Genomic DNA, 72,089 nt, shown 5'->3' with positions numbered 1-72,089 from the left:
GCTCTGGTACCTTGCGGTACTCCGCTGTAAGACATCATCATGTCACTAATTATAATTGATCACCTGAACTTTCTCTTCGTTTCTGTTGCAGCTAGTATATCTGTTTTCTTGTGCATCATTTCTTGAACTAACTCATGTTCTTCATTGACGAGTTCCCCGATATTCCAAGTTTCTATCTTTAAGCTGTCCTATATTCTATATCCTTTCTTCCCATGCCTTTTCATGCTATGTTCAACATAATGTTTATCCGTCCAACTACGAGGGCAGTTCAATAAGTAATGCAACACATTTTTTTTCTCGGCCAATTTTGGTTGAAAAAACCGGAAATTTCTTGTGGAATATTTTCAAACATTCCCGCTTCGTCTCGTATAGTTTCATTGACTTCCGACAGGTGGCAGCGCTCTGCGGAGCTGTTAAAATGGCGTCTGTAACGGATGTGCGTTGCAAAGAACGGGCAGTGATCGAGTTTCTTTTGGCGGAAAACCAGGGCATCTCAGATATTCATAGGCGCTTGCAGAATGTCTACGGTGATCTGGCAGTGGACAAAAGCACGGTGAGTCGTTGGGCAAAGCGTGTGTTATCATCGCCGCAAGGTCAAGCAAGACTGTCTGATCTCCCGCGTGCGGGCCGACCGTGCACAGCTGTGATTCCTGCAATGGCGGAGCGTGCGAACACACTCGTTCGAGATGATCGACGGATCACCATCAAACAACTCAGTGCTCAACTTGACATCTCTGTTGGTAGTGCTGTCACAATTGTTCACCAGTTGGGATATTCAAAGGTTTGTTCCCGCTGGGTCCCTCGTTGTCTAACCGAACACCATAAAGAGCAAAGGAGAACCATCTGTGCGGAATTGCTTGCTCGTCATGTGGCTGAGGGTGACAATTTCTTGTCAAAGATTGTTACAGGCGATGAAACATGGGTTCATCACTTCGAACCTGAAACAAAACGGCAATCAATGGAGTGGCGCCACACCCACTCCCCTACCAAGAAAAAGTTTAAAGCCATACCCTCAGCCGGTAAAGTCATGGTTACAGTCTTCTGGGACGCTGAAGGGGTTATTCTGTTCGATGTCCTTCCCCATGGTCAAACGATCAACTCTGAAGTATATTGTGCTACTCTTCAGAAATTGAAGAAACGACTTCAGCGTGTTCGTAGGCACAAAAATCTGAACGAACTTCTCCTTCTTCATGACAACGCAAGACCTCACACAAGTCTTCGCACCCGAGAGGAGCTCACAAAACTTCAGTGGACTGTTCTTCCTCATGCACCCTACAGCCCCGATCTCGCACCGTCGGATTTCCATATGTTTGGCCCAATGAAGGACGCAATCCGTGGGAGGCACTACGCGGATGATGAAGAAGTTATTGATGCAATACGACGTTGGCTCCAACATCGACCAGTGGGATGGTACCGTGCAGGCATACAGGCCCTCATTTCAAGGTGGCGTAAGGCCGTAGCATTGAATGGAGATTACGTTGAAAAATAGTGTTGTGTAGCTAAAGGATTGGGGAATAACCTGGTGTATTTCAATGCTGAATAAAACAACCCCTGTTTCAGAAAAAAAATGTGTTGCATTACTTATTGAACTGCCCTCGTATTTATCTGCTGAAACTCGTCAGTGGTTAATTTTTTTAGTAGTAAATGTTACTGGCCTCTAATCAAACCTCTATTCCTGGAGAACAGGGAACTGTGGTTCCAGGTATTCTTACCCTACAGAAAATACTTTCACCACTGCTGACGAGCCTTCTCTATATGTTGTAGGGCAGTCTTAGCTTCCCCTCACATCTTCCCGTCCAGTAAGCTATCGAAACTAGACTTCCACGGAAAGGAAGTCTGGATCACTGGGTTGAAGCCCCCTACCAACGACAAGATAAGGGCCACAGGAGGGATGACTTAAATTCCCCGCAATAGAAGTTGGTTCTGATGTACTCTTTCGGCCACTCTACAAAATAGCTTGAAATTATCCACCCCTTACAATATCGAATCTTTTTACATATTTTTGCTTTATTAGCTTTCTTCATGAGGCTCAAATTTTAATATGGGCATCTCTTTTAGAGATTATCACCAACTTTACCGACTTGTATTGGTAATCAAAATAACCCCTAATTCTCAGTAACATAAAAGGTTTTCTGAGAGATACGTCCCATTAGCTAATCCTGCAAAGCTTGACATGAGGTCGAAATACCTTAATTCTAAAACTTTTTGGCTGATTAAACGAGTGTGCCGAATCGACTCTCTATCTCGGGACCTTTACCTTTTGCTGGCAAATGGTCTACCGACTGAGCTATCTCAGCGCACAGCCTTACTCCCGTCAATACCCTATCAATTACCTTCCAAACTCCCGAGTTCGAGTCTCGGTCCGGCACACAGTTTTAATCTACTACGGAGTTTCATACCAGCGCACATTCCGCTACACAGTAAAAATTTCATTCTGACGCCTTAATTCTGATGACTAGTTTGACTTAAAAGACAAAGCTCTACAAACTATTAATTAAAACATCGATATTGTATTGTATTGTATTTTATTGAACTGGGGACCTAGAAACGACGGAGAGGTTTCGTCCCAGCCGTTGCCTCAGTGGTACTCGGCCCCACAACAGGCTACAGCAGTCTACTCACCCTTCCGCCGCCCCAGACCGACCCAGGGTTATTGTGCGGTTCGCCCCCAGTAGACACCTCCCCCCCCCCTCCCCCTCGCCCTCGGGAACGTCTCATACGAGTATAACCCCAATGTTTAAGTGGGAGAGTAATTATGGTGTACTCGTACATGGCGAAAGTTTTTGCGCAGCAATCGCCGACATAGTGTAACTGAGGCGGAATAAGGGGAACCAGCCCACATTCGCCGAGGCAGATTCAAAACCGCCTTAAAAACCATCCACAGACCGGCCGGCACACCGGACTTCGACACTAATCCGCCGGGGGGATTCGTTCCGGGGACCGCCACGCCTTCCCGCCCGGAAAGCAGTGCGTTAGACCGCACGGCCAACTGGGAGGGCAAAACATCGACAACTTTAATAATACCTTTCCTAGACAAATTCTAATTTAAGCTGCGTAATGCTCCAGCAAACGGAATCTTTTGATATACATCACGGTAACATTGTGGTTGATTTTTATTTTGACAGTTTCTAGTGATTTTTGATTTTTTATGTTTTTTGATCTTCCACCACCTTTCAGTCCGGTTCCGTCTGCATATTATAAACACGATTTACATGCGATTAGAGCTGACAGTTTGTGAGGGATTCCCGATGTCATTTGGACACACTGAATTATCTGTATATAAATACACTCCTGGAAATTGAAATAAGAACACCGTGAATTCATTGTCCCAGGAAGGGGAAACTTTATTGACACATTCCTGGGGTCAGATACATCACATGATCACACTGACAGAACCACAGGCACATAGACACAGGCAACAGAGCATGCACAATGTCGGCACTAGTACAGTGTATATCCACCTTTCGCAGCAATGCAGGCTGCTATTCTCCCATGGAGACGATCGTAGAGATGCTGGATGTAGTCCTGTGGAACGGCTTGCCATGCCATTTCCACCTGGCGCCTCAGTTGGACCAGTGTTCGTGCTGGACGTGCAGACCGCGTGAGACGACGCTTCATCCAGTCCCAAACATGCTCAATGGAGGACAGATCCGGAGATCTTGCTGGCCAGGGTAGTTGACTTACACCTTCTAGAGCACGTTGGGTGGCACGGGATACATGCGGACGTGCATTGTCCTGTTGGAACAGCAAGTTCCCTTGCCGGTCTAGGAATGGTAGAACGATGGGTTCGATGACGGTTTGGATGTACCGTGCACTATTCAGTGTCCCCTCGACGATCACCAGTGGTGTACGGCCAGTGTAGGAGATCGCTCCCCACACCATGATGCCGGGTGTTGGCCCTGTGTGCCTCGGTCGTATGCAGTCCTGATTGTGGCGCTCACCTGCACGGCGCCAAACACGCATACGACCATCATTGGCACCAAGGCAGAAGCGACTCTCATCGCTGAAGACGACACGTCTCCATTCGTCCCTCCATTCACGCCTGTCGCGACACCACTGGAGGCGGGCTGCACGATGTTGGGGCGTGAGCGGAAGACGGCCTAACGGTGTGCGGGACCGTAGCCCAGCTTCATGGAGACGGTTGCGAATGGTCCTCGCCGATACCCCAGGAGCAACAGTGTCCCTAATTTGCTGGGAAGTGGCAGTGCGGTCCCCTACGGCACTGCGTAGGATCCTACGGTCTTGGCGTGCATCCGTGCGTCGCTGCGGTCCGGTCCCAGGTCGACGGGCACGTGCACCTTCCGCCGACCACTGGCGACAACATCGATGTACTGTGGAGACCTCACGCCCCACGTGTTGAGCAATTCGGCGGTACGTCCACCCGGCCTCCCGCATGCCCACTATACGCCCTCGCTCAAAGTCCGTCAACTGCACATACGGTTCACGTCCACGCTGTCGCGGCATGCTACCAGTGTTAAAGACTGCGATGGAGCTCCGTATGCCACGGCAAACTGGCTGACACTGACGGCGGCGGTGCACAAATGCTGCGCAGTTAGCGCCATTCGACGGCCAACACCGCGGTTCCTGGTGTGTCCGCTGTGCCGTGCGTGTGATCATTGCTTGTACAGCCCTCTCGCAGTGTCCGGAGCAAGTATGGTGGGTCTGACACACCGGTGTCAATGTGTGCTTTTTTCCATTGCCAGGAGTGTACATTAAATTTACTTCAAACCTTAATTTGATTTCTAACGAAAGGCGCGGAGCTTACAAAGCCCCGTTCGGTTTATTCTGCTGTGTATCAGTCTATGTTGCCTACCAGACAAATTAACAGAAGCGACATAAAGGATCCAAAGAAGAGCGGCGCATTCTGTCACAGGTCCATTTAGCAACAGCCTCACGCAGACATTCCTGCAGCTTCAGAGACAGACGCTGCGTGGAGAGATTTACTGTTAACATTACGATATCATATGTTCAAAGAAGACTCGAGAAATACATTACTTCTTATCAAACACATCTTGCGAGATGACCGCAACAGGAAAGTCAGAGAAATCGCAGCTCGTGCTGAGGCTTAATACCAGGTCTCGTTCTTCTCGTGCAGCATTCACGATTGTGTCAAGAATGGAGGAAAATTGTGATGGTACTCGAAGTACCTCCCACAACACATCCCCAAGGTGACTTGTGTAGAATTAATTACTACGTGGTTAGTAATGCATAGAATGTAGGACTGATGATCTCAGATGTTAAGTGCCATAGTGCTCAGAGCCATTTGAGCCATAGAATGTAGATGTGCAAACACTGACGCGCCAAGTCAATTAATCTACTGTTTATCTTAAACATTAGGTTAATTGTTAACGGCTGTCGATGAAAATGATTGGGGAGGACTTCAATAAAATTAGTTTTCATTTAATCGTTAAACAAAAGACGTAGGTAACCGCAAGCAAAGGCGACCGACAGAGGTATACATTGATCAGTAAGCTGGGGTGACTCTATTCGACCACTTTTCACTTTCCTGAGTTCCGCTGACTGAATCGTTTTTATAAATAACTCAGCAGATTCAACCGCGTGAACACGTTAGTTGCTCAGTGACTGACCTATGTAAAACAGTACTAGGCGATGCATATTGAAGTGAGTGGTGTCTGGCGTGCTTGAATGCCAAATTCTGTCATTTCGTACAATTCCTGTTGTCTTGTCAGTTTCTTTACAGCATTAGCTGCACATATTTTAACTTTTTTTGTATTTTGGCTCATTTCATTTTTCGTTTGCACTTACGTCTACTTTCCTTACCATTACAGATAACAGCGAAATTTTTTAAAGCCTATGTTGTTATTTATATATCTCGATTGATGGTTGCAATGTACGACTGCGAAGATGGCGACAAGTACTGGTCATGTAGCGACGCCGTAGTCGTTGCTCCTGGAGCTCCATAAGCTCAATTGGGACAACGGATGAGTCACAGACGTGAATTCTTGTTCCCCGTTAGTTCCCAAGACATTCTCTACAATATCTCAAGACCTTTTTGGCAACATTTAGAAACACTTTTTATGAACATAGGGGAATATAGCGTCGAAATAAAGTTAAAATTACTCTTGGAACCAACAGGCATGGACGAGACCGACGTTTTCGGTTGCTGTTATGATGAAATGGTTAAATTTTGTTCGGGATAGGAGAAATATATTAAGAGTGTCAACATCTTTGTACTTTGGGGTACTTTAATTGAGTGCATGCGATAAACGACAGGCTCAGTTACAATATACTTAGGGTCATAATGTTGCACTTTCTACATCTGCCTTGTTACAGAACATGGGATAAGGAGGGACGAGGGTGAAAATAAATCCTGCTGGAATATGCATAACTTGGTTTAAAAGAGAGGTCTAAGGCACATGTGTATACAAAAAAAAGGTACGTCCATTTGTTTAAATACATGTCGTAATACCCGTATGCACAGCTGCACTGAAAATAATATCCTCCTTCCGGAAAAAAGGTACCTTGTTTTTGCCTGCTCCAGTCTGTAGTTCTGTAGTTAGAGTTTAGGAAGGACAAAAAAGTCACTACACTACAGTGGGAGCTGCAACTCAGTTGCTGGAAGATTGATAAAGTAATCAGATATGACCTCCTTACAAGAATCATATCGCCTTTTATGCAATTTAAGAAAACGACGGAAAATCTAATCAGCATGGCCGGACTCGTATTTCGGGTCGGATCCTTCTCTATGCCAGATGGTGGACGTATAGAGGGTGTGAATACATTAAGCCTTTGAGAGATTTAATTGTGAATACCTGTCTTTTACTATGATATGATCTCCAATTACAGTGTGTAGATCGAGGTTATGAGTAACTTAAACGTTCCAAGCCACACAAACGGCCACCGGAAAATTACTTACTGTGGGTTTCTATGTGTTACAGGGTCCTGGAGGGGAACACTGAATATAAAGCATTTACGAGAATGAAGTTTAAGCTGTGAGCTCGCAGCCCAGCTTAGATAACTTTGGTGGCAGTTCTTTTGGAAATATTGCCGGACACAATGTCTCTGTGTGTAAAGGGAATGCGGTACTTCCAGTTCGAAAAGCTCAGAGGAGTGGTATTGAACCGAAGATGTTTGTGTATGCCTTTTAGAGTGGTCGAGACTGATAACGGCTGGAGCAGTACACTGGCAGCTAAGATGGTTCGGCCCATGAGGCTTAGCCAGCGGGCAACGACGCATTTTCACTGACTTGCAGATCAAGCTCTCGCCTGTAGTGGCTCAGTTGGAAATTGCACCAAATTATACTCACAAACACATACACCACAGCATTCAAAACTAGGTCATATTATTCCTAAGCTTCAATATCCTTACTTAATGTTAAGAATGTGCAGATTAACTTAGCAATATAATATTCATGTTAACTGAATGTTTGATCAGAAGCTCTTTTTCAAATATGCTTTGTTTCATATCATTATGATATATGTTTGAGCACGATTTATTATGAAACTCTTTTGTTTAGCGATGGTTGATTGATCGAAAAACTATATTAAATTGTAATGTAATGTACGTTACTAGGGCGGAGTGGCGTGGTAGGAAAGAGACGATAGCGAAAGCCAATAGAAAGAAAGCTAACAGAAGTAGCTGGGAAAATTCACAGTAAGCTGGTCCTGGGTGTCGAGAGTGGACGAGGCTGTCGAATGGGGTGAAGACCTGTGTCTCCAGGGCGCGAGTTCGTTTCTGGGCAGCAAGTGGCCGCTTAGTGCAACTGATAAGACCTGGATCGTTTCCACGAGTCCAGTGCATATTGCAACCTAGTTTTACCTACAAGTTTTAGTATAGAAGGGTGTTGATACACATTGTGGTTTGATGCAGCTCTCCATGCTACTCTATCCTGTGCAAGCCTCTCCCAGTACATACTGCAGCCTGCGTCCTTCTGAATCTGCTTAGTGTTTTCATCTCTTGGTCTCCCTCTACGATTTTTACCCTCCACGCTGTCCTCCAGTATTAAATTGGTGATCCCTTGATGCCTCAGAACATGTCCTACCAACCGATCCCTTCTTCTAGTCAAGTTGTGCCATAAACTCCTCTTCTCCCCAGTTCTATTCAATACCTCCTCATTAGTTATGTGATCTACCCATCTAATCTTCAGCATTCTTCTCTAGCACCACATTTCGAAAGCTTCTATTCTCTTCTTGTCTAAACTATTTATCGTCCATGTAATCAATATAGTACTGAATTTTAAACCTATTCCTTGCGCCGCATAGCTCATATGCTGTAATGAACTATAGCTACATCCATTTCTTTACACAGCGGTTAACACACTTGCAAAGAACTCTGAAACTTGTAATTAAAATAAAATAGTAACTGTTTTGCAACAGTGCGCGGTCGTCTCCAGTCTACAGGTGATGGCCCAAAACCAGTTCAGGTAAATGCGATCGTGCATTTACGTTCCACTTCCAAGATATGTTTATCAAAATAGGGTGTTAGTAAGCACCTTGAAATAATAACACACACGCACTTGTAATTAACAACCATGCGACAGAAAGAGGAAACTGAGAAAACGTCGACATGAAAGCGAAGGGAACCAGGGAAACAGTCACTTTTTTCCGTCGAGGCTGCATTCCACTGTATGTCTATTGAGATAAAAGCGACACACGTGAGTTGACAGAGAACCATCTGCTTCTAAACTTACATGCATCTGCGCCGGTCGGAGTAGCCGAGAGGTTCTAGGCGTTTCAGTCTGGAACCGCGCGACCTCTACGGTCGCAGGTTCGAATCCTGCCTCGGGCATGGATGTGTGTGACGTCCTTAGGTTAGTTAGGTTTAAGTAGTTCTAAGTTCTAGGGGACTGATTGTGGTGTCACCGCCAGACACCACACTTGCTAGGTGGTAGCCTTTAAATCGGCCGCGGTCCGTTAGTATACGTCGGACCCGCGTGTCGCCACTATCAGTGATTGCAGACCGAGCGCCGCCACACGGTAGGTCTAGTCTAGAGAGACTCCATAGCACTCGCCCCAGTTGTACAGCAGACTTTGCTAGCGATGGTTCACTGCCTACATACACTCTCATTTTCAGAGACGACAGTTTAGCATAGCCTTCAGCTACGTCATTTGCTACGACCTAGCGAGGCGCCATATTCAGTTACTATGAATGTATTCTGATCAGATAATATTGTGAATCATGTACCGTCAAGAGCGACGTTCATCATTATTGGATTAAAGTTAAGTATCAAAGTAATTACGTCCGCTTTCTGATTTCTCATTCCTTGTCATGTTCAGACCTCACGTCAGTATAGTTCTTCCCTCCTCACGCCAGCCTGCGTGAGCTAAAACGCGTGCATTTCGGCCTCCATTCGTAACACGGTGTTGGCTCTTCTGCCAACACAACACTGATGACTTCAGATGTTAAGTCCCATAGTGCTCAGAGCCATTTGAACCATTTTTACATGCATCTGCGTTAAAGGATAACAGAGGGGACGGGGTGATGGATTGAGATGGAGCTGTAACGAGGTATGTTTTAATGGCAGACTGATGATGCAGTCTACAGAAGGAGATGTTGCTGCAAGTCATTTGACCATTTTTTCCGCTGTTCTGTCAGGATCCATCATTCGCTTGACAGCCTGCGTTCGACTCATATACAACCACGTGTTTTGCATGTGATTTAGGGCACTGTCTACTTGCGATCGTTAACGGCAAACCTCTCTGTCATCAGAGAACTTCCATCTCATGTGTGATGAAACGTGACCATCCCGTCTCGACACATTCCTCTAAATGAACTAAGATTTATGCGATCTACTTCACCCCCCTGTCGCACCTTGGGTGTGAAATCGAGACTTCAGTTTCATAACTAAGATGATTCTAAGTTAGCGATAGGTGTTTGTGAGATACTGCAGTCTCCGTGTATACATCTCCTTGGCAGATGTGCTGTTTACTGAGCTAGTGGCGGCACGACTTGTAATTTCACATGTCGGACGCTGCTGCTATGCATTTATCTGCTTCCTTGTAAGAGGTATTCTCCATTACGAACGATCATTTTATATAGGACTGATGTGGGCATAGTATAATTTCTGAACCGTGATCGGATGTGAACAGTAGACGCTCTACATCTCTGGAAAGCTATATTGTGCTTGTGTCACACAGAGCCAATGTTCTAAGGAAGTAGTTTTTTTCGTTTTACAGTTTGTTACCATAGTTCATCGTAGAGAAACTTGCTAGATGTATGTATACCATGCGGTGTAAATATATTTCTTACATTGGAATATTAACAGCGCTGCATTCCACATGACTGATAGGTCATAAACTGAAGCGTTCTAACATTATAGCCTGTTTTAAGTGCAGAACCGTGTAACCTTAGAAGTGCATGTGTTTATGTTCTCTCTTACCAATACCCCCCCCCCCCTGGTACTGATCCCAGACACTAGAACATTGCTTTAAAATTGATAGTGTAGTTGATTTACGTAAAATGCTTCTAACTCCATCCGTCTGGATCTCCATCATGCACAAAAATCACCCGTTTCTTGTTTTTCATAACTGTCTGCTATTACGTCACAACACTTTCAAATCTGTTACTATACACCAGTAATGAGTGCTAACCTCCTCGACATGGACGCATCTGGAGAAATCTTGTGCACTTGGATGGGCAAGGGCTCAGCAAGTTCCATTCATTCACAAGACGTGGAATGTAGCGGTCTACTTCTGGTCGGCTGCAGATTAAGTCGGTAACGGTGCTGCAGGGCAGGGGGTCTTTCAGTCTCTAATTTTATCCTAAGACTGTGAGAATGCTCTGCGACTCCCATCCGCGTAGAGATGGATTGGAAATTAAGCACTATGCTCGAGGTGCTAGAAATATGTAGAGCACTGTCTGGTATACTTTGATGAAGTATGTGTTGCAGAATGAACAATGAATGCATGTACTATGCAGTCATCTATCTACATTCACAATGATACTCGAAAATTAGAGAAAGGGTGGTTTAGTGATGACACTGAAACATGCTGTCGCATCATGGTCGGTGCTGAAATTACTGCAAAATTGATAAAATTGTTCACACTATCAACTGGGATGCTTATTTTTACAGTACATCAATGGTGTCTTTTCCATCCCATCCGTCCACTGGTACACTGTTGGTTACCACATAATGACTGACTGACATCGCTTGTTTGAGATGGAGAAAGAGTTTCGATGGAGGGGCAACACCTTCTGGGGATGGCTAGCACCGAAACAGTGATAGCGTACATGACTGCGATATGAGGGATCAGTCGAAATGGAACGCAGAGCCATCATCTATTCCATCACTGTGACAGATGAGTTTAAATGTAGAAGTCGTCAATCACCTTTGGACAGCAGTTTGGAAACTCTCCATAATGCCGCCAAACTTTTCCAGCTTCCTTGTGCTGTAACTGTTTTTTATTTAAAATCATCCAGTTTGTGTTGTGTATTATGGTAGCAACAGTAACAATATGATTTACACTGTGCGACATCTAGTTTTCTCTGAGAAGCAATGGATCAGAACCTGTTAATGTCAGTTTAGAACCAGACACAGACCTCGAAGTCGTGGCGTAAAAAACAAAATGTATGGCAGTGTACAAAGTGTGTTATAGCAGAAAAAAAACAATGTTTCAATCGATGACACAGGGTCACAGGGAGCATCTCTTGCAACTTACAGTATAGTTTGTGGGATACATTCATCCTCCTACAGTAAAGGTGATGCAACTTTACACTGGTCTGTGCAATGGATCAATACCTGTATATTTAATAGGATCATCACATGTGCTCAATGCCGGCATGCAGACGGTATTTGTCTTCGATATATGGGAGGAGAGAGATGCAGTAAAAATCTTATGTAGTTCTCTATCGGATGAAGTTAATGGACAGGCTTCGTTTTGCCCTGACCTTACATATCATACACTGTTGGCGAAGCTACGACAACTTGTTCCTATTTCCACCATCAAAACATGGTCCTGTCGCACTAGCTCAGGTCACTCTGTCTCTACACGGGTTGCACAAGGTGGTAGATACAGCTTTCTGCGATTTCTGCTCAGTGCCGATTTACACTGGAAAGATCACATGCGTAAAGCTGCAGAAATGGCAGCAGTTGCAAGAGGCATAGGGACTATCTGAAATTTTGCTGTAGCAGATAGGTTCGAAAAAGGTGAATCGTTTTAGGATATGAGAGTGCCAGAAATATGATGGCTCTGAGCACTATGGGACTTAACATCTATGGTCATCAGTCCCCTAGAACTTAGAACTACTTAAACCTAACTAACCTAAGGACAGCACACAACACCCAGCCATCACGAGGCAGAGAAAATCCCTGACCCCGCCGGGAATCGAACCCGGGAACCCGGGCGTGGGAAGCGAGAACGCTACCGCACGACCACGAGATGCGGGCCAGAAATATGATGTACTAGTGGCTGTAATCATTAAAGGATTTCTCCATCGGATACAATGCAGGTATGTGGTTGAATGGAAACACGATTCCAAATCATAGACATCATTTCCACCGGAAAGTATAGCACTAGAGATCTGAAAAGCTAGTGTACGTTTCTTACGACCTCAATCAGCACACCATCTACTGTTTGTGATTCTTCTCTATCAACCACCACTTATAACCCAGTCTATATATCACCAAACCTCTGATGTGGCATCGAGACAATGTTTTACAAATACTGGAGAAATATTTAGCGGTGGCGTGAGGGAGTTGCAAATGTCAGCTTCATTCCATGTTCTTTAGCCGAATCACTTTGTAAATTCAGTAATTTTATCGTGAGGTTGCACCGTCGGCGGCGTGCAATGGCAATGTTGTCTGATAATATGCACTGCGACGATCACCTTCAACATTCAGTGTCGCAGTATTTGTCTGGGAAAACCACTTCATTCAGAGGTAATACCATACCTCGATTTATAAAGCCGTTATAGCTTTTAACATGGATGCTTGTGTGCACTTGTAGAACCAAATCGATTGTGATGGTAATATGGTCGTTTCGATCGTGTTTTTTAACATCTGGCGGTTTATAAGACGATTACGATTACGCCTCCCTTTCTAAGACACAGTGGTACCACTCGCAAGAAAACTTATAAGACATGTCCACCCATCGCTGATTTTCTCTCAGTATTATTTCGTATCGCCAGCAATCAGATGTTAGCGAAGTATTATGCTTAATAGTACGGGGTGCATGATAGGTTCGCCATGAGCATCAGGCTTATAAAGTATGTGTGTGTGTTCCGACATGTGCAAAGGAAATGACTGTGTCCAGTCACAAGGAAGGTATGGATTTGGAATACTGTGACAGCAAAGGGGAAAGTATGTTAAGTCATAAGAATGGTACAGATATTTCTATTTCCAGAGCCCCAACCGTCAACAGGGTGTATTTCCGATACTTTGCTCATTCTCGAATGTCGTCCAATTGAGATAGCAATCGTAACGTTTAATTGTAAGTAGAGCGATCAAATATGTAAGCGACTGGTTTCCTGGGATAATTCTGTCTAGGGGGCGTGGCGCGCCGGCGGTGGCCTGTGGGGGGAATGATTCAGATTTCCGGCTAATGGTAGGAGCTGTCCGAACAGTGAGGCCTGTTGGGATGCAGGAATGTAGCTTAATTAACCGTGTCGTCCTCTAAATGGCCGAATAGTGAACTAACACTTAGTATGTGTTGGACAGCTTTCGTGATCGTGTGAAAATTTAAGAAGATTCAATATGGACATGTCTTTGCACTGGAGCCCCATTCCCTCCCATGTAAATTGATTGACTGACTGCTTCTCCGCATTTCCTGTCTTTATTTAGTTGAGAGAACATCGATTGTGGTGTGCGCATCTAGCAGGTGAAAGATAGGTGCAAGACACGTTTGCTGGTTCTCTAGAGATAAGAAACACCTTAGTTGACCTTGTAAATTATAGGGATGATTTGGAATGTGTTACATCACCGACATTGGTATTCACAAGTGGAAGAAATATCAGTTTCCTCTATTTTTTCGAGTTTTCATGTAAGGGTCTTCGCAGATGGCATAAGTTTCTACTTACTCAGTGGTTTACAACATGTTCCACCTCGCTAAAGTTTCGGGTTTCTAGAGAAATAATTTCCAGTCTATAACTTCGGAATTACGTTGCGTGAGTGATACTGCTATGCAAGCGGTATTGCTATGTCCTTGATATCGAGAAGTATCGCGTAAATGATATAATATTCAGGCAAACGATGTGGAAATACAAGTGTTCTTCTAATCCCAGAGTCTGGAAATTGGTGTGGAAAACAAGCAAGCAAGCAGGTCGGGACCAAAAACGGAGACGACTCTGTGTCGAGGGGAACCGACCCCGACTTGGTCCAACAGTCCTGACAGTGACTTTAGTCCGCCGAGGGCGCTCTGGTCATGCATCTGGAGCAGATGACTTGTGACCGTCGGCTGTGGTGGATGACCGCCAGACCTCACGGGAAATATCTAGTGCAGCGAAGAGTATGCCTACAGTGCATGTGCTTATGCTGTCTGTCTTTGCGGTATATGTACGAGTGTCTGACGGTCAATAGCTATATGCATGATGGAAAAGGGTTGATTTTGTATGGTGCAGAATACGAATTATACACTCCTGGAAATTGAAATAAGAACACCGTGAATTCATTGTCCAAGGAAGGGGAAACTTTATTGACACATTCCTGGGGTCAGATACATCACATGATCACACTGACAGAACCACAGGCACATAGACACAGGCAACAGAGCATGCACAATGTCGGCACTAGTACAGTGTATATCCACCTTTCGCAGCAATGCAGGCTGCTATTCTCCCATGGAGACGATCGTAGAGATGCTGGATGTAGTCCTGTGGAACGGCTTGCCATGCCATTTCCACCTGGCGCCTCAGTTGGACCAGCGTTCGTGCTGGACGCGCAGACCGCGTGAGACGACGCTTCATCCAGTCCCAAACATGCTCAATGGGGGACAGATCCGGAGATCTTGCTGGCCAGGGTAGTTGACTTACACCTTCTAGAGCACGTTGGGTGGCACGGGATACATGCGGACGTGCATTGTCCTGTTGGAACAGCAAGTTCCCTTGCCGGTCTAGGAATGGTAGAACGATGGGTTCGATGACGGTTTGGATGTACCGTGCACTATTCAGTGTCCCCTCGACGATCACCAGTGGTGTACGGCCAGTGTAGGAGATCGCTCCCCACACCATGATGCCGGGTGTTGGCCCTGTGTGCCTCGGTCGTATGCAGTCCTGATTGTGGCGCTCACCTGCACGGCGCCAAACACGCATACGACCATCATTGGCACCAAGGCAGAAGCGACTCTCATCGCTGAAGACGACACGTCTCCATTCGTCCCTCCATTCACGCCTGTCGCGACACCACTGGAGGCGGGCTGCACGATGTTGGGGCGTGAGCGGAAGACGGCCTAACGGTGTGCGGGACCGTAGCCCAGCTTCATGGAGACGGTTGCGAATGGTCCTCGCCGATACCCCAGGAGCAACAGTGTCCCTAATTTGCTGGGAAGTGGCGGTGCGGTCCCCTACGGCACTGCGTAGGATCTTACGGTCTTGGCGTGCATCCGTGCGTCGCTGCGGTCCGGTCCCAGGTCGACGGGCACGTGCACCTTCCGCCGACCACTGGCGACAACATCGATGTACTGTGGAGACCTCACGCCCCACGTGTTGAGCAATTCGGCGGTACGTCCACCCGGCCTCCCGCATGCCCACTATACGCCCTCGCTCAAAGTCCGTCAACTGCACATACGGTTCACGTCCACGCTGTCGCGGCATGCTACCAGTGTTAAAGACTGCGATGGAGCTCCGTATGCCACGGCAAACTGGCTGACACTGACGGCGGCGGTGCACAAATGCTGCGCAGCTAGCGCCATTCGACGGCCAACACCGCGCGCGGTTCCTGGTGTGTCCGCTGTGCCGTGCGTGTGATCATTGCTTGTACAGCCCTCTCGCAGTGTCCGGAGCAAGTATGGTGGGTCTGACACACCGGTGTCAATGTGTTCTTTTTTCCATTTCCAGGAGTGTATGTTTACTACATCGACACAGTACACGGTGATATATTGCTGGGTGGGACATCGGTTTCACACACGGTTTCAGAATGCTCCATTCATTTGCGAGACATCCTTTGTGCTGGGACGTAGGAGCCTCTACATAGCGGCGATAACGTTTACCATTTCTGAGACGTATGCTGAAAGCAGGACGTGCGATTTCCAGAAAGGGTAACACTTGACAGACGGGGTGCCTCGTTAGGACCTCAGGAAGAATACAGTAGGTGTTATTCTGGGCTATTTTCGTAAACAGCTACTGCTAGGACAAGAATTTCCATACAGAGAAGCTGAGACATCACGAAAGCTGCTACAAAAGCGACCGTTAACTATTTCTGCAGCACTTTCCGAGAGGTAGACTTGGCTTTTATTTACGTAGGCATGTGACATCAGGATAACATTGAGAATAATTTAGCTGCACTTGCGCAGGTGAGCCGCTATGCAGACGTCTCTCGCTTGCCGCTGGTCTTGCGGGTAGACGTCAGTCACAGTAAACACGTGCACGGCTGGAGGCGTCTCACATGTTCTGTTAGCTAGGAACAATGCACCCTGTGCTATTCTGGGAAGCATTGCAACAGATTTATATAGCACAACCTGTGACGTCAGTATAGCATTGAGAACCTTTTAGCTGCATCTGCGAGGGTGAGTCGCTCAGCAATTAGGTGTTTACTGGACCTCAGGTAGAGAGGCATCGTGCCAGCAATGGTAAACACATGCACGTCCAGAGGGTGACTTGGCTCTTATTCACATAGACATGTGACACCAGGATAACACTTGAAGATTTCTAACTCTATACCGAAAATACACTCCTGGAAATGGAAAAAAGAACACATTGACACCGGTGTGTCAGACCCACCATACTTGCTCCGGACACTGCGAGAGGGCTGTACAAGCAATGATCACACGCACGGCACAGCAGACACACCAGGAACCGCGGTGTTGGCCGTCGAATGGCGCTAGCTGCGCAGCATTTGTGCACCGCCGCCGTCAGTGTCAGCCAGTTTGCCGTGGCATACGGAGCTCCATCGCAGTCTTTAACACTGGTAGCATGCCGCGACAGCGTGGACGTGAACCGTATGTGCAGTTGACGGACTTTGAGCGAGGGCGTATAGTGGGCATGCGGGAGGCCGGGTGGACGTACCGCCGAATTGCTCAACACGTGGGGCGTGAGGTCTCCACAGTACATCGATGTTGTCGCCAGTGGTCGGCGGAAGGTGCACGTGCCCGTCGACCTGGGACCGGACCGCAGCGACGCACGGATGCACGCCAAGACCATAGGATCCTACGCAGTGCCGTAGGGGACCGTACCGCCACTTCCCAGCACATTAGGGACACTGTTGCTCCTGGGGTATCGGCGAGGACCATTCGCAACCGTCTCCATGAAGCTGGGCTACGGTCCCGCACACCGTTAGGCCGTCTTCCGCTCACGCCCCAACATCGTGCAGCCCGCCTCCAGTGGTGTCGCGACAGGCGTGAATGGAGGGACGAATGGAGACGTGTCGTCTTCAGCGATGAGAGTCGCTTCTGCCTTGGTGCCAATGATGGTCGTATGCGTGTTTGGCGCCGTGCAGGTGAGCGCCACAATCAGGACTGCATACGACCGAGGCACACAGGGCCAACACCCGGCATCATGGTGTGGGGAGCGATCTCCTACACTGGCCGTACACCACTGGTGATCGTCGAGGGGACACTGAATAGTGCACGGTACATCCAAACCGTCATCGAACCCATCGTTCTACCATTCCTAGACCGGCAAGGGAACTTGCTGTTCCAACAGGACAATGCACGTCCGCATGTATCCCGTGCCACCCAACGTGCTCTAGAAGGTGTAAGTCAACTACCCTGGCCAGCAAGATCTCCGGATCTGTCCCCCATTGAGCATGTTTGGGACTGGATGAAGCGTCGTCTCACGCGGTCTGCACGTCCAGCACGAACGCTGGTCCAAATGAGGTGCCAGGTGGAAATGGCATGGCAAGCCGTTCCACAGGACTACATCCAGCATCTCTACGATCGTCTCCATGGGAGAATAGCAGCCTGCATTGCTGCGAAAGGTGGATATACACTGCACTAGTGCCGACATTGTGCATGCTCTGTTGCCTGTGTCTATGTGCCTGTGGTTCTGTCAGTGTGATCATGTGATGTATCTGACCCCAGGAATGTGTCAATAAAGTTTCCCCTTCCTGGGACAATGAATTCACGGAGTTCTTATTTCAATTTCCAGGAGTGTAGATGCGAGTTTCACCTACTGGCTGTATGCGGTAATGGCCTGAGAGTAATAGGTTGTGCCCCTCCATTTGTCTCTCCAGCGGTGGCTCACAGCGGCGTTTGCACGTGCGTGCATTGCAGCCTCTGATACGCTGCTGTTGACGATATTTCGAAAGCGTATTTTACATGCAGTGAGCGTTTGTGCACTTGATTATTTGCTGCTGTTTAAGTGTTGTGAGCTTGTTTCCAGAGCCTTTTACATGCATTATTTTTTGAGAAATTTACGAGTTGTTTGCATGTCTGTACATCAGTGTACTGTATTATTTCGGTTATTTGCGAGTAGTTTGCAGGTTTGTACGCTATGTGCTAAATTATTTCGACAGTTTACAATTAGCAAGTGCGTCTGCAGAGCGTTTTAGATGCATTATTTTGACAATTTTCGAGTAGTTTTCGTGTTTGTAGACCGTGCAATGGATTATTTCGACATTGAGCGTGTCTGCAGAGCGTTTTACATGCATTATTTCGGTGATCTAAGAGTAGTTTGCAGCTCTGTAGGGTGTGCAATGCATTAGTTCGGTAATTTACGAGTTGAAATGATAATTAAATAGACACCCTAGCTGCAAACAGGCGTTGATGTACTTCATTGGGGACATGTTGAAAATGTGTGCCCCGACCAGGACTCGAAACCGGGATCTCCGGTCGGGGCACACATTTTCAACATGTCCCCAATGAAGTACATCAACGCCTGTTTGCAGCTAGGGTGTCTATTTAATTATCATTTCATTTCTAGCAAAGCTGCATGGTCATCCACGGTAACTGTTCTTTCGTGAACAGATATTACCGTCGTATATAATTTACGAGTTGTTTGCGTGTCTGTACATCAGTGTACTGCATTATTTCTATAATTTACCAGTAGTCTGCAAGTCTGTAGGCTATGTAGCATGGCCACAACCACGGTAGGGCAGGTGTTTTTTATCAGTGTAATAAATGAACTATGTGAATTCCATCACTAAATAAATTGTTCCAAAATAAAAAAGTACACTGATTCCCCTCCCCAGCAGCCCAGCACAGGCTGAGTCCTTTTCCCGTCATTTCCCCCCCACCCACCAGACCACCATCTTGGATTATGCCACAGTAGTGACAACAGTGCCCTCTGGTGGCAGTATTTTGTACTAGGTCAGTTGGACTCTAGACCTCGTGGTGAACACACTGGATGGAGCTACTGCCTCAAATTGTTTAAATAATAAATCCTGCATGCAAAATAAAGACTTACATCCATCCTTTCCAGCAGCCCAGCAAACACTGCCCCTTTTCCCTCCAATTCCAAGGAACAGGTGGTGGTTGGATGACTTAGGTTAGTGGAGGTAGCCCAAGTGACCTATTTCCCCGCCATTTCCTTAGTTTAGTGGAGGTAGCCCAGGTGACCTTTCTTCCACCAAAATTTGAACCTCTCTCCATTTTCTGTGGGAGGGGAAGGGGGGGGAGAGGGGGGAGGGAAGGGGTTCAGGTTAGTGGAGGTAGCACATTTGACCTATTTTCCCTCCAAAATTTTGAACTTCTTGCTATGACGTCATTGCGATGTTGCGAGATCTATCGCCGCCATCTAGGATCCGCCATATTCAATATATTTGGCAACAATGGAAAGTGAGGTGACATTGGCCTTGTCCCACTACTTGTGTTGTAGTGTGAGTGTGTGTGTTTTAGTGTGAGTATGTGTGTGTGTGTGTGTGTGTGTGTGTGTGTGTGTGTATGAGTGAGTGAGAGAGAGAGAGAGAGAGAGAGAGAGAGAGAGAGAGAGGGGGGGAGGGAGGGAGTGGGAGGTTTTGATAAGTAATCGAGTACTGCTGTCTTGCTTTGTCATAGTTTGAAACTTAATTAATTTTTAAATTTACCACCATCTCTCAGTTTTTAATATTCTAAATTTTATTTAATTTTGAAATCCCCATCATCTTAATTTGTAAATTTCACGCCAACTGTCATCTTTAATTTTTAAATCTTCTGCCATCTGTCGTACAGGTGATGCCATGGAGAAAGAGGGCGTTGCTTATGATGTCACAGTGGTGATGTCATTGACTAGGGTAGTGGCCTTTGATGTCATGGGATGTCAACGATCTAGATCACGTAACATCACAAAGGTAAACAGTGTGTGCTACTACGTACTTATCCGTTGTGTTACAGCATCGTGCCTTAATACGGTTGTTTTTATTTACCAATCCTACAGTAGCAGCAGCCAGGTGGTCGTCTCTCTTCTCACATTGCATTGTCCATTACCTCCGCCTCTTCTTTCACAGGTTGTTACCTTCCCCATCCTCTGGATTTCTTCCATGTGCATAGTAGCCTGTACCTGTACTCACTTGACACTCTGTTTGCCCTTTTATACTTATATTCTTTAATCTTCGAGTAAAATATACTGTAACGTTTATGGGTTCATACCTTCTTTTATGTATTTCAGTTTCAGTTCGTTTAGGTATTGGACTGTTCAACAAATATCTGTATAACTTGTGTAGTTCAATACGTTTAGGTCTGTCAGACGTAGGGTTTAGGGATTTATACTCATATATTTAGAGTCTGAAATAGAGATGGACAAACTCGTTCATCCTTGGGAACTAGTTCACTGGTGATAGCTCTTTTTGGGAACCGTTCATTCCTACTCGTTCACCATTCAATTGTGCTTGGTATATGGTTTTTATGAAAAATCGAAGATAAGTCGCATAGGTGACTGAAGATGGAAGGCGCTAAGAGGGGGCACTTGCCTCCTCCCTGGAGCACAGAGTTTTTATTCATAACAGAATTCTCACACACTTGTAATTTTTGTGATTCTGCAAAACCTTTCGTTAGGCAACTGTAGCTTTATGTGGGTGATCGCAGTGAAACTATATAAGATGCCGCACGAAAAACCGGCTCCGAGTACAGACTGCTAGCCAATTACGCACGATTTGTTGACCGCTACGAGCAGAATAGATAAACATGTAATAATTAGGCAGTGAGGAAATAACAAATAAGCTAATGCAAACAACAACTTCGAAACAATAGATGACAATTGATGGGCGACAATGAGCAGTCAAGTACTCGGGGCCGATTTTTCGGGCGCCACCTTGTACCACTGAAATAATATTGTAAAAGTTATCATATTCTCTTTATAAAATCTGACACCAGACATTCGATTATGGAGCGCGGGCTTCATTCGGCTGTACGTCGGTCTGCCTTCCATAACAATGAACATGCCCTTTTACCTTGGATCAAAAAAAGATGGAAGATGGCGAGTCGTGTGTGCCGTGCCGACTTCCCTTGCATGTGTAATAACAAGAAAGGTCTTTCCTTTTTACAAGTATTTCTTCTGCTGTTTATCGAAATAGTGAAGTAAGCTGATATGCCGTTTTGTTACCTGTAAAAAAGTATGTATTACACACCATGTAGTTTTTATGTAATTTACGTAACTATAAAATACGTTTTAATTACCGGTCGTGGATGCTGAATAGAATACAAAAAGAACTAGAAGTACAGAGTTCAAAAAAGGTTTGAAACAGATCTAGAATGGGCGTGAGCAGCGAACGAAACGAAGAACTCGATAATGAACTAACTATGAGCAGTCGGCAGTGGAACTGCAACGACTGACCACGCGAGGAAGGACGAGTCCGGCCGAGCGAGACCGAGACCGAGACAGACGGGGACGGGACCGAGGCTGGAACGAGACCGGCCGACGTGCCGTTGCGGGAAAGAGACCGACCGTTTACCGTTCCCGGGAAATATAAGTAGAAAGCCGCGACCGAAGTGAACTTTGAAAGACAGTTCCCTAGAATTCGTTCCTCGCTCGTTCCGTTCATCTTGGTGAACCGTTTCTTTGGACCCGTTAGTCCGCGAACGAGCCATCTCTAGTCTAAAAAATACCGCATATCATTAAATAATATTTATTGTTTTGCACTAATGTGAAACTGAAGCAATCGCATTTTGAGTTTTTGGTACATGCCTATAATATTTACATGTCACCAACTTTGGTAATAACGGTGTTTGTACAGCTAGTAGCTCTGTTGTGAGGACTGTCTTAATTTGTTTGACAGCAGCCTAGAAAGTCGAAAGTGGGTTTACAACAAAACATAAGTATTATTGTAGAATTTTGATACTTTGTATTTCTTCGCACGCGAAGGTCTAGTTATAGCTTGTGATGTAATTGCATACTGTGGATGTTGGTAATGGTATACAACTGATTGCTTTATGCAACTTATATGCGTCTTTATTGATTGCTGGTTTATATCCTCAGTATACATTGTCACATCATAATTAAGCTACGGTTAACAGGGAGCGTCGTGGCGTTCTAGAAATGAGAAATAGTGCGCTGCGGCCCCTCCCGCCCGCAGACAGGCTCACTGCCGGCGGCCGTCGTGGATGGAGTTCTCGTTGATCCAGTCGAGGTAGGTGGTGACGCGCGCGTAGCCCGCCGGAAAGCCCAGCGAGCAGCCGTCGTCCGACACGAACGACACGACGCCCACCTCCGTCCACTGGCCGTCCGCCTCCTGGACCACCAGCGGGCCGCCGCTGTCGCCCTGCGCACGAGACGCGGTCAGCGTGAGCCGAGTGGCAACGACCAGACGAAAACTTAGCACACTCCAGTAATACGGGGGCTATTGGGAAAGTAAGCCCGATTGGTCGCGGAATGGAAACCACAGTGAATATCAAAAGTGTTTTGTTTGCAACAGGTAGCTACATCTTCCAGTTTCTGATCGACACAGTCGTCGCTCCGACTTACATATTTGTCGTAGCGTTGTACGAACTTTCCAGTACCCTCGTCAGAGAACGCAGTCTCTCTTGCTTTCCGACAATTTTCTATGCTGGAAATGCAGCTCATTGTGAAGCGATGAAAATCAGAGGGAGCCGCGTACGGGCTAAACGGTGGGTGATCAAACACTGACCATCGAAAACGCTGCAGGAGGATCCTCATTGCTCCTGCGGTGTGCGGCCAACAAATGTCGTGAAGAAGAAACTGCATGACTGTTACATTAGGTGGGGCTGCACGAAATCAGGCGATATCTCCTGCTAGGCATCGATACTTGGCGGGAGACAATGTTTTCTAGGTTTCTTTTCGCGCTTACTGTGCGCTTAGAACTGAGAACAGCGATGTAACGGTATGTGCAGGCATACTACATCTACATCTACATACATACTCTGCAATCCACCATACGGTGCGTGGCGGACGGTACCTCGTACCACAACTAGCATCTTCTCTCCCTGTTCCACTCCCAAGCAGAACGGGGGAAACATGACTGCCTATATGCCACTGTACGAGCCCTAATCTCTCTTATCTTATCTTTGTGGTCTTTCCGCGAAATATAAGTTGGCGGCAGTAAAATTGTACTGCAGTCAGCCTCAAATGCTGGTTCTCTAAATTTCCTCAGTAGCGATTCACGAAAGAACGCCTCCTTTCCTCTATAGACTCCCACCCGAGGTCCTGAAACATTTCCGTAACACTCGCTTGATGATCAAACCTACCAGTAAGAAATCTAGCCTCTGAATTGCTTCTATGTCCTCCCACTAGAGACACTGCCCAAAACATCTCTGCAAATCTTCATCCGATTTTGAGAGTGATTTCGATTTCGCGACCGGTCGTTCCTTAGTTTCCGAACAGCCCCCCCCCTCCCCCCCCCCCCCAGCCACAATGCAGCAGCTAAACTTTCTTTCCTCTGGCATTTCGTAACATAACATGACGCTTTTAGCTTTTCGACAAATCTCACAAGACGTCGGTGTTGCTTACAAGACCAAATTAGAGCAGTTGTTTCACTTTAAATATGTACAATGATCAATAGTTCGGCACAAGTTAAATAAAGGAGAAGATTCCGTAGCTTGAAGTGATTGACTTGTTCCTCGCCGTGATTCGATGCAGTTCCACAAGTGCGGACGTGATATCGAACCTCTTCTAGGTCGCCTTTAGTTTCCGCATTCATTATGGAGTTAAACCTGATGAGACATTTCTCATTCTGATTCTGACATTTACACTCCAGACTGGGGGCTGGTACTTCATCACCTTAATGCAATGGGACGGAGTCGTGTATGCAATTTACCTGCAAATCACGAAAAATTGTTATTTTAACTGTTTGTGTGTTGTATTCCTGAGCTGAGCATTGGAATGTCGACAAGCAGTCACATAAACTGTGAGAGAAACCAGTTGCAAACCACAACCAGAATAGTCAGTGAAGAAGATTGATTCATTCATCGTGCTCTGGATTCCCTATCTGAAAGGAAAACCTTCAAGTATGTAGAAGGAGTCAAGGTATCCATTAATCCTAGCACTACCAAAGCATTCTCTATAGCAAAATTCGTTGGTTGTTGTTGACTCATATTAACAACATATTTTTAGAGAGATATTGGTTCGTAAGTAGGGTCTAGAACCTGAAATATATTTTAGCACACTATTAGCAATATGAAAGCACTTTCAATAATGTGTGTTACCGAAGAGGGGTTACTTAACGCCCACTATAAAAAATATAAAAATGCAAAATTCGTTAATTATTGTTGACTTTTACTCAAAACATAGTTTTAAAGGGATGTAGATGTGTAAATGTGTTCCTGAAACTGAAAATGTTGAATGTGACAGTCATTGGGAAAAGTGACATCTACTGCTACTGGGTTAAGTTGACTCAAAAATCTGGTAGAAGAATTCATTAAAAACAATAAATATTTTTTTCAAAATCTTAAAATATAACGGAATTGAATAGATTACAATAGGTGGGCGTAAAATACCCTCCCCACGCACTTGGTATTGCGAAGGTTAACAAAAGACAATCAAGACATAGAAACTAGAATCTGTTAACTTTATTAACAATGAACTATTACTATTCATGCTTACGCCAGTGGAGCTTCATCAAATAAATTAGAGAGAAAATTAGAGAAAGTTCCCATTTTGGAAAGAGATGCTGCTTCTGCACTTGTATTACATAGCTACTATTTATCTCCTGAGTATAGCTTAATATTTACTTGGTTACATATGATTTTTTTTTACTTACATCTGCAAATAATAGTTCTGTTTAGATGTTACTGTCGCAACTATGCGAGGAACACTGTTACTTGCCTCGTAGCTAGAAGATCGTTTCACTCCTTGGTTCTAGATACTCAGATAATTTGTAGAAAGAATAGCTAATGAGGTATGTCTCTGATTTTCTTTTGAATTGGTTGGGATTCCCAGTTTTTTTATATATAAGCTTGTTGAATAGCTTTATGCTAGAGAACATAATCCCATTCTGAACCGAAAAAAAAAAACCAGAGACTATATTAAATCGTTTTTGTGTCTGATGATTGTGTAGATGACAGTAAATAGAAGCTCGTAGTTAAGTTGAAACATTTTTTGTTGGTGTTAGGAACAAAAACCGTCAATGAGTAGGTATATTTTGAAGTGAATAAGAACTGAAAGAACCTTAAAAATGTTTCTGTTGGAAGTGTGGTCAGCTGTACACAGCAGTCTTACTGCTCGTTTCTGGTGACTAAACACTTTACTTGCTTTAGGTGCACTGCGTGAGAAGATAATTTTATAGAACAACAAATCGTGATAAAATTCGTTAGAAGCCAACATTCTTGTCTTTACGAAAACACAATGACAGATGCTTCTAAGGGTAAAACATGCTGAACTGAGGTTTTTGATTAGTGTACGTCAAGGCTGAATCTCGAGGATCATTGCTTAGTGCTTCACTTTGTGTATTACCATTAAAGTCTGCTTCTGTGCCAGAGGTTCATTCTTGCTTGTCTGAAATTGCATAATATGAGACTTTTTGAGATTAAGACAAACTGTTAGCTGTGAATAGCTTGCAGGAGTCTTCAGCTATCGTCTGAAGAGTAGTTGCTAAGGTTGTGTCTGGATCCTTGGTTGATAGTCTTATGTCATCAGTAAGCGTTACAAATTTTGAACCACAAGTAATGTCAGACTAGTCGCAGCTGTGTAAACTGGCGCACCTATAGAAATGTGCAAGGTGGATGGCGTCGTTGATCCGGCGTGCGGATTTGATTCGATTGAGGCTCATCTCTTTGTCTCGCAAGCTAGCAACCTCGCTCTGCTCTAAACGAGCAGGTAAATGGCTCCCAGATTTTCGAATTCTGTACTAATAAGAAGTAAACGTGAACTCTTACTTACATTGCAAGGACTCTCGTTGGTAGCCCCCTTGGTGCAGATGTGGTCGTTGCTTATGGCGCCCGGAAAAGCAGCCTCGCACTCGGAGTTCTCGATGATGGTCAGTTCAGTGAACTGCAGCGTGGGGCTCACTGAGTCGCTTTCTGCACAACAGAGAGACGAAAGTAAGACACATTTTAGTAGTTACAATTTCTAGATGGCTGCTACGTTTACGTATGATTTGCTGTCGTCAAAGGTCAGATTGCTTCGGCTAAGGTAAGGGCAGCTGTTTACCCCGGAAACGTGCAGCCAGTCGATCACTCACCGTCAGACAGCTTTCCCCAGCCGCTGAGCACCGCCGTCAGGCCGGCGAACGTGTCGTTCACCTGAGATGCAGACGGCAGCCGAATGACGTTTATTACGTCTGCAAGTAAACAAACACACAACTATACTTCGTTTTTGTTTGTAAGAAGTGTGTCACATAGTTGCAATGGTGAAGGAAAAAAAAAGAAATCTTGACAATTTGATAAGTGTGAGAAGTAGTGCGAAGTTCTTTCCACACTAATGCTTGTTTACTTCCACAACACAGCCTGCTCAGTTACGGTTGTCACTGGGAGATGATGCTGTAGCAGCCACAGCTATCCGTATTCGTTACGGGGGGGGGGGGGGGGGATGTGTCTAAAGTTGGTCAAGAACGCTGAATTTTTCTTTTTTTTTTGCAAGCATTTATTTGTGTAGTACACTAGAAATATTGTCTCCAATTTTCAGATTTTATTTCGTGCTACGTATGATGTAAAAACCATCTGGTTTCAACCAAAACGTAGTGCCACGCCCCCTTTTCTAAGCGAGTCTGTCTTGTTTGCGATATTTTGTTATTTCCTTCCATCAGAGAACAAATCTGCAGATTGCGGAAGTCTGTGGTGCGATTACTTACAATTTATTAAAGAAATGCACACATTGTGGAACACAAGACACAAACGAAAGCTTTAATATTCTCATTTATAAGAAATGCCGAAAAGCAACATTTCGTTCGTCTACTGTTGTTAAAATTTCCTCATATGATACTTCTCTGGTGGTCAGTTATGGCAGCACTGGAAGAGTCGGAACACTTACGAGACTAGGATTCGATGCAGGTTGCTTCACTGAAAAGGTATTGAAGATTGATGATGTGCGAATTCCTACTTCTGAAATCTCAGTGAAAGATATTGACAAAGGGCACGTCAGAAGGATCAGACTAGAAGAAAAGAGTTACATGAAGACCTAAAAGGCCATGTGTTATGGCCAACATTAAGATACTAATTTCTGGCATAAATACTAATAAAATATTTTTTCTGCATTTCTCGCAACTTTAATTTTCCATTTCATAAGGAATATTTTCTCCTGAACTATTGCCGATAACAAGGTGAACTTCGCTAAATACTTGTTATGTGCTAGAACACAACCTCCTGTGGTACAAAATTTTCAAAGTGCATTACTGTCTAATTTATTTAAATTTTTGTGAAACAAATGTTGTTGTACATCACAAACTTAAAATTTTTTTTGGGAGAGATCTAAGACTGATATTAAAGAACGGGTACACAGATTTGTTTCTCTAATTACCAAGTAACATTTGAGAAAATGTTCCTCGTGAGATAGCGTGTGTTCCAAAAGGTCCAGCAACGTCCTGATCAAATTATTTGACAAAAAATTGGAAAAAAAGCCAATAACATAATGAGAACATGTGCAAAGTTTAGTTCAATTTTCTCTCAAACAGTCCAAGTTACATTATCGTATATGTACCCGTGTATATTTTTCATATAACAGATTTAGTGGCTGGGTGTCTTAAGGGTATCCCTGACTGTGAATGTTAATCAATCACATTGATGATAGCTATTACGAAAGTTGAACTTTTTACATTTAACAAGCTAATTCAAGCGAAATTCTCTACCCACTCGAAGGAAATTTAACCTATCGATGTAAAACGTAGCTATTCTGATAGGACCAAAGTTAGACAGTTTTTTCATAGTGTGTAACTTCTTCGGAAATAAAATTTTCGGCTTCATTCTTTTGTTCATTCACGAATAGTTTGGATAATGAATGTATCTTACTTTATTTGAAAGCGAAGTAGAGGATCGGATATTGTTCAATGGAGGGAAATAAGGTATTCATGTACTATTTGCTATATAGAGCTGACCGTAGTGGACGAGCGGTTCTAGGCGCTTCAGTCCGGAACCACGCGGCTGTTACGGTCGCAGGTTCGAGTCCTGCCTCGGGCATGGATGTGTGTGATGTCCTTAAGTTAGTTAAGTTTTAGTTCTAAGTCTAGGGGACTGATGACCTCAGATGTTAAGTCCCGTAGTGCGTAGAGCCATTTGAGCTATTTTGCTATATAGAAATCTTCGAATTCGTCCCCTTTTGGTGGGCAGGAAATGAACAAACACTATACCTCGCAAAACCAGCTAAAAGACCTGACGGGTTTCCACAGCATGACTTGAACAGAGGTACCGGATGCTGAACCGACACGTCCGCTTAAGACTTACTTTTCGAGCACAGCGCTGACACAGCTTAGGTCTGCTGCATTATAGTTTGTCATGCAGTCATCAGAAGACGCTAACGAAATAAGTATTCTTAAAGCTTGAAAGGTATGTGCTGAGATTCGATCAGGATAGAGCCGGTGAAAAATGTCGATAGTTCCCAACCGCAAGGTTGGACGAGTAGTACATCTTCGAGTAGTAAGACCTTTGACACCTAACAGAGCTAGGTGCACGCGGTAAAAGTTTGAGTAGTGGTGAGGAGATGCGCAGAGACAGTAGACGTGTTTCGAGTCGGAGCTAGATGCCTGCAGGAGGCAGCCGGGTCGTGACAGCATCAAAGTAAGAATTGGCGCTACGCACATAATAAGCTACACTCCTGGAAATTGAAATAAGAACACCGTGAATTCATTGTCCCAGGAAGGGGAAACTTTATTGACACATTCCTGGGGTCAGATACATCACATGATCACACTGACAGAACCACAGGCACATAGACACAGGCAACAGAGCATGCACAATGTCCGCACTAGTACAGTGTATATCCACCTTTCGCAGCAATGCAGGCTGCTATTCTCCCATGGAGACGATCGTAGAGATGCTGGATGTAGTCCTGTGGAACGGCTTGCCATGCCATTTCCACCTGGCGCCTCAGTTGGACCAGCGTTCGTGCTGGACGTGCAGACCGCGTGAGACGACGCTTCATCCAGTCCCAAACATGCTCAATGGGGGACAGGTCCGGAGATCTTGCTGGCCAGGGTAGTTGACTTACACCTTCTAGAGCACGTTGGGTGGCACGGGATACATGCGGACGTGCATTGTCCTGTTGGAACAGCAAGTTCCCTTGCCGGTCTAGGAATGGTAGAACGATGGGTTCGATGACGGTTTGGATGTACCGTGCACTATTCAGTGTCCCCTCGACGATCACCAGTGGTGTACGGCCAGTGTAGGAGATCGCTCCCCACACCATGATGCCGGGTGTTGGCCCTGTGTGCCTCGGTCGTATGCAGTCCTGATTGTGGCGCTCACCTGCACGGCGCCAAACACGCATACGACCATCATTGGCACCAAGGCAGAAGCGACTCTCATCGCTGAAGACGACACGTCTCCATTCGTCCCTCCATTCACGCCTGTCGCGACACCACTGGAGGCGGGCTGCACGATGTTGGGGCGTGAGCGGAAGACGGCCTAACGGTGTGCGGGACCGTAGCCCAGCTTCATGGAGACGGTTGCGAATGGTCCTCGCCGATACCCCAGGAGCAACAGTGTCCCTAATTTGCTGGGAAGTGGCGGTGCGGTCCCCTACGGCACTGCGTAGGATCCTACGGTCTTGGCGTGCATCCGTGCGTCGCTGCGGTCCGGTCCCAGGTCGACGGCACGTGCACCTTCCGCCGACCACTGGCGACAACATCGATGTACTGTGGAGACCTCACGCCCCACGTGTTGAGCAATTCGGCGGTACGTCCACCCGGCCTCCCGCATGCCCACTATACGCCCTCGCTCAAAGTCCGTCAACTGCACATACGGTTCACGTCCACGCTGTCGCGGCATGCTACCAGTGTTAAAGACTGCGATGGAGCTCCGTATGCCACGGCAAACTGGCTGACACTGACGGCGGCGGTGCACAAATGCTGCGCAGCTAGCGCCATTCGACGGCCAACACCGCGCGCGGTTCCTGGTGTGTCCGCTGTGCCGTGCGTGTGATCATTGCTTGTACAGCCCTCTCGCAGTGTCCGGAGCAAGTATGGTGGGTCTGACACACCGGTGTCAATGTGTTCTTTTTTCCATTTCCAGGAGTGTATATATTGAGCGGAACTCGGCATATACCTGGGGAAACTAGAAAGAATAATTAATAAAATAGGTTTTCTTTGGTTAAATAATGTCTAAAAGCTAGATAGAAATCCCATTGTTGATGCAATAAGCGTTTTGTGAAACTTTCTCGTAAATCCATGCTATGGAAGTTTTTTTTAGTTTTTCACATGTGCCTTTAAAGTTTGAACAATAAATATTTTTTAGATAAAATTAGAGTTTCATCTCACACCTTATGTCGTTCTCCGCATCCTGTGCTTGATGGCTCTGAGCACTATGGGACTTAACTTCTGAGGTCATCAGTCCCCTAGAACTTAGAACTACTTAAACCTAACTAACCTAAGGACATCACACACATCCATGCCCGAGGCAGGATTCGAACCTGCGACCGTAGCGGTCTCGCGGTTCCAGACTGTAGCGCCTAGAAACGCTCGGCCACTCTGGCCGGCCATCCTGTGCTTGCATTGAACCAAAAGGTACATTAAAGTTCCCATGAGTAAAGCTAATAATTTCACTTATGAAAGTAAAATAATCTATATGCCATTGCACAGTTGGCAAATTATTCAGATCAGGACAGAATTTTTATTAGGTAACAAACAGGCCCAAAATGAGTAAAGTTATCTAGAATGACAATTTTATGCCATTGCACTACGGCTGAGTTGAATATATGTTTTATTATCGGCTAAACGGGAAGGAGTGCACGAGCTAAGTCCACAGACGCAGTCAGATGCAGGTGGGTGACTTTCATTTATTTTTACCACTAAACTTTCATGCAGTCAGATGTGTATTTTGAGTATTAATTTTCCAACAATATTTTCATGCAGTCAGATAAAGTTCAGTTCAGTTAAATACGCTGTCAGATGCAAGTTTTATTAAAGACTAAAGCAGTCGCATGCAGTTCAGTCTAGTTTAAATAAGGAATTTTATTAACAACACTTTCAAGCTATAAGCAGCTGTATCATCATTTTCAGTAACCCTAGTAGCTTAGCCAGCTTATTACATCAATAAAACAACCCGCAAATATTATCCGAGTCTGGGCCAACGAAAAAATTAGTGCCTAATTGTTGACAGGTGTAACGCAAGTTGTAAGCCTTACCGTTTGGCATGACCATCTCGGAAAGATGGACGACCGCGACGTCGTTGTCGGTGGTACTGCCGTCCGACCAGTAGTCGGGGTGGACGATGGCGTGGTTTGACGTTACTGTGACAGCTCCTTCGGCGTTTTGAGCGGACGACAGCGTTCCGAGGGATATGGCGAAATCCGTGACCCTGTGGACAAACGTCACGTTATACCAAATACGTGAATAAAGAACGAAAGAAAGCACTGCGAAATTGTTGTGATCATTCGTCTTTTATCTTATCCAGTGATGAAATGTAGTGAATGGAACTGAATGTCATCTCCGGATCTACTGGAGAGAATATAAATGGAATACGAAACTGTTAGAGCGACTTCAAGTGATACGGAGTCACCGAATAATGGGTTAAATTGTCATAGATCATAAATGGCGCACATTTTTGCGACAACCGACTTTCCTTGATGTGATGAGCAAGGGGAGAGGTGGAGATGGTCAGAACGTTAGTTTTATGGTAGCAGAAAACAAAGATAAAAGAAGTTACGAGAAAACGTCTTTATTGTTCTAAGTTTACGTTATGTTCGTATATGGACCAACTTGTGTTACAGAGCGATGGGCTAGTGACACATTCTGATTTTATGCACTACTAGGTTAGCCCCCACTGCTTCACTCGCGTAGACTCTGTTGTTTGCACAGATTTTTTGTATTTTTTATCGAATTTTTATTGTGTTCACAAATTGCAACACCTTCCAAAATTTTTCTCACTAATTAAGGCCATACAAACATGATTGTTTCCGAATGGTTTTTGTTAATCAAGCCTTTTCCGTTCTCGTGCTGATATTCCCATAGAAACTTTTTTCACCTCTAATACGTATTTCTTTATATCTAACTGAAAAGTGAAATACCATTTTAGTACATTTACTCTTAACTTTTTTTAATATAATGAAACGCTTTATTTAAAAATTTCATCCCCTTCGGAGTTGAGTTACCAAAACGAGGTGAAACGCGTGTTTTTTATTTCTAACAGAGCAGCTAAATAAAAATTTTCATAAATTTAGCTCTGAAAGTTCTTTCATAATGAAATAATTTCATAAAACTTTTCATCCCCTATTTTGACCCCCTTCGGAATTGAATTTCCAAAGAGAGTGAAACACCTATCTTTTTATTTCTAAAAAAAAGCCAAATACCAATTTTCATAGATTTAGCTTTAAAAATGCTTTAACAATGAAATATAAAACGTTTCATCCTCTGTTTCATCAGCTTAGGGATTGAATTTCCAAAACCAATAAACCACGTATTATTATTCGTAACCGAGATATCATATGCGAGTTTTGGTTGATGTATCTTAAAATACTTTAGTAGTTCTTTAACTAACGAATTACTTTAAAAAATCTTCGTCCACTAATGCACCCCCACAGGGATTAAATTTCCGAAAATAGTGAATCACGTATTTTTTTATCTCTGACTGAGAAACCAGATACCAATTTTTGTTGGTCCAGTTTCAAAACTGTCTTCGTAGCGACGTATCCTCTTTTACCCCTTAGGGGTGGAATTTCGAAACATCCCTTCTTGAACGACGCCTACTCTATGAGATCAACACCTACAAATTTCATGTTTCTGTCCTTAGTGGTTTGGGCTGGGCGATGATGAGGCAGTCAGTCTAGACATTGCCTTTTATATACATAGGGGTCCAAAAATGTATTCACTTTTTAAAAGTCCATAACTTGCAAACTAATTGACGGAGTTGTCTCATTTTTGGTGAAAGTGTAGCTTAAAGTCCAACTTAAAGATATCACTGTAGGTGTTCGAAATGGTCACCATTAACATCCACACACAAACGATGCCGCCGAACTGCAGCACGAACTACTGACTGCAACGTGTTCAGTTGGGTATTTGCACATGAATGTACGATGGATTCTCGAAGTTCATCCAATGTGCGTGGCTTTTGTCTATAAACGACGTCCTTTAGTGTTCCTCACAGGAAAAAGTCCAGAGGAGTTAGGTCTGGGGAACGTGGTGGATACTCCACAGCACCTCTACGGCCTACCCATCTTCCTGGTAGATTTTCGCCGAGATACGCCCTAACACGATTTTGGTAGTGGGCTGGGGCACCATCTTGTTGAAAGTAAACTCTTCCGTCTCCATACAAGTCTCGGATGGCAGGTAAAATGGATGTCTGAAGCTTCTGAAGGAACACCTCACTGGTAACTGTGCCGTCAAAGAAGTCGGAGTAAGAAAGCTATCGGAAGTAGACTATCACACACCAAGAAAGCTTTCATCAGTAAATGAACCTTATAGGTTTTAAAGAGTGAGTTTGTTTAGTATGCGATATAAATTTCACCTTGACACGTCTACCCGTTCCTGAGAAAGAGAGATCTTAACAGACGGACGGACAAAGACAGTCGGATAACAAATGACTTTTTTCGTGTGATATAATTATAAATTAACAATTTCCGTTTTTTCCCGTTACTCGTACTATGAATCCTTTCTTCTTGCAAAATGTTACGATTCTAGGCCAACGATAACCACCCTATATTTTGATTAATGAGTTTGCAAGTGAGAATGTGACATAAATGGGTGATGTATTGATTTAATTGATTTAAAGCTTAAGGTTTTTACACCGCCAAGGACTATAGATCTCAGCGTGTGGCATAAATGTCAACTTGATACGTCTAGGGGTTCCTGAGAGGAAGGGATCCGTCTGTTAAGATGAATGGACAGACATCCGGACAACAAATAAGAAACAAATATTTTTTCTTTGTGGTATAGTTACCAATTCACGATTTTCGGATTTCTTTCTTCACTTTTAACCTACCGCGGTGGCCGAGCGGTGATAGGCGTTCCAGTCCGGAACCGAACTGCTGCTACGGTCGCAGGTTCGAATCCTGCCTCGGCATGGATGTATGTGATGTCCTTAGGTTTAAAAAGTTCTAAGTCTAGGGGACTGATGACCTCAGATGTTAATTCCCATAGTGCTCAGAGCCATTTGAACCAATCTTCACTTTTGCCGTGATACCTTGCTTCCTGCCAAATTTCATAATTCTAGGCCAAGGGGAAGTACTTTACAGGTTTTGATGAATGAGTTTGCGAGTATTAAAACACGTGACATACATGGCCGTATCTTTTGATAGGGTTGACTTAGAAACTTGCGTTTATTACGACGACAAGGGACTATGTACCTTAGTATGTGACATAAATTTTCACTCGATAAGCTACCCGTTTCTGAGGAAAAGGGTCTTAACGGACAGATGGACAGACGGACAGTTAGATAATAAATGTGAAAACCTTTTTGTTTGGGTGATATAACTACAAACCCACCATTTCGGTTTGTTCCTGTAACTGTACGGTGAAAAACCACTGCTTGCCGAATTTCATGATTCTAGGTCAATGAGAAGTAGCTAGGTTTTGATGAATGAGTTATCAAGTATCAAAATACACTACTGGCCATTAAAATTGCTACACCACGAAATTGACGCGCTACAGTCGCGAAATTTAACCGACAAGAAGAAGATTCTGTGATATGCAAATGATTAGCTTTTCAGAGCATTCACACAAGGTTGGCGCCGGTGGCGACACCTACAACGTGCTGACATGAGGAACGTTTACATCCGATTTATCATGCACAAACAGCAGTTGACCGGCGTTGCCTGGTGAAACGTTGTTGTGATACCTCGTGTAAGGAGGGGAAATGCGCACCATCACGTTCCCGACTTTGATAAAGGTCGGATTGTAGCCTATCGCGATTGCGGTTTACCGTATCGCGACATTGCTGCTCGCGTTGGTCGATATCCAATGACTGTTAGCAGAATATGGAATCGGTAGGTTCAGGAGGGTAATACGGAACGCCGTGCTGGATCCCAACGGCCTCGTGTCACTAGCAGTCGAGATGACAGTCATCTTATCCGCATGGCTGTAACGGATCGTGCAGCCACGTCTCGATCCCTGAGTCAACAGATGGGGAAGTTTGCAAGACGACAACCATCTGCACGATCAGTTCGACGACGTTTGCAGCAGCATGGACAATCAGCTCGGAGACCATGGCTGCGGCTACCCTTGACGCTGCATCACAGAAAGGAACGCCTGTGATGGTGTACTCAACGACGAACCTGGGTGCACGAATGGCAAAACGTCATTTTTTCGGATGAATCCAGGTTCTGTTTACAGCATCATGATGGTCGCATCCGTGTTTGGTGACATCGTGGTGAACGCACATTGGAAGCGCGTATTCATCATCGCCATACTGGCGTATCACCCGACGTGATGGTATGGGGTGCCGTTGGTTACACGTCTCGGTCACCTCTTGTTCGACTGCTGCCCTGGCCAGCACATTCTGCAGATCTTTCACCAATTGAAAACGTCTGGTCAATGGTGGCCGAGGAACTGGCTCGTCACAATAGGCGAGTCACTACTCTTGATGAACTGTGGTATCGTGTTAAAGCTGCATGGGCCGCTGTACGTGTACACGCCATCCAAGCTCTGTGTGTCTATATGCCCAGGCGTATCAAGGCCGTTATTACGGTCAGAGATGGTTGTTCGGCATTTCTTCTTGGTGTAGCAATTTTAATGGCCAGTAATGTATTTGACATAAATGGCCGTATCTTTTGATTGTATTGACTTAGAAGTTTCAATTTCTTACACCGCCAAGGGACTGTGGACCTCAGTATGTGGCATAAATGTCGACTCGGTCCCTCTTCCCGTTCCTGAGAAAAAAGATTTGTAGCTGTCGGACAGAAATACAGACAAATAGACGGACAATAAAGCTGTCCTATAAGGCTTCCGCTTTTACCGACTGAAGCACGGAAGTTAACAAATCAAATATGGATTGGGGAAGTGGTACGGGGAAGATGAAGAAGACCCTTAAGTCCAAGGCTAATTAATCTGTACCTGTAAGGACCAATAGAGGGGAAAACAGCAGGGGCAGACAAAGACTCGAAAATTCAAAATGTATTTTGGAAAATGTTCGGCCTGTTAGATAGGTATGGAGACCCTAGCACAAGATGGAAAATTGTGTTGGTCGGCTGAAGACTGCTGACTGAAAGATTGCTGACTAAAAAAATCCTGTTGTTGTTATGGTCTTTAGTCCTGAGACTGGTTTGATGCAGCTCTCCATGCTACTCTATCCTGTGCAATCTTCTTCATCTCCCAGTACCTACTGCAGCCTACATCCTTCTGAATCTGCTTAGTGTATTCATGTCTTGGTCTCCCTCTACGATTTTTACCCTCCACGCTGCCCTCCAGTACAAAATTGATGGTCCCTTGTGCCTCAGAACATGTCCCACAAACCGATCCCATCTTCTAGTCAAGTTGTGCCACGAACTCCTCTTCTCCCCAATTCTATTGAATACCTCCTCATTAGTTATGTGATCTACCCATCTAATCTTCAGCATTCTTCTGAAGCACCACATTTCGAAAGTTTCTATTCTCTTCTTGTCTAAACTATTTGTCGTCCATGTTTCACTTCCATACATGGCTACACTCCATATAAATACTTTCAGAAACGACTTCCTGACACTTAAATCAAAACTCGATGTTAACAAATTTCCCTTCTTCAGAAACGCTTTCCTTGACATTGCCAGTCTACATTTTATATCCTCTCTACTTCGACCATTATAAGTTATTTTGCTCCCCAAATAGCAAAACTCCTTTACCACTTTAAGTGTCTCATTTCCTAATCTAATTCCCTCAGCATCACCCGATTTTATACGACTACATTCCGTTATCCTCGTTTTGCTTCTGTGATGTTCATCTTATACCCTCCTTACAAGACACTGTCCATTCCGTTCAACTGCTCTTCCAAGTCCTTTGCTGTCTCTGACAGAATTACAATGTCATCGGCGAACCTCAAAGATTTTATTTCTTCTCGATGGATTTCAATAGCTACTCCGAACTTTTCTTTTGTTTCCTTTACTGCTTGCTCAATATACAGATTGAATAACATCGGGGAGAGGCTACAACCCTGTCTCACTCCCTTCCCAACCACTGCTTCCCTTTCATGTCCCTCGACTCTTATAACTGCCATCTGGTTTCTGTACAAATTGTAAATAGCCTTTCGGTCCTGTATTTTACCCCTGCCACCTTCAGAATTTGAAAGAGAGTATTCCAGTAAAAAAAAAAAAAAATCCTAAGAAAAAAAATAAAGGTTCTGAAAGGAATCTCAGAAAAGAAAAATAAATCTCAAACTTACTTTACAGGAAGGGGTGGTTCATTAGAAAGAGTGAAGTGCAGACGTACCCGTCGGCGCAGTGTGCCGCGGTGAGCACGCAGTGGTGCGTGATGAGCGAGCCGCCGCAGAAGCTGCGCCCGTCCAGCCGCACGGCGGCCTGCCACGGGAACTGGCCCAGGCTGGCGTCGCTGCCGCTGATGATGCGCGTGTCCTCGTCTGCAACGGGCAGAGAGAGGCCACTGTTGCAGGAGTCTTTCACTTCAGTGTACACAATCTAGGTAATGTGGAGTTGAACCATGGAGGTAGAATAAGGGGAGACGGCGCTACAGACTTAACGCTGTACGTCGTTTTAAAGCCAGTGGGCGGGGCCCGCCGCCATCTTGGATCCCCCAAAACATTAGCAGACAAGTGTTTACAGTTGCTTCTTGTTCGTTATTTCTGTCTTGTGCACGCGATATTCATTTTATATAGTAAAAGTTACACTGAAACTTCCTGGCAGATTAAAACTGTGTGCCCGACCGAGACTCGAACTCGGGACCTTTGTCTTTCGCGGGTAAATGCTCTACCATCTGAGCTACCAAAGCACGACTCACGCCCGGTACTCACAGCTTTCCTTCTGCCAGTATCTGGTCTCCTACCTTCCAAACTTTACAGAAGCTCTCCTGCGAAGAGTGAAAGAGTGAGGAGTGAAAATATCATTCTGGAAACATCCCCCAGGCTGTGGCTAAGCCATGTCTCCGCTATATCCTTTCTTTCAGGAGTGCTAGTTCTGCAAGGTTCGCAGGAGAGCTTCTGTAAAGTTTGGAAGGTAGGAGACGAGGTACTGGCAGAAGTAAAGCTGTGAGTACCGGGCGTGAGTCGTGCTTCGGCAGCTCAGATGGTAGAGCACTTGCCAGCGAAAGGCAAAGGTCCCGAGTTCGAGTCTCGGTCGCGCACATAGTTTTAATCTGCCAGGAAGTTTCATATCAGCGCACACTCCGCTGCAGAGTGAAACTCTCATTCTGAAAAGTTACACTGTTTTAATGAACAACACAGCATAAGAAACGCAACTTCAGACGTTTTTCTGGTCTTAAATGCGTATTAGATACAGCAATACGACACGAAAATATTACGCTTCTGGCCTCAGTACTGTAATTCCTTTTTGTTCATACACTTCGAATAATCGAGACGAGAAGTATGTGCTATGAAAACCGTGCTTTCGTAATCCATTTCTATTCACTTTCATTGTGTTTGTGTCGACAACTGATAAAGCCAGAACTCCAAAAGCAATGATTGATAGTTTAAAGGCACCGATTTGTATTCGCTGCATTTTCAAGTCAAATGCAAATTTTAAATGTTCAAGTTTGCAAGAAACTTACCTTATTTCCTATGGAGTCCCCTAGATGTATGCAGGGATGATATAAACAAGCCAGCTGTCATGTCAACAAAGTGAAAGATTCGTTAAATTACGAAGGAAAAGAACTTAATTTAAGACTGTCAGGCACACTGTAGTTTACACATGTGCTTTGTTCTTAAATTCTACCTACCAAGTGACATTCAGTGCGGCAAATAACAGCAGTTTACAGGGTAACAGGACAGCACAGTGATCAATGTAATGATGTAAATAGCCTGCACTTAGATATGGAACTTTGCTTTAACAAATATGCAACCCTTTAAGTACTTATAATTCAACCACTGTAACAGGTGTTCCACACATTTTACTGAAGATTTAATTAACTACATGTAGTTACATTACTTTTATATTAAATTATCGAATTTTAAAACACTAGTCCCCATATCCAGGATATTTTTGCCAGGACTTTTCAGTTACTTGCGAATCACCAAACACTGAAAACCAAGTGTATTGCTCACCTCCACAGAGCTCTTCGCGTTGGACTGACAGGAAATCTAAAGTCAAATCACAGAAATAAAACCATACTGTAAAACTTTACAGTGCATAAGAATTTCAAGTGTATATAAGAAAATAGCTCTTAAATAAGTCCACGTACGAATGAAATGAGATTTGTTTAAACTTTAGACTGCAATCAGAACGATTAGTACACCCGTAAGCGACGCAAGCCGGCATTTTTTATCAAAACACTTTACGACTTCACGGAATCGAAACACCAGAAGCGAATGTTTTGGGGTAGCTAACATGGCGGATCTTCACTTGGGTCGGCTTCAAGTTTGTGACGTCATAACAACTCGTCTTATTTTTACCTCCATGAATTGAACACTAGGTGTCACGAGTGATGGAGCCACCAGTATAAAAGGAGGCGGGGGGTATCGTGAAGCCAGCAGAAAAACAGTTACGGCAGAATGGGTCGCGCTGAAGAGCCCAGTGACTTCGAACGTGGGCTACTCATTTGATGCTACCTGAGTAACGAAAATGTCATACCTTTTAAAGCTACTAAAGTCACCGAGCGGGATAGTGCAGTAGTTGGCACACTGGACTCGCACTCGGAAGGACGACGTTCAAACCCGCGTCCGGGCATCCTGATTTAGGTTTCCCGTGATTCCCCTAAATTTATTAAGGGAAATTTCTGAATGGTTCCTTCGGAAGGGGACGGCCGCATTCCTTCTCCATCCTTCCCTAATCCGAGTTTGTGCTCCGTCTCTAATGATATCATTGTCACGGACGTTAAACACTAATCTCCTCCTCCTCCTGCAGCTGCAGAAAGTCATCTGCTGGTGATGTGACTGTCAAGTGGAAATGTGGAGAAACAACCACAGCAGAACCAAGACTATGCAGATCTCTTGTGCTGACGAACAGGGACCGTGGAGCATTGCAGAGGGTGGTTGTAAAAAAAAAAAAAAAAAAAAAAAAAAAAAAAAAAAAAAAAAAAAAAAAACATGAAATTTGCGGAGGGAGTCATTCGTGATTTACAAAGTGTCACCATTAATCCACTTAGCACAGTGACTGTGCATGGGGCGAATGGGGTACTGTGGTATCTATAGTTCCGATGCCACAGCGTAGGTTGGCACTACAAGAGCGGAAGACCTTCGCCGACGACAGCGCCCTCCTCTAGCCGACGCAGTGCAGCTCAACGAGCGCCGCTCTTTTTCGTCCAGTTCATGAAGAGCAGACGGCCGAGAACCATCGCTTTAGCCTAACTAGCTATTGAGGCTTTCTTATCTGGACTTTGGCTGCACACCTACGTGCTCACCTGTACCAAGCTACGTATTGAAGTGTATAATTCGGGTTGGACTATAGTAAAACCACTTTTACTCTACTTGCAGTACCGACGTGCTTTACCTCACCTGCTCCTACTCGCTTTCTTTCATTAGGCCTCTTTGTCAGATATCACCCCCCTCACCCCCCCTTCCTCCCCCCCTTCTGCCCTTGGCTGTGGTGTGTCATCTTCGTGCCGATTTCTTAGTGCGGTGTTTCCAGTGATTAAGTGTTGTAGTGTTGTGCGTCTTTTCCGAAGTGTTGCGAACGGACATCATACTGTCGCTGGGTGTGATTTTTATCTCTCTTGGAACAGAAACCAGACTGTCGCCGTGTTTTTTAATTGTCTGTCTACTGTTTTCCCCGTCTGCTTACTGTGTATTTTATTGTCATCGCCCACCATTTGTTTTATGTTTTAACTTTCCACAATTTTCCGCTGTTTTACAATTTACGTCACCGTTTTATTGCCTGCTTTTATTGTTTCTTATCTTATGTTTTAAAAATTCTGTCGGCTGAAGAGCAGCGTACTAAGCCGCTGCCAACCCGCCCCCTTGGGGAGGGGGGGGGAGGGGGGATGGAAAATCAATGAAGGAAAAAAAAATCTGATTTCAGGAGCAGACCCACGCGCCGCCTTCTAGGCGGGATACAAAATGTACAATAGTCGAAAAGCTCCCACAAGTCATGCATTTCTGTAGTCAGTACTAAACGACAGTTAAAGTAGTGTAAAGAACGATGCCATTGGACAGGGAGTGACTGTAAACTAGTGGTATGCAGTGATGAATTACCTTATATCCAGTGCCAATCCGACGGAAGGTTTTGGGTTTGGCGAATGCCTCGAGAAGGTTACCTGCGATCATGTCGAAGCTTTGGAATGACAGCGTTCCAACTCACAAAATCGAATAAACTGATTTGTTAGTGTGACAATGTTGTACCTGATTTCTGCTACAGGCAGAACGTGCACACGCTTCATTCTGTGGAGATATAGCTGAGCGAGAAGAACGCCGAAGTCCCAGCTGATATCACTTTGTTTGATTAGTTGGGATGGCAATTTTTCTCTTTGACAGTTGGAACTTAATTTCTAATTATTATTTTTCTTGGAAGTAATGATAAAGTTGAGTGTTTGTATAATTATTAGTTTTCATAAACCAAATCTTACTATCGTAACAAACATTAGGATTTAAACAGAGGAAGTATCTACCATGTAAATTGTTCATTTTTGGAAGAAAAAGCAAGGAAAAGGAAATTTGGTCTTATAAATTGACTGAAAAAACTAGGGTTGAGGTAAGTGCGTGACATCTTGAGGAGCATGATCAGATACCAGAATGAGATTTTCACTCTGCAGCGGAGTGTGCGCTGATATGGAACTTTCTGATAGATTAAAATTGTGTGCCGGACCGAGACTCGAACTCGGTACATTTGCTTTTCGTAGGCAAGGGCTCTACCGACCTTTTTTCCGTTAATTCTATTTTTTCGGGATGGACGTACCATAACGCTTATTCAAGTGCGTTGATCCATTAACTCAGTTTTTTTTTTTTATTACGGAGGGCAGCTAAACTCTCTGACCGGTGAGCTACCGTGCCGCATTCCGACTGAGATAACCAAACACGGCTCACGCCCCGTCCTCACAGCTTCACTTCCGCCAGTACCTCGTCTCCTACCTTCCAAACTTCACAGAAGCTCTCCTGCTAATCTTGCAGAACTAGCTCTTCTGGAAGAAAGGACACATGATTTAGCCACAGCCTGGGGGATGATTTTCACTCTGCAGCGAAGTGTGCGCTGATATGAAAGTTCCTGACAGATTAAAACTGTATGCCGGACCGAGACTCGACCTCGGGACCTTTGCCTTTCGCGGTCTTGTGCTCTACCATCTGAGCTACCCAAGCACGACTCAGAAGCCGGTGGAGCGCTTGCCCGCGAAAGACAAAAGGTCCCGATTTCGGGTCTCGGTCCGGCAAGCAATTTTAATCTGCCAGGAAGTTTCATGATCAGATACCGATTTCTTGTAGTTTTCAGAGGTTGTTTGCAACATCAGTTTTACAAAGAATGATCTAGGGGGAAGGTTAACACAGTTATGTTGAACTTTTATTACAGTACTATTCTAAATATTCTTTACAGTCCATTGTGACAAACGTTGGCCAGTACCATATCAAAAAACCATTACTGTACGTATAGAAACAATTGAATAATGAGTTAATGAAACTTTGACATAAATTTACACCAAACGAATTAAGTGTTAGTTGACACCTTGTCCTTCCAAATGGTCGACGTGTAGTGCCAACGGTGAAGTACGGAGGAAGCGTGTTGCGGTATGGGGATGCTTCTCGTAGTAGGTGTGGTCCCCATATTTCGCTTCAGGAAAAGTTAAATACTGAAGGATATCAACTCATTTTGCAGCACTGTGTAGTGCGTACAGCAGAGGAACAGTTCAGAAACGATGATGATTTGTGTCACCCTATCATAAATCAGCATTTGTGAGGCCATAGTTTATGGAGGATAACATTGCTGAAATGGACTAACCTGCCCTGAGTCCCGATCTGACCACAGAGGAACACCTCTGGCAAAAGTCAGAATGTCGACTTCGCTCCAGACCCCAGCGTCCTACATTCCTACCTTCTTTGGTTTCGGCTCTCGAGAGAAAGAAAGGGCTGCCATTCCTCCTCAAACACGATGCATTCATCTACAGCAGTGCTTAATGCTGAGCTTCTTAGTGTCAAAACTTTTATGCTTTATAATTTTGAGTTTCAATTATGCTGACATTCTGTTATTAATGCTGGGTTGCAAAATATTAAGTTTTGAAAAATGACATATTTTGCTTTTGCTAATCCTTTCAATTGAAGTGTTCAGAACAATTTTATGGTTTACTGTATAGTGTCAGTTATAATTCTCTACTAATTACTTTGTTACTATTTTTCGAGGCGTGACACTATGCACGTCTTTATCACTGTAATCAGTATAAAATATATTACTCAGACATTTTTCTGTCTTGATTATGGTTTATTTCCTGAGATTCGTAAAGAATTTCCGTGTTGATTCTTATTTGTGACACTATTTTATAAATATGAATATTATACGCATTTTTTTCTTACATGCAACTAGAAATGAACAGCAAAGAATGATATAATTTGCAATTGTATGCCAATAGTTTCTTAAAATCTGCAGACTATATGCTCAAAGACAATTTCCCGTGCATAGCTGTACACATGCGGCGCAATTGAAAACAGCTGTATGTACGTCTAATTTCTGGATATGTATTCTGAGGTTTGTTTTCCTGTTGTTTTTATAGTCAGTTATAATTGTTGTTGTCACTACCACTATTACACGATTAGTAAAATAGAGGGTATAACAAAAACGTACGACACAAATTGCAGGACACATTCCTCACACGTAGACGAAGAATGCTACAGCCTGAGCTCAGTTCTACTGAGCACGTCCATTCTCCATGAGTAGTCGAAGACGACTGAACTACGCTGCCGGAAAAAATTAGTACACCTGGAAAGACGACGTCGATTTCGATCCGCTGACGGCATATGCCATGTGGGGGATAGTATATGTACTGATAATAGTTCAACATGTCTACCAACAGATAGTGTGATGGTGTAGCTACCAGAACGCCATCTGTATCTACCCTTCAATAGGGAATGCTCGCAGACAGAAGGCTCAATGTGTTGCAAATGTGTGAAGCAAGAAGGCAACCATGCCACGGAGACACACTCGTGCTTCCTACAGCCAACTAGGACAGTTTGAAAGGGTTCAAATAGCAGCCTTCCGAGTAGCAGGATAGTCCTTTCTGAGAACTGCCGTACTAGTTGGACGTGCTCCGTCAGGTGTCCGCCGATGCTGGTATCAGCAATCACCTGAACATTCCCACACCCGTAGAGGACATTCTGGACGTCTGCGCAGCACAGATGCCCGCCAGAATCGTCGTATCGTTAGGGCAGCAGTGGCAGATCGTGCAGCTGTCACAGCTCAGATAAGACGGCTTGTGAGCCCAGACGTATCAACACGACCTGTTGTGAACCGGTTATTAGCAGTAGGACTACGACAAGCCTACCTTTAGCCCGTCTTCCACTCACGTCAAGGCATCGACGTGCACGCCTCGACTGGTGCCGTCAGAGGATTACTTGGGAGGTGGAATGTCACTCCGTGGTCTTCAACGATGAAGCTGATTGTGCCTGCACGCAAGTGATGGTGGTTTGCGCGTACGTCGTACACATGATGAGCGCTGTCTCGTAGAGTCCATTCGTCCAAGACGCACTGACTTTATGGTCTGGGGTGTGATAAGCTACAACTCTCGTTCACCTTTGTTTTTTTCTAGAGGGGACACTAAAGAGTGCTCGGTACGTGCAGAATGTTGTTAGACCCGTTCTTCTGCCGTTCTTGCAACAGGAAAGCGATGTGTTGTTCCTGCAGGATAATGCTCGCCCACACGCTGCCTGTGAAACTCGACGTGCTCCGCAAGATCTGCAGCAACTTGCCTGGCCAGCACGATCTCCTGACTTGTCTCTAGCCGGGCACCTGTGGGACATGGTGCGATGCGAAGACACTCGTGCTACTTGTCAACCAACAACTCTTACAGAACTTCGTGAACAAGACGAGCAGGAATACCGTATTCCAGGACAGTATTCGCCATATGTACGATCGACCGGATGCCAGAGTGAACGCCTACATTGCCAGCCGTGGATGCTACACCTGATACTAACAAAGATGTTTCAGCATGATGCGACGGCCTTGCCGCAGTGGATACACCGGTTCCCGTCAGATCACCTAAGTTAAGCGCTGTCGGGCGTGGCCGACACTTGGAGGGGTGACCATCCGGGCCGCCATGCGCTGTTGCCAGTTTTCAGGGTGCACTCAGCCTCGTGATGCCAATTGAGGAGCTACTCGACCGAATAGTAGCGGCTCCGGTCAAAGAAAACCATCGTAACGACCGGGAGAGCGCTGTGCTGACCACACGCCCCTCCTATCCGCATCCTTAGCTGAGGATGACACGGCCGTCGGATGGTCCCGATGGGACGCTTGTGGCCTGAAGACAGGGTGCTTTTCTCCGGCATTGGTCGATACTTGGTTCCTAAGAACCGCTTGTGCTGTTGATCTGTAAATGTAATCATTTCATATACCCCATAAGCACTGTTGCAATAATAAATCTTGAGTGAATTGCAAACCTGTAAAAGGCCGTACTAACTTTTTCTGGTACTGTATTATGGAGCAGGAGGCCTGTGAATGCTTTCAGCGTACCATAGAGTCCATTAAACGACATGCTGCTGCCGCCATCAGCATAACAGGGGTTATTACACGTTGTTCAGTAGACATGTGTAATTCAACTGCTCTTGAGTGCATATCGTCAAAGCAGAGTTTCCTTTTCGTAGCCAGAAGGCTTTGTCAACACTGTGGAAGAAGCTGGCTGTCCCAGGACGCAGCGAGCATCGTAATAAGGCCGCCAGGTATGTGAGAACGGAGACAAGGGATTACATTGCTTTGTTGGTATCCATGTGTCCAGCGGGAACTCCGGCCATCACGCTGTTTCGCCACCCAGGGGCTGAGCGCTGCTTCTCTGTTTCATGTGAGGAGTAGCATTCTTGTTCCGGACCGGTGTAACGCTTTGTGGTATAAATTAATCGCAGATAATTGTTGGACATCCAACTGCCTCGTCAGTTGTTGTCCCGAGTCACAGCCACTGCAGTAATCGCCTTAACTACTACAGCCTTCCAGGATGACAACAGACATGTCGACAAGGCTCCATGCTTATGTTCCTGGTTTGTCGGAAATTCAGGAACCCTGTCGCAACTAGAGTACCCCACTGAATCGTCCAGTATTAATCCTATGGATACTGCTCTATTTGCAGTAGCGGGTGGAACATCTCCGCAGTTTGATAGCCCTGTGGCAATAATGTCTTGAGCCGTATATGTCATACGTGAAGAGACTTTTCAATTCTCTTAATCGCCGAATGGAGGGCAGTACCAACTTCCGAACACGCCCTTTACGTGATTCGACTCCATACTAGAAACCCCACTACCACCAGACAGTTTCCGCCCTTATGGACTGTGACAATAACGGTTACCGTTTCTCCTCCATACCAGTTTGCCTCGAGAATCATTATGTAGATACAGGTGTGATGGTTATTCGAATGTTTTTGTTGCATTCCATTGGAAGATTGGTCTCAGCGTAAGATAACAGGTTTCGTTGTTATTCTGCACACAGCACTTAAATATGACAGGTTGTTTTGCAACTACAATGGATCTTAAGACGTTCGGAATATGAACGAAACTGGTTATCATTGTAAAGATAAACGCGACGATAATAGACTGTAGTAAAAATATTACTTAGTTGTAGTAGATTTATCTGCTCTTGACATCAAGTCAGCGATCTTCCATGTAAGTGGGATTCATCTGTGAAGTTCTATACCCCTCCCTACAGCTGTACGGAATACGACACAGAGTTCTGCTTTCAGCGGCTGCGACTCGAGGGATAGCTTCAAACTAGCGCTGTTGATACAATATCGATATATTGACGATCTTTCCAGAACTATCGATATAGGTCGGCGACAGAATTTTCATCGATATACGGATATATCGATAGGAAACAGCAAAGTCCAGTCCCGATATTTTTATTTTATATTATTATTTTTTGCAATTTTCTGTTAATATTTGGAAATGTTCTTTTGAAATTGTAGTAGAACATAATTTTACTTTCACTGTGCCAAGAAGTCTTACTACTTTTTGAGTTTTCATCTCGTACAGTCTTCCTCTTTGACAGTTGGAAGCAATGTTAGGTGGCAGAAAGAAGAAGTCCGATTGCACTGGGAGGATGGTGGTGATGAATGGCATAACAAGATTTTCGATGTGAAGAAACAGCACACCAGTTACGCTAAAAAACAATTTTAATGCAATTAGTGTGCTACTTCTTCAGATCAGCATCCTTCAAAACAGTTGTTGAGAATGAAAAAAATCTAAATGCCAGGACTGGTCTTTGCTGTGGTCGGAGACGTGCAAGGGGACCAACAGAAACTGCACCACACAATTTTAACACTGCAACTGCTAGGTCCTGCAGAAATGGATACACAGGGAATTCGACATGATGTGTTCCGAACAAATTCGATTTGTGACGAAACCGAATGACAGACCTATCGGACACCTTTTATTGTGCCCCTTACATGCAGTTGCCGTTATTAGCAAAGTGGATGCCGCCAAGCGTGAACCAGCATCGTTTTCTTTTGAATTCTTCCTCCAATGGAGATAAGCAGGATGATGTGGAGAATATCTAATAATAAATCAGTACTTAAATACACAGCTTTAAAACCGGGAGTATTTTTACAAAGTGCAGCCGATATTCTCATTGGCCGGTACGTATATATTTTTTCCGTCGACACCGATATATCGATTACTTTCTCCGATATACGGAGGGTCGCTAATGATGTTATTTAAAAACGATATATCAGATTCCTGGTATTTTTAAAAATAATAACAGTCCTACTTCGATCAAATCATGTGGGGCTGGCCGCTGGCGCCGGCCGCGGTGGCCGAGCGGTTCTAGGTGCTCAGTCCGGAAACGCGCGACTGCTACGGTCGCAGGTTCGAATCCTGCCTTGGGCATGGATGTGTATGATGTCCTTAGGTTAGTTAGGTTTAAGTAGTTCTAAGTTCTAGAGGACTGATGACCACAGATGTTAAGTCCCATAGTGCTCAGAGCCATTTTTTTGGCCCCTGGCATGTACAGGAAATAAATATGCCTTCCTGCAGCTAAATGAGTGGTTCGTAGCTTGTCATTCGAACCACTGTACTCCGCTTCTCAAATACAACTTGAACCTGCACTTTGAATCGGTAATCTGATTGTGTTTGTTAAGTTTGAGACAATTTTGTCTTTGTTCGTCGGTACTCATCTGATGTGACGTTACATGCAGACGTAACGTTCGCTCCTTACCACCCTAATACGTTATTCGACCATCGACACAGCGTCGATCTTAATTTCCATACTCTATGTTCTTCGCGGCAGTGACTCGCCTCGTTTGCGTCAGTCTATGACTCAAAAACTACAGACTTTTTTTCCTGCCTTAAGACATCTGTTTACTTCTCCCAACAAAACAAGGCTATAGTGCCGACTTTGTGATATTACGTAGCCAACTTCAGCAAGAGGTTACACATCGATAGCAAGAGCAGTGTAAACGTAAGTGCGAAATCTATAGTACTAGACGGCTAAACCGGTTCACGGCGCAGCATGCCAATTGCGGGTTGCCTCTCTAGTGGCTTCCAGGGACCACAAAAAATATGATTTTCAGTATTTCATATAACTATTGGTAATTTTTGAGAACATTTCTTTTGGAGAACAGCGATTATTTTTATTGCTTGAAAATGAACATGAATAGTCACAACCGCAAGAAACTTCTTTTTTTGTGGGGTTACCGGGTTCGGTCTGTTTCAGACTTGCCACGATGATGGTAGCCGGAGGCGGTAGAAGGAGCAGGGGCTATGTCTCCTCGAACGCTATCTGCATGCACTTGGCGTTCGTGGAGACATAAACCTGGTATTTTCGCCGCCACCGGCTATTATCATGGTGGCAGGTCTGAAGATGGTCAGAAACAGATCAAAACCGGTAACCTCACAAAAAATAGAAGTTTCTTGCGGTTGTGACTGTTCATATTCGTTTTTATACACTACTGGCCATTAAAATTACCACCAAGAAGAAATGCAGATGATAAATGCGTATTCAATGGACAAATATATTATACTAGAACTGACATGTGATTACATTTTCACGCAATTTGGGAGCATAGATCCTGAGAAATCAGTACCCAGAACAACCACCTCTGGCCGTAATAACGGCCTTGATACGCCTGGGCATTGTGTCAAACAGAGCTTGGACGGCGTGTATAGGTACAGTTGCCCATCCAGCTTAAACACGATACCACAGCTCATAAAGAGTAGTGACTGGCGTATTGTGACGAGCCAATTGCTCGGCCACCATTGACCAGACGTTTTCAGTTGGTGAGAGATCTGGAGAATGTGCTGGCCAGGGCAGCAGTCGAACATTTTCTGTATCCAGAAAGGCCCGTACAGGACCTGCAACATGCGGTCGTGCATTATTCTGCTGAAATGTAGGGTTTCGCAGGGATCGAATGAAGGGTGGAGCCAGCGTTCGTAACACATCTGAAATGTAACGTCCACTGATCAAAGTGTCGTCAATTCGAACAAGAGATGACAGAGACGTGTAACCATTGGCACCCCATACCATCACGCTGGGTGATACGCCAGTATGACGACGGCGAATACACGCTTCCAATGTGCGTTCACCGCGATGTCGCAAAACATGGATGCGACCATAATGATGCTGTACACAGAACCTGGATTCATCCGAAAAAATGACGTTTTGCCATTCGTGCACCCAGATTCGTCGTTGAGTACACCATCACAGGCGCTCCTGTCTGATGCAGCGTCAAGGGTAACCGCAGCCATGGTCTCCGAGCTGATAGTCCATGCTGCTGCAAACGTCGTCGAACTGTTCGTGCAGATGGTTGTCGTCTTCCAAACGCCCCCATCTGTTGGATCAGGGATCGAGACGAGGCTGCACGATCCGTTACAGCCATGCGGATAAGATGCCTGTCATCTCGACTGCTAGTGATACGAGGCCGTTGGGATCCAGCACGGTGTTCCGTATTACCCTCCTGAACACAACGATTCCATATTCTGCTAACAGTCATTGGATCTCGACCAACGCGAGTAGCAACGTCGCGATACGATAAACCGCAATCGCGATAGGCTACAATCCGACCTTTATCAAAGTCGGAAACGTGATGGTACGCATTTCTCGTCCTTACACGAGGCATCACAACAACGTTTCACCAGGCAACGCCGGTCAACTGCTGTTTGTGTATGATAAATCGGTTGGAAACGTTCCTCATGTCAGCACGTTGTAGGTGTCGCCACCGGCGCCAACCTTGTGTGAATGCTCTGAAAAGCTAATTATTTGCATATCACAGCATCTTCTTCCTGTCGGTTAAATGTCGCGTCTGTAGTACGTCATCTTCGTGGTACAGCGGTTTTAATGTCCAGTAGTGTATAATTAATGAGCGACATTAAAAATGAGAAATGCTACCGTAAACTACTCATTAAGACGTATAATCTTTTGTTAAAGACGTAACACAGTACCTAAGACAAGTATAACAGCTAAAAAGTGCGTATATGTCTCGAAGTAGCGTAACTCATGGTGTGCAATCCACGGACTTTATTCGCCGAGTATTCCAGAGTGAGAACACTTAGCGAATTCCAACAAATTTTACACATAATCCAGACCTTTACGAATCTTTTTCTCGCTGACATTTCCCACAAAATTATGAAACGAATCAAGTTTATCGTACATTTTTTCTGTTCTTGCAGTAAAACTTCATATCATGTATGAAGTTTTTAATTTATTACTTTACTACTTTAGTCTGTTCGCAACGCATTTTGTAGGTAGTATCAATGTGTACCGCTGAATGCACCGTACCTGGAAAGTTATATCATCGTACGATACACAATTCAGGAGATATGGCGTCATAAACATCGAAATGCGTGATAAACTAGCTTTTAGTCAGAACGGAACGGAAACTACCCAGACTATTACATCCACCCAGGGTTTGATAATGACAGCACTTAGAGGCTTCCAATAAATTTTGAACGTAATTCGTAACATTTCCTAAACTTTTTCTCAGTTACATTGATGTTTTAAGCACCTTCTTGCTTCCCACCGATGAAGAGCAATTCGGGGATCGCGATTGCATCTTCCAACACGATCGAGCGTCTGTGGCGGAGTGGTTACACGACAGTACCATCCCTGTAATGGACTGGCCTGCACAGAGTCCTGAACTTTGCGATGTTTTGGAACGCCGACTTGCCAGACCTCACCGACCGACATCGATACCTCACCTCAGTGCAGCACTCCGTGAATAATGGACTGCCATTCCCCAGGAAATCTTCTACCACCGGATTGAACGTATGCCTGCGAGAGTGGAAGCTGTCATCAAGGCTAACAGTGGGCCAACATCATACTGAATTCCAGCATTTTCAGCCAGGTGTCTGGATAGTTTTGATCACATAATGTATCCGCAAGGAAAGGGACCACATGTGCGGCGGAAGACAACCCTTTCCGACTTGGCGGCTGAACCTATCCCTTGGGGTCTCCCAGCGAAATATGTCGTGCGACTTTACCTTACTTTTTCCTGTTATAGTACAGTTTCTCACGCCTGTGCTGTGGTGAGGAGTTGTTGCTGCCAGCCAGAACACTCACCTTTCTCGTTGTCCATCTTCACGTAGTGGATCGGCCTGACCGCCCGCGCTCCACTGCCGACGGAAGCGGGCAGCCGGCGAGCATATCTGCCGTGGCCGTCCTGCACATACACGTAATTATGCAGCTTGCGGTTGAGGTATACGTACACAAGAGGAAATCACTGCATCATATAGTGAATGAATGAAGGTATCTATGCCGCTCAATATTGATACTTAATTATAGAGAAATTGCTTCAATTCAAACGATATTCCAACAAACAATACGGTCGTGCTCTAATTTTGAATACCAAAGTCTGCTACTTTTTGCGGGTGAACCGCGTTTTTCGCGTTGAATAACAAATTACTCACTTCCGTCCATTCCTTATTTCCCTCGTCCTCCCCGTCTTTATTTTTTTCCCAGTAACACTTTCCTTTCATCTCTAAAATTTTAAGTTCACTATTTAATGGTTTTCTTATGCTGACCTAAGCTCTAATCTCACAGCATTTAATTTTGATTACTGTATAATATTCTTATTACGCGCTGAAGGCCAAAGTAACTGGCACACGTGCCCAATAACATGTAGCCCCCGCGAGCACAGAGAAGTGCCGCAACAAGACGTGACATGGACTCGACGAATATCTGAAGTAGTGGTGGAGGGAATTGACGTCACCAGTCCTGCAGAGCTGCCTCAAACCCGTAACAGTACGACAGGGGGGGGGGGGGGATGTCTCTTCTGAACAGTACGTTGCAGGGCATCCCAGATACGCTTTGGTGGCCAGCGAAGTGTTTAAACTCGGAAGAGTGTTCCTGGAGCCACGCTGTAGCAATTCTGGACATGTGGGGTGTCGCATTGTCCTGCCGGAATTGTCCACGTCCGTCGGAAAGCACACTGGACATGAATGGATCCAGGTGACCAGATAGAATGCTTACGTACGTGTCACCTGTCAGAGTCGTATCCAGACGTATCAGGGGTCACATATCACTCCAACTGCACACGCCCCACACCATTACAGAACCCACCATCTTAAGCAGTTCCCTACTGACATGCAGGGTCCATGGATTCATGTGGTTGTCTCCATTAGCCGTACACGTTCATCCGCTCGATACTGTTTGAAATGAGACTCGTCCGCCCATCAATAGTCCAATGTCGGTGCTGACGAGCCCAGGTGAGGCGTAAAGTAGTGTGTTGTGCGGTCATAAAGGACACACGAGTGGACCTTCGGCTCCGAAGGCCCATATCGACAATGTTTCGGTGAATGGTTCGCACGCTGACACTTGTTGACTGCCCAGCATTGAAATCTGTAGCAATTTGTGTAAGAGTTGCACTTCTGTCACGTTGAATGAGTTGAACGATTCTCCTCAGTTGTCGTTGGTCCCGTTCTTGCAAGATCTTTTTCCGGCCACAGCGGTGTCGGAGATTTGATGTTTTACGGGATTCCTGATATTTACGGTACGCTCGTGAAATGATCATACGGGAAAATCCCCACTTCATTGCTACCTCGGAGATGCTGTATCGCATCGCTCGTGCGCCTACTATAACACACGTTGAAACTCACTTAGGTCTTGATAACCAGCCGCTGTAGCAGCAACAAGCGATCTAACAACTGCGCCAGATACTTGTCTTATTCAAGCGTTGCCGACCGCAGCGCCGTATTCTGCCTGTGTACATACGATCTCTGTATTTGAATACACTTGCCTATGTCAGTTTCTTTGGCGATTTAATGTACATTCATATACTCCACTTTTCTATATTACCCTTTCTTTTTAAGTATTATTTGAGGGTTGTTTTTTAAGTAAGGGCCGTTCGCGCGTATAGTCCCGTAGTTCGCGCGGACGCGGCAACAAGCCACCGCGCCACTTGCCGGCATCCTTCCCGTTCACACTGATGCAAGTTGCAGCTCTGTAGCTGACGTGTACGCATCGCTGTGCTACTTTATAATGTTTACGATTATTGAATCGCCCGCCGCGTGTGAGATACGGTCAGTGATACGTTTTTTGATCGCGAGAAGCCTATCAGCTGCAGAAATTCATCGTCAGTTAACAGAAGCTTATGGCTTGATTGCAACGAGTGAAGGTAAAGTGCGTCAATGGGTTAGAGAGTTTGAAAATGGCCGTCAAAACGTCCATGACGAAGAACGCTCAGGCCGGCCCTCTGTGATCACTGATGATTTGGTGGCTGCAGTCGAAACAAAGATTCGTGAGGACAGAAGATTCACAATTTCCACTCTTTCTTTGGAATATCTACAAGTTTCAAGATCAGTTTTGTACAAAATTGTGTATGGAAACCTAAACTTTAAGAAACTGTGTTCTCGGTGGGTACCCAGACTCCTCACAGAGGACCACAAAGGGAAGAGATTTGCCACTTCATTGGACTTTTTGATTCGTTACGAGGAAGAAGGGGATGACATGTTGAGTCAAATTGTCACTGGAGATGAAACATGGGTATCCCATATCACTCCCGAAAGCAAGCGACAATCGATGGAATGGCGACACACAACCTCACCCGTCGAGATCAAAGCCAAACAGACGCTGTCAAAGCGCAAGATTATGGCAACTGTCTTCTGGGACCGGCGCGGTGTTTTGCTAGTGGACTTCATGCCACGAGGAACGACAATCAACTCAGATGCCTACTGTGCAACTCTAAAGAAGCTCCGCAGAGCAATTCAAAACAAAAGGCGCGGCATGCTGACAAAAGGAGTTTTGCTCCTGCACGATAACGCTAGGCCTCACACCTCTCAAAAGACTCGGGATTTGATTGATTCTTTTGGCTGGGAAGTTTTCGACCATGCACCATACAGCCCCGACCTTGCTCCTAGCGATTTTCACCTTAACCGGTACCTGAAACACCATCTTGGCGGGCAGCGCTTCAATGTCGACGATGAAGTGAAAGCGGCCGTGAACTCTTGGCTGTCGGAGCAGGCAGCCGAATTCTTTGAAGAGGGAATTAAAAGCTTAGTTGTACGGTACGACAAGTGCTTAAATAAACAAGGCAACTATGTAGAAAAATAGGTAAAAGTGTGTAGAACCAGAAAATAAGTTTTTTTACAAAAGTATTTGTATCTTTTTTTAAAATAAAAACGGCCCTTACTTAAAAAACAACCCTCGTACCTAGTTTTAGTTTTATCTGTATCATTACCACTGGCTATCCAAAATCCAACCTGTGTATTCTTTATGATGTTATTTGTATTTATTTTAACCTTTTCCCCCTATATTTTATTAAACGTATGTCTATGTACTTCTATTCCGCTCCCAGCGCCGCCACTCGGCGCATTCTTAGACCTCTCGAGTCCCTACGCAGCGATTTACTTACTCTGGTGTTTATGTAGGTTCGCTGCACTGCCTATTCGCTTGTAATATTGCACATGCTCATGATCGCATTCCTGTCTCTGCGCCGCTTTCCACTTCAGCTTGGACAGTGTTTACTTTCGTTTTGTTCTCATTTCTTAGCTCACTCGGATTTTATATTGATACGAGTTCAATAAAATTTTTAACGTTTTTATTTAACTTTACTCATCTTGCCATTCTGTGTCATCGTCCTGGTCCATACGGAATAAGTCGTAAACGCTGTTTTTCAAATAGGATGTTCTTCTTAGTTATATTTGTATACGGCCGTTATAATATAAGGACCATGTACAAATATGTAAGGGACTATTAGAAAATTTCCGTTCGTAGACCAAAAGAGCAGAATCGGTAAACCAATCAGGCAAAATCGCCGTGAGCACTGAGGCAATCGTTCCATCGTCGCACCATGTTGAAGATACTTATTTGATAAAACGCCGTGTCCTGCTGCGTGAAGAAGTCCGTAAACATCTGCTGCACGTCCCCGTCCGACAGGATTCGTCGATCCTTCAAGGCCTTCTTAAAGGGACCTTCAGCCTGATAATGGCATGGGGAGAGATCAGGACTATAGGGCGTGTGCTCGAGTGTCCTCCTCATGAGTAGGCGTAACTCCTGATCCAACCCAGATTGACCGACGTGTTGCGTTGAATCGCCACCAGCAAGGAATTTGTCGCACCGTTCCACAATGATGGTTTTCGATAGACTTGCTGCTCCATACGTGTTCGTCATTCTCCGATGGATGCCTACTGGTGTTTATCCTTCGTCACCCAAGGAAAGAATAATACCGTGTTTGTCCTGTCTGGTCACATTTCGTAATAACATCGCCGTAGTTGACGTTTCCGTATTTACCACACGCTCGACACAAAGACACTAACGCCACACTAACCCCTTGCCTACTTTTCGGTGCTTAATTCCGCTACACTTCATATACGCTGCAGCAACGTCCTCAGACGAATACATGTTGATCGCCCCTGATCACAAAACAAAAGTACATCGTACGTGATAAATAGCATTTGCGGTCTTGCTGCGTACCGCTTGAAAATGAGCCATGCTCGAGGCCGGTAGTGTTAAATAAAGCACTCCGTCTGCACGCCACAAGCGTCCCATCGGGACCGTCCGACCAACGTGTGATCCTCAACTGAGGATGCGGATAGGAGGGGCGTGTGGTCAGCACATCGCTCTCACCGTCGTCATGATGGTTTTCTTTGACCGGAGTCGCTACTATTCGGTCGAGTAGCTCCTCAATTGGCATCAGGAGTCTGAGTGCACCCCGAAAAATGGCAACAGCGCATGGCGGCCTGGACGGTCACCCATCTAAGTGCCGGCCACGCTTAACATCGCTTAACTTCGGTGATCTGATGGGAACCGGTGTATCCACTGCGGCAAGGCCGTTGCCAGTGCTAAACAACGCACATTATTGGCCGGGAGACCCCGTCTGGGGTTGTTCGGCCGCCTAGGGCAAATATTATTATGTGACAGCAGTTTGGCGACTTGCATGTCGATGATAGTGAAATAATGATGTGCACAACACAACATCCAGTTCGCGAGCGGGTAAAATCTCCAACCCGACCGAGAATCAAACCAAGGCCAGTCAGCAGTGTTGACCACGCAGCGACAGAGGCGAACAGCAATAAATAAAAACCATATACAAAAAAGCAGCTCGGGTACACTATCATTACAATGAATTTTATACAATGTATAGCTGTAGAACAACATACAAAAAAAAAAAATATTCAGGCCAAGAAGGTCGTGGCGTCAGTTTTCTGGGAAAAAGTCGCTATTCGGACAACGGACTACTCGCTCCAAGAAAGTAGAGTAACCAGGGAATATAACGCCAGCCTCCTCGACCAGATAAAGGAGGCAATTAAGAAGAAATGGCAAGGAAATCCTCGTTTCATCTTTTTCTTGCAGTAGTGTCCCACGCGCACATCGGAAATTGTGACTGACAAACCGGGATCCTGGGTTCCTAATTGGTCGACCACCTTCTCTATTCACCTGACCTGACTCCTTCGTACTACTATCTGTTTCCTAACCTGAAGAAATATCGAAGGGTCGACACTGTGACGACAATGAAGACGCCAAACGTGCTGCTGGGAATTGGTATGATTTTGCAACACATTCATTTTTGAACAGACGGCATTAACACTGTAACAAATGCATCAATTTGGTGGATGCAGGCGGGAGGATACGTCGAATAAAGCTGTGTAACACCGGAAATGCAGATAAAGTACCTTCTGCAACATCCAAAATTTTTCAGCGTGGCCGGCCGGAGTGGCCGAGCGGTTCTAGGCGCTTCAATCTGGAACCGCGTGACCGCTACGGTCGCAGGTTCGAATCCTGCCTCGGGCATGGATGTGCGTGATGTTCTTAGGTTAGTTAGGTTTAAGTAGTTCTAAGTTATAGGGGACTGATGACCTCAGAAGTTAAGTCCCATAGTGCTCAGAGCCATTTTTTTTCAGCGTGTAATATCCGTCGGTAACTTGTACCTCTAATTATGCAACTGTAGGCTTTGTTACACAAACTATATTTAATATGTAATGTACGTAATAGTGTATTTATTTGTGAATATATATAACGCATTGTAATTGTAATGTAAATATTGTAAATTGCTGGGCAATAGCCAAGGGTACTTTATTTCAATGTATCGATAGCAACGATGAAATGGCAGTAGCTGTGCCATTGTTCATCTTTGCATATGGACTCTGTTGCACTGCGAGCAGAGAGAAAGCATATCAGCTTGAGTCATGAAAGAGTGCGGAAGTTTCTGTTGCGCGCTCCCGCGGACGCGGTGTGCAGCTATGATCGCAACAGTGTAGGCGCACCTAATTCGTTAACAGCGAGTATTGTTAGCTGGGTAGCAGTGGACAGGCGGAGGAAGCTCCAGTTCTAACTATTGCCTGTCCCATAATTACCCGTGGCTCTGGAGACGACGCGTGGTTCTCAACTAACAGCAGCAACAGTGGTAGCTCAGCATTGTCGTCAGATAGATTCTTCGTCAACGCACATCTACAACATTGTAAGAGTGTAAAGTGGCGAAATATAACAAACACTGTAGAGGCATTACCCAGTGGAATTTCTTTCACAAAGTGTGCCTAACTTGAATAGTAACCTGCAGTAGTTAAAACTTGTAGGGCTCCTGTTTAGTCACTGTCCTCAGACATCATTATCGAGCGGGGTCCCTTCCTTTCCACGCAGTCACTGAGTATCGTAAAAATATGAAAATTGATTAACTATTTATTGCAAGTTTTGTTTGTTTGCTAATGACCAATTTCAGTCTAAATTTTCTGCCTCAGTAACTGTTCAGTCTTGTATTGCATAACAGGGCCTTAACTAACTTACAACTTTGAGTATTAACTTAACTCACTTGAAGTAACGTAAAATTTCACTGGAAAAACTAATAACTAAAGATACAGCACAAATTAAGGGCACGAAATTTCATTTATTCTGTATTTAGCTTAATATTTCAGTAATCAAAAGTAAATAGCTTGCCTTTTTTCTAAATTTTGCTTTACGTTACACTGAGGCTACTGAAGGTAATTGTTTACATAACGAAGTTCAAGTTAAAGCCAGTCATTTGTTTAACCAGAAACTTCATCTAAATTTGTTTTCAAAATTTAATATTTCAGAATAAGAAACTGCAAACTCAGTACTTTATGATTCATTAATTTTCTCATGAACTGCTGTGTTGTGGAAAAGCTTGAGAACCTTCTGTTGCCACGCTAGTGATTATTTGCTTAAATTTCTTTACTATTACCTTTCTTAACATTCTGGAGATTCATTGAACTAGTGGGCTGGCGACCGTTTAGTTACCCCTTTTTAGCTAATTAGTTTTCTTGCATTAACAGTATTTTCTGTGTATTAAACATTACGTGATACCCTTTTGCAGTCTGTGTGGTTCTTGAGCGATTGCACTATATTCTATCCATTTCAAAATTATCTTCAGTATTTAGATTAGGTTTAGAATAGATTCTTCCTTCAGAAGTGTCTGTTGTACAGGTATTACTTTCCTTTGAGAAAGATAGCCTTACTCATTGTAAGATTTCATTAGGCATACGCGATCATATCGAAATGCATTAGGCCATTAGGAAAAAGGAGGTTTCAGGAGTACTTTCAAAACTGAGACTCCATTCTTTCTGGGCAAAGCTAGGAACTTTTCAAGCCGTCGCTGTCTGATCCGCCATCGTATCTTAATCCTTATTATAGTCTATCACATATTAAAAGCGCATTTCACAGCAGAGTCACCAGAGCGCAGTGAACAATGAAAATATACATAATTTTGGTATTATTGCGTTAAGCAATTTATTTACCCTTGTAAGTTAACTACTGCATTATTTTCATTTCGTATCGAAATGTTTATGTCCATGTTGCAGTATCTCTGGTTTTTCCTCTTCGGGATTGTTTCGTCTTCTGTTGGCTCATCTGTGTTATGTTAATCGAGGGTTCGACACTGTGATGTGTATTTTGCAGTTGTTGCTTGAGTTGCTGTTCATCGTTTTTTCTGTTACTAGATATAGTATCAATCGTTCTAAAACAAACTTCGACTTATCGGCAACAATATAGAATTTTCCATGCAACACTGACACCCATTTATTTTTTATTTCAAGCATGAATCGTTGTTTTAGTTCCGTTATTGCATACAGTGCTTTTCTTTAGCACGATTTTTGATCGTAAGAACCGCGCAACTCTAAGGTTTTGACAACATGCCACCAAATTTTCTTAGTGACATGTATTTGAAGTTGAACTCGCCAAAAACTAAATGTGAGAGAATGTGATAAGGTGATAATTGGTAATGGAGTCGTGTAGTGGATAACTGCTTCGTTTAACTGAAATAACTGCGGATGTTCCAAGATTTCTTTTCAATATGAAACGTACAGTATTCTCAAAGTTAAACTACATACTCCTACAGTCGATGAGATAGTTTTATGAATGTTACGTTTTAGATAACTATTTACTTATCTTTTCTCCATTTGTAGTGAACACATATAACGTATTACTTCTAGCCGTTAGTGAAACATTGCCAATCGTGTGGTATCGATGACATGTACAGTTTTGTAACACGTGTGCAAGATGAACTGTCCAAGGTTAGAAGAGCATGGGTTGAATACGGTGGTGAATAATTTTTGCTAATATTACTGTAGGAGATATTTTATTTGGCATGTAAAGTAGTTTTTATTAGTGGACAGCACTACACTGATAACCTTAGAAGATTAAACGAGTGAACTTGTACCTTACATGAATGATTTTTTTTGAATTTCTTTGTTTTGGCTTGGGTTACAACGACCATACAGCTAAAACGGTTATAAAGTGCCAAACAAACATAATTGCCAAAAAGGAGAATAACACAAAATTACGAAGTTAACACATAAACAGACTGTTACAGTAAAATAAAAGCGCAATTAGACAAACACCAGCCAGTCGACGGCAATGATGACACTGTCACTGGAGCAGAATTATAAACAGCACTATACAGCAACATTATGACAAAATATTAAAGGGCAAACACCGTACATCATACAATAAGTACAACAATAGTCAAAGAACAGAAATGCAAATATTATATAACAATTTGAGAACTGTAACATACAGACAGACGTAATTAAAAAAACCAAAATGACAAACACAATACAACCAACGGGATGTACAGTAGTAAGTCAATGACTTGAAATCGACAAAAAAAAGCGTGTTGTATCCACTATAAAGTAGTTTTTACATCTCTTCATGGTTTCGTTCCGTTTTCTGTAACTCTTTCGTGTGGTTGTTTGATGCCATAACTGATATAATCAATGATTTTGATACTAAAGCTAGATATGTAACATAACAAAATTTAACAGGAACCGATGTACTATGGTTCACACACTGGATTCGCTTTTGGCAGGAGTGAGATTTGAAACCGTTTGGCGATCCATTTTTAGGTTTTCTACTACCTAAAACGGTAAAGGGCGAATTCGAAATGGTTCCTTCCAAAAGGAACCTGTATACTTCGTCCGGCGAAAGAGGATCCATGACACCTGGTAGCACTGATTACAGCTTTCATTCCCGGAGTGCAAAAGGCTGTCCACAATACTGGCAGATAACTATAATCGAGCAGAGCTTTGGCAACATTGAGGCACTTAGTCATTTCATTTATGTTTAAGCATGCTTTCCAGTGTTTTTAAGTGTTTCATATTACTAAGATTACTATCTTTCTTTTTTTCTTTACTGTTATTTCATTCTCCAAGCCTCTATGGTTGGGAGGTGGCCTGTCAGAGGTACAATACTCCGCTATTGAGCCGAGAGTATTCATAAAAAAATAAAAAAGGTGACAGAAGAATAAAAATGTGAGGACTTTTTACGTTTTTAGTTACAAAGATTAATGAAGGACAGCTAAAACGCCGAAAAACATGTACAATTTGAGACCACCGTTGCGATGATGTGAAATTCTTCTATGAAATTGGAGCATTCCACTTTCAATTAACGTCTGAAGGACCTGCACTACGTGAAAAAGTATCCAGGGAGGTTCCATAGAGGTTCAGGAGGGGGGGGGGGGGAGGGCGGTAAGGAGACAGTGGTCTGCTCGGGGGGGGGGGGGGGGAACTATGGGGATGATATGTAGAAGGGAAAGCAGATAGTGGGAAGCAGATAGTGGGAGGACAGAGGATGAGGAGGAGTAATGGTGTGTAGGGAAGCTAGTGGCACAAAAAGAAAGGGACACAGGTGGATGTAGAGGGAAAAGGAGACAGGAGCCCTGACGTGGCGTGGGATAGGTGGGGAATTGTTCAAGTTGGTAGGAGAAATAAATACCCGGTCGGATCTCATTGTCTGGGAGGGAGTTGGTTGAAGTTGCGTTGACATAGGATATGGTGTGTGTGTGTGTGTGTGTGTGTGTGTGTGTGGTGTGTGTGTGTAAATGTGAGGATAGAGGGATGTGTTTGTGTAGGCACGGCAGCATACAAGGGTTGGTGATGATTCGAATCTAGTTTGCAGATAGTGTAAGAGATGCAGAGGTGCTCGATGTGAGTAAGGAGGGGTGGGAATTTGATTAGATGGTAGAGGATCCACGTGGAGGAAGGTAAACGGATGCAGAAAGCGAGATGGAGTGCACGGTGTTCGAGGATCTGGAGGGACTTACAGAACTTGGGTGGGGCGGATATCCATGCAACCCTGGCATAACAGAGGATGGCTCGGATCAGGATTTTATAGGTGTGGAGGATACTGGAGGGATGTAATCCCCAAATTCGGCTTGTTAGTAATTTCTAATTTCTCTAATGTGGTATTCGGATACACGGAAGCAAAATGAAAACGAAAGTATTCTTCCCAACCGAACGTAGGCTATATTTGACATTTATATCTTGAGCATTGTAATAATTTTGTTTGAAGAAGGAAACTGCTCGTCACATCTACCAATACTGAAGCTGTCCATGTGAATTTTCCTTCTTCATGAACGTAATCAACGTTAAACTACTGAGACCATTTGCTACGGATGTCTACTCTGACAGAATTCATGCAGGTTCAGACAGACGTCGTGGCATGCCTTTTCCGTACGCTCGGCTGTAACTTACCTCTGTTAATTAATGTTGGAGCATTAAACGGGCGTTGCTCACTGCCACTATCACTGACTGTCCTTTTATTATTGTACTCAAACGATTCGATGATGTTTTCTCTCTTTCTTGGCATTTAGTTATATTTACGGTCAGTTGCGACTTACTGCCTATAACAATAACGTTTCTACAAACATTTTTACATTTCACAACAATGTTTTTTCAACAACCTTGAGAGACTTATCAGTCTCTTCGTTCAAGAGACACCGAAGCCTACAGATAACCCGAAGCCTACAGATAACTGTGGATAGATGCCAGCAGTGCTTCTCGGCCTTCGAAAGGTTTTAAATCTTGCGCCACTCTGTGGTTTAGTAACTAAAGCATGCACTTTCGCAATGTCCCTTCATGTAGGCGACTGGATTTAAGTTTTTTGGCATGGTAGATACTTGTATGCTGTTTAGGACGAAGAGGCACTATCAGATACGCTCGTGACGTCACAACGAGGAGTAATCTAAGCTGGTTTTCATAGGACAGTCGTACAGCCTAAAGGACAGTAATATTTTAGGACGAAACGTGTTCTAGAATTCTGTACAATTTTCTATCTCGTTAACAAGAGACAAGTTCGTCATGTGGTGACTCACCTGGACGGCCGTCGCTGCGAGTAGGAGACAAGCAAGCAAAAGTTTCATCTTGTAATGAAATGACACGTTAGCTTTTCGGCGTCTATTTATACAGTCGGTCAAGTAGTCGTTCATTAGAACACTTATCAGGAAGACTTTGTACAGTTTGGAGTACCAGTGATAAAATGCCTCACATCTGCTAGGTAAACACAATTCAAGATTAAGGTCGATAAATTTACCAAATAAGTCCAGCAGATTATAAATTGATTATTTTGCCTCTTTTACAAAGCAAGCAGTCGCATAGGATTTGTTGAGTCAAAAAAAATTAGCACGCCAGTATATAACATGTATTTATTCCGTTACTTAGGGAACAGTTTTTGAAAAAAATCGAGAATGACACATAAAACCACCTGCATATGATTTTGTTGTACACTTTACAAATCGAAAATATGTGTACAAGTTGTGTGTGGTGTTTAGCGTGTCTGAGACTCTGCACAAATGGACCATTAGAAAACTTAAAAGTCAACGAACTCAAGCAGACTCTCACACATTGACAACATCAATAGAAATGGATTAATACACTCAGAAAACGCACTTGGAAATGGAAATTGTTTGCCTAAACGCATCGTGCGAGGATTAAATAAAGAAAAATCGTGACTGGTAGCAGAAGATTTATTTATAAATAAACCTATTGTTTTCACAGTCGCAGGCTTTCAAAAACCATTTATAATGGATCAAATCAGATTGTCGAGCATTATTTGCAATAGCTTCCATGTCGATTTCCGATCTGTAGTTGGCTACAGAAAAAACTAACATACTGTATCTATTCCGACACTCCACTTGGCAATCACAGAGCTTGCTTTCCTTTCCCAACAACGTTTCAGACTCTTTGATGCGTCACAACTTTCCTCCCCTTATTTTTCTGTACGATTTCGCCCGCTCCTTTTTATAACATGTATTGAATTTTATGGCAGTACACTTAAAATTAAGAAAAGCAGTTACTTCTGTTGAACGTACGCTTTAAACGATCTTGCCTTGTGCCATTCATTCTGTCTGGTTAGAATCTAGATGACACGAATATACAGCCTACGTAAAGTGCATTATAACATGTATTGAGCTTTACAGTAGCCGGCCGATGTGACCGAGCGGTTCTAGGCGCTTCAGTCTGGGACCGCAGGTTCGAATCCTACTTCGGGCATGTATGTGTGTGATGTCCTTAGGTTAGGTTTAAATAGTTCTAAGTTCTACGGGAATGATGACCTTAGATGTTAAGTCCCATAGTGCTCAGAGCCATTTGAACCTTAACAGTAGTACAGTTAGAATTAAAGAAACAACTACTTCTGTTTGATGTACGCTTTAAACGACCTGATCTTGTACGACTCATTAAGTTTAGACTCTAAATGACAGGAATACACAATCTACGTAATAAAATAATTGTAACATACAGCCTGCTTTGCTTTAAATCACTGTACTTGTTAGAAACAAAGATTTTTCCTCATGTTCATTACCCCGTTAACTGCTATAACGTGATGGGTTAACATCTGATAACATCTATTAATTCATGACCATCTTATTAAAGACGAATTGATATTGTGGTGAACGGCATATAACGACTGCGAGAATCGAACGTTCCGTGCTACGAACGCATCTCTGCGTATTACCAAACCAAAGATGTTGTTTTAGGATCTCTTTGTGAAGAAAATGGTGAGATCGGACGTGTGAAAGGAGGAGAGAGATTGTATTGTCGTGAGACGCCATTAAGGTATATAGTAAACGTTCAAATAGTTTTTGTACAAAATAAGACCCAATATGTTACATCATGTATTCAAAACCTGTATATCTCAGAACCGAAATTAGTTAATTACCACGGTACAGATATTACGGGACGTAGATCGCTCGGAGGTGAAGTTTGGAACGATAGTGCGAACTTCAATTTTCCACGGTCAGAATTCGTCGAGAGATTATCTCCGAATTAATAAACATTAACTTGCTAAATTGTTGACCTATCATCCAGTCTCATCAAACAACATAGCACACAGTTGTGCCGAATGATCTGCGTAGCGAATAAATGTTTTAGAGATTTCAGGTGGAGCAGATAAGGACGAGGAATTTCCTCAAGTTCACCGCTGCGTAATACATCTCTTGCTATCCTGTGGTATTTAAAACGAAATGTTTATATTTTCCAGGTTTTCAGGAGAGTAAAGACAAGAGAAAATAAGGAACTAAGCTAAATCAACTAAAACCAGTAACTAAACCAAATAATTAAAATAAAAGCACACACAAAGAATATTTATAATAATAAATAAATAAAAAATATTTTTAATAAACTAACCAATAATAATAATTACCTATAAAATCATCTATCAAGCCTTGCGGAAAAGCGAGGAGAGGAAAAGTGAGGGCTGGAATTGTTACACGTGTTCTGGCAGTGATAGTGTCAGTGTCCGCCGGCCGGTGTGGCCGTGCGGTTCTAGGCGCTTCAGTCTGGAACCGCGTGACCGCTACGGTCGCAGGTTCGAATCCTGCCTCGGGCATGGGTGTGTGTGATGTCCTTAGGTTAGTTAGATTTAAGTAGTTCTAAGTTCTAGGGGACTGATGACCACAGCAGTTGAGTCCCATAGTGCTCAGAGCCATTTGAACCATTTTTGTCAGTGTCCAGATGCCCTTCTTGGTGCCGAAGTTTTGTTCATACTGGTTACATTCAATTAGTGTGAAGTAACATCAGCTCTTTCGGAAGTATTCAACATAGATTCCTCTTCCATCTTGAGCGTTAACTTAAACATAAAAAAGGAGTACAAGTGATCTAAAAGCAGTGCAGGTAATCTTAAGGCCCGTCCACACGCAACGATATGCCTGCGCAAATGTCTGCGCACATCACATCTGCGTAGACAGATCGTTGCGTGTGGACAGAAGATTTGTACCAACCTGAGGTGTGTGCAAACCTGGAAGTTGGAGTTGGAGGTTTGAGCGAAACCTCTCAAATCTGTGGGTTCAAACCACATCTGCGCAGACAAGTTGGAGCGTGTGGACAGGAGATCGCCGCAAATCTGGCGCGAAACAGCTGTTTGCTCAGTCTAGTGTTTGTATTTGTGCGCACAGGGCATTAAAATGGCTGATAACTCGTCAATGTTCTCGAGAGTTTGTTAGTGAATTCATTGAAATATATAGAAACTGTGGTGTCACTGCCAGACACCACACTTGCTAGGTGGTAGCTTAAATCGGCCGCGGTCCATTAGTACATGTCGGACCCGCGTGTCGCCACTGTGTGATCGTAGACCTAGCGCCACCACACGGCAGGTCTCGAGAGACGTACTAGCACTCGCCCCAGTTGTACGACGACGTTGCTAGCGACTATACGGACGAAGCCTTTTCTCTCATTTGCCGAGAGACAGAATAGCCTTCAGCTAAGTTAATGTCTACGACCTAGCAAGGCGCCATTAGCCTTAGATAGCTTGTATGAAAAGAGTCTCACTTGTATCGCCACAATCTCCAGATGTATCATCAAGAACGATGTATACAAAGGATGGATTAAAAGATAAGTACCAAAGGAGCTATGTACTTTTCTTTATAGCATTCATTAAGTCTCCTGTTTCAGACCTCACTCCATCCTTCGTGAGTTAGCGCGTGCATCTTGGCCGCCTCTTTCAATTAGTGTACGTAGTGTTGGCAAGTCTGCCGACACTACAGAAACCACCGATGTTTGTAAAAGATTAAAAGTAAAGAATATAGTGACCGAGACAAAAAGACAGCACCATACGATGCTCTAATTGAAAAATTGCGGGCAGTTGATGCCTCGGCAAACAGAGAAACATTAACAAAAAAAATTCGTTGCGAACTGTTTACCGAAAAGAGTTATCCAAAGTTCAGAAATCTAGAAGATCTAGTGTAGGAGTAGATCAAGTATACCAGCCAACGTTATGGTATTTTGATGTGCTTGGCTTTCTTAAGGTTCGCCCTGCAAATCTCGCAGTAAATTTACGTGAGAAAACTGCTTTCGCTTTAGCAGCCACTGTCTACACCATTTTGACCGCTTTCTCTGTTTCCTGCGGTTGATCTGAATGTTTTTTGCAACACAAGTTGCGAACACAGCCCACAACAGAACTTCCTCCATTTCTATATTTCAAAATAACTGAATTAAATTTTTGACGTTTACGGGGAGCGTAGTCGCTTGCCACTGATTTCTTTTCTACACCGACAGATGGCGGGCGAGTAGTAGATTGGGGTTTGTGTCGTGTGAACACACCATATTTGCAGCGATCTTTTGCATGTACAGACATCTGCGCCGATGTCTGCGCAGACAGGTCGTTGCGTGTCGATCGGGCTTAACTAAATAACTAAAATAGTTATTCAGAGTGATAAACTCTCTTATCAGAAGTAAAGTATAGAAGTAAAGGCCGCACGAACCTCAACGAAAAGAAAACTACATTAACTGAGGGAGACAAATATAATAGACTGGTGGTAATCGATGAAAAGTCGTCATTTATTTGTGAAGTCTGAAACGTTCTTTTCGTTCGTGCCTCGAAACTGCCGCTGCCGGAATCTACATACTCTTAGCGATGTGTGGCGCCCGAGATTTAGTCGGATTCGGCAGGCCAGATTTAATTCTCTGCACTACCGGACTCCCTGTAATACTCTGTGTCATCCCACACTGTTTGTCTGAGGTAGCAGCCTCTGGAATAGGGAATTACCGTCCCATGCGTAGGCTGCCGGTAACACAGCACAGACGGCAGCGTTTGGAGTGGTACATGACCGGGAAGCGTGAACCGCTGATGAATGGCGTCTCATTGTTTTCAGCAATGAATCGTGGTTCTGCACTGTTCCGGGTGACAGACATTGGCGAGATTGGCGCCGACCTGGGGAGAGGTCCCGTTCGTTCAAAGATTTGGAGAGGCAGAGCGGTATTTCTCCTCGTGTCATTTTACGAGGAGCCATCGTGCATGAATCCAGGTCACGTCTGGCAGTGATTGGGGGAACTTGTAACACCAATATCGATTAAAAGGAGGTGTATACTATGTAAATGTGTATCTGTAATTACGAAGTGTTTGTTCTTTGCTAGTTATGGTGACAAGAAATTTAAAGTTTGCAATCTGTATAATAATGAAATTACGCTGTTGGCCACCGTAAATGCAACACCCTGAAGGAAGCATCCGAATCAAGTGAAATTTACACCATGAGTTTGCAGCGATGAGATATGCAACGGATTAGAATTTCAGCGCAGACGCACATCACGCGCGCCTGTGGCGCCACCTCATAGCGCCATTTAAGGCTTGGCGATTTCGACGAGTGTACGTTCGGCACGTGTGTTTACCTTGTGGTTGTTTCACAAGACGATCAGTTATGCCTCGTAGGCAACAGCGAACATCTTTTGTTCAAGTATCCGAGTTCGACAGAGGAAGGATAGTGGCTTACCGAGATTGTGGATTATCATACAGAGAAATCGCTAGTCGTGTTGGACGAAACCAAACAACTGTAATGCGGATATGTGACCGTTGGATGCAGGAGGGTACGACGGACCGACGTAGTCGATCGCATTCACCTCGGTGCACCACTGCACGTGCTGATAGGCAAATTGTGCGCATGGCAGTGACGGATCGCTCAGTGACATCCCGAACCATAGCACAGCACATTGCGTCTGTAACGCATCATCCAGTGTCTGCGCGTACCATTCGACGCCGTTTACAGCAGAGTGGTCTGTCCGCAAGACGTCCATTGCTTCGTCTACCATTGACGCAGAACTGCAGACGTCTCCGTCGCCAATGGTGTGATGACAGACGGATGTGGACGGCAGAATGGAATGACGTTGTCTTTACTGACGAGACACGCTGCTGTCTGCAGCACCACGATGGTCGGATTCGAGTGTGGAGACACCGTGGAGAGAGGATGCTGGACAGCTGCATTATGCACCGCCACATTGGTCTTGCACCGGGTATTATTGTATGGGGCGGTATTGGATATTACTCTCGCACGCCTCTAGTACGCATTGCCGGTACTTTAAATAGCCGGCGCTACATATCCGAGGTGCTGGAGCCAGTTGTCCTTCCTTACCTTCAGGGCTCGGCCACAGCCATATTTCAACAGGATAATGCGCGACCACACGTGGCACGCATTGTCCAAAGGTTCTTCGTCAATAACCAGATTGAATTGCTTCCCTGGCCGGCTCGCTATCCGGATCTTTCGCCGATAGAAAACATGTGGTCCATGGTTGCTCAACGAGTGACCCAGATTACATCCCCAGCTGCCACACCAGATGATCTTTGGCAACGTGTGGAAGCTGCTTGGGCTGCTGTACCCCAGGAACACATCCAACGTCTCTTTGTCTCAATGCCGAGACGTGTGGCAGCGGTGATCTCCAACAATGGAGGCTACTCTGGCTACTGATTCTGGCAGGAACCACATGTCACAGACGTCTGTAAACGTAATCATTTGATACTTGGTCAACATGTTATCTACAAAATAAATTTTGTTGTGCTATCTCTTGTCTTTCTTGGTGTTGCATTTACGGTGGCCAGCAGTGTATGTAATATACGTATGTTCATAAAAAAAATTGTATATTGGAAACTGGTTTATGCTTAGGGAACTTGTATTGTGAGAGGTAAAAGCTGTAGGGAAGCCCCTCCGCAACGGAATTGGCTTGGCGCGAGGTAAAAGGTGGTTTTGGCGGTCGAGCTAGGCGGCTACTTCGAGGGGACGGTAACAGTCAGTGGCTAGCCATTGCACGGTAATCATCGAGGATGCCAAGGGAAGTACTTGGAAGCCGTTATGCATGGAAAATAGCCTCGGATGTGGATTTGGCTGTTGCATAGTACTCTCGGCAATATGGAATGGCTCTGATACGATAAAAATGCGTCGCCAAGAAGAAATTGCAAAGAGCATTCAACATGAAGAGCCGTGAGTACAATTATCCGCCACGTCGCTTGCCACCACTACTTGGCCACTGCTCCACCAACTTCGGGCGCACAGATAAGTACGAGCGCTATTCACAAAGTAGGGAACGTCCCCGTCTGACGCCGCTAGGCGCGCGCCGATCGCGTGTGTTTTGGTATGTGCGTGCTCGGCAGCTCAGTCATCCGTGACAGCGGGAACGTCTCTGTGCGTCTGGTTTTTTCGATATTCAAATTTGAAATGTGCGCTGCAACGGAAAATCCCGCCAGTGGTGAGGTGCGGTCTGTGATACGGTTTTTGTTGGCAAAAAACCTAAAACCTATAGAAATTTATCGTGAGCTGTGCGAAGTGTACGGAAACAACGTAATGAGTGAATGTTCCGTCCGGAAATGGCGCATTCGGTTTAAAAATGGCCGAGCCAACGTTCATGATGAAGAGTGGACGCTCGAGCATTGTGGCTGACGATCTTGTCGCTAAAGTTGATGAAACGATTCGTGAAAACCGTCGCTTCACAATAATGGAGCTTTCGCTTTCTTTTCTACAAGTTTGATGGACATTGTTGTTTGAAATTGTCACTCAAAATCTAGGCTAGCACAAATTTTGTTTTTGCTCGACAATGCCCAACCTCACACGACCAACCGCACTAAAGAACTCCTTAATTCATTCAAATGGGAAAATTTCCCTAATCCGCCCTACATCCCCTATCTTGCACCAAGCGACTTCCGCCTGTTTCCTGAGATGAAGAACTGGCTTGCAATGCAGCGCTTTGATGACGACGGGGAACTCCAGGCGAGCGTGACTCACTGGCTGAAGTCTCAGGCGGTAGAATTTTAGGACGGTCTTTCAAAGCTTGTCCACCGCTATGATAAGTGCCTCAACGTGTTTGGTGACTATGTGGAAAAGTAGTATGTCAGTCGCTCTTTCAGATTTATATAATAAAATGTATTTCTTGTACTTAGTTTTTATTAATGCCAAAACGTTCCCTACTTTCTGAATAGACCTCGTATTATAGCACGGACCAGTAAATTTGTGTGAGTGTTTTCAATAATAATGCAAGTCCTGTAAACCCGTGTTTTGAACCCCAACTTTATCCTAATCATGAATCGAAGCAGGATCCCCTTCTAAGTGTGCAGAAAACCCAGTATCCTGTTTCTAACTAACTAGTGATTTGTTTCTGTGTATTAAATGTGCAAAAAGTAGGTTCCAGAGAGTGTAAATGTTACTGTCTAAAATACCTGCTTCACAGGTGATGAAAAAGGCACTTAAACTTATTTGAAATGTAGTTTAGTCTTTATTGCTGTCATGAACTATTATTTTTTGAGGTTAATCGATCTCAGTGTTGAGTAAATTGCTTTAAAGGATGAAAACATAAATTATTCTAAGTGAGGCTAAGCATTAATTTTGGTTGAATTGAACTTTGCTCCTGAAATAATCATAGAGTTGCCTATTGAGACAGTATCAGTTTACGGTTCCCCACCATATTCTTTTCATAATAGAAAGATATTTTGTATATAATCACTAC

General features: G+C 44.3%; 1 protein-coding gene across 1 annotated transcript; it reads right to left on the bottom strand.

Annotated features, from left to right (window-relative positions):
- Positions 1–22,384: 22,384 nt before the first annotated feature.
- On the bottom strand, positions 22,385–63,827 carry LOC126234534 (brachyurin-like). Its single transcript, XM_049943230.1, has 7 exons — positions 63,707–63,827; positions 52,231–52,330; positions 37,892–38,039; positions 31,684–31,856; positions 26,594–26,692; positions 26,293–26,432; positions 22,385–22,720 (listed from the first exon to the last, which is right to left on the bottom strand). The coding sequence occupies exons 1-7, from the start codon at positions 63,818–63,820 to the stop codon at positions 22,541–22,543; spliced, it is 954 nt and encodes a 317-aa protein (XP_049799187.1). The 5' UTR covers positions 63,821–63,827; the 3' UTR covers positions 22,385–22,540.
- Positions 63,828–72,089: the final 8,262 nt, after the last annotated feature.

This window comes from Schistocerca nitens, chromosome 2 (genome assembly GCF_023898315.1).
Source record: "Schistocerca nitens isolate TAMUIC-IGC-003100 chromosome 2, iqSchNite1.1, whole genome shotgun sequence".
In the NCBI taxonomy this organism is placed as follows: domain Eukaryota; kingdom Metazoa; phylum Arthropoda; class Insecta; order Orthoptera; family Acrididae; genus Schistocerca; species Schistocerca nitens.
This window is presented reverse-complemented; position numbering and strand designations above follow the sequence as displayed.

Bases quoted from the DNA above. Each gene is read 5' to 3' on its own strand.
- LOC126234534 (XM_049943230.1), bottom strand. From the start codon at position 63,820: ATGAACGACTACTTGACCGACTGTATAAATAGACGCCGAAAAGCTAAC. The intron at 26,693-31,683 runs GTAAGGCTTACA...GTTTACTTGCAG, and splicing joins CGAGATGGTCATGCCAAACG to ACGTAATAAACGTCATTCGG. The intron at 22,721-26,292 runs GTAAGTAAGAGT...TCTCGTGCGCAG, and splicing joins CCAACGAGAGTCCTTGCAAT to GGCGACAGCGGCGGCCCGCT.